Raw genomic sequence first — 72,089 nt, 5'->3', positions numbered from 1 at the left:
CACGATAAGAGTACAGTTCTGATATAGCAGATCTGACTAGTTTAAGTGTTGAATCATTGCAAGAGAACATTATGTAGTTATAATATAGACTCAGTAACCACATATTTGATTAATGAGACTTTATTCAGTAACCACATATTTTATGAATAAGACTTTATTTAGGAAAATTTGGGGTTCTTTAAAAACATAGATAAATTAGCTAGCATGTTTGGTTACAAAAATAAAATAAAAAGCTAGCATGTTATATTCTTTAAAATTATATCGATCTGTACATTTGTATATATTGATCTATAGAACTGTATATATTTTTCATCTCTCTTCAACATGTTATTTCATTATGAATATGGACTTCTGTAAAAGAAATATAATCAGTTATATAGACACTATGATACTTCATAATATATGATGTTAAAAGAAACATATGGACCCAGTTTGCTAATGTATTTTTATTAATTATTAATAAGCATACCCAACACAAACAGATATATATATATTTATCTATAATTGGTACACATTGATATATTTTCATGAAAATTAATTACTTGTTTCTTGCGCAGCTAGAGAGTTGAGAAAGACTACGAATCCTTATTTACCTCATCCATCTAGAGAACTATAATACATATATGAAACAACAAAATTCATAAAAAATATATATTATTTCCTGAACCAGGAGATAAAAAATATCTTCTTACATCCAAAAATACAGATATAAGCAGAGAATAAAATCCATGAACAATGAAACAAAATATCCAAAAAACTTTTATAATTCTCAATTTCTTTACAAGAAATTTTTTTCTAAGAAAACAATGTTTCAACATATTTTACATAGATTTTTTTCACGTTGGAATATAATTAATCAAAAACCAAAGAACAAAAAATCTCGTAAAACAAAAACAGAGAGAAAAACAACCATATAAATAAAGCATCAGTCTCCAATGGTTCCAACATGCTTCCACTTCCGAATTTCTCAATCTTAAATATCTTGTGGCACATGCTTCTCGATATAATCTCTCATGAAGCCATGCTGGTCCACTCGTAGCCAAATATGATTGGAAACAACCATCCTTTGTAAAGCTTTTTGTGATGTCTCAAGGGATCCTATTAGATTTTAGAGTTTTCATCACAAGAAGATACAGTTAAACACAGAAACTAGGAGCTAAATGTTTGCTGTTAAGGAGCTATTAAAAATAGAATAAACCCTAATCCACATTTTTTATAGATTAAAAAATATTACTTAAATATACAAAATTCATATATACGATAAATTACATACATTTAAATAGTGATCACCTGCCTTAATGACATTCCAAATATTTTTAGCTAAAATATAAATTAGACATTTGATTAGAAAATTCATTTTGAAATTTTATGTAAAACTTAGTACCAAATTTGGTAATATATTATGTAATCACCATTACCCTAGATTCTAACTCCAATATCTTAGGTAAACTTAAACTAAAAGAAAATAAAATATAATTTGCACTTTAGAATAGTTTTTTATTTTACTTATCAGACTGTGAACGTTTATTCTCAAAATGCTAACGAAATCATATATTATTTAAATAAAAATGACACATCACAAATCCATAAAATGAAAAATCACAATCATTGAGATAGTAAAATAAAACCAAACAATATTAAAAACAGCTACAAAAAAAAATTAATTGCAAAAGCACTTGAGAATAATTTTAATTTTTTGCTTATTAAAATGTGAACGTCCATTCTTGAAACCCTAATGGAACCATGTATTATTGGTAAGATTTGTACTGGTAACATGGATGATACAACTTGAGCTGACTGTGGTCAGAGCAGTAGAGGAATTACTGGGGATTTGCTGTTGTTGCTGGTGCTGGTGGTGGTGGAAGGGGTTGTGGAAGTTGGGGTTGTGGCAGTTATCCATATGCTCATATGCATCACTCATTTGGTCAGGATGGTTCATCATCTCCATAAAAGGTTGTTGCTGGATCCGATTATGAATTTGATTTAGGTTCATATTTCGAGTTTGCTCATAGAGTCCAACATGTGGAGTGGCAGGATGACGAAATTGTTGATGTTGATGATGATGTTGCTGTTGCTGAATAGAGTTAAAAAAAGTTGCGGCAGCAGCGGATGAGGAGGACGAATAAACCTCATGAATCGTAGTGGCTGGAGCAGTTGTAGCCGAAGCAACTGCCAAAGATCCAATGCCTTCAAAAGAACTAGCCATAGCCGCAGTGACAGCAGTATTAGAAGATTCACCTATCTCCATACTAGAACTCTTCAAAATCTCGATCTTGCGATTAATATCTTATTTATATTGCTCAATCACATAACCTAAGTCATTGAGATCCAAAATATTGAGATGAAACCTCTCCAGGCTTCCATCCCAACATTGGAACATGACTTCAATCATCTCTTGCTCCCTGTTATCCTTCTCCAGCCTCTTCAGATTCTCAGACAATTTGGCGATCTTCTGTCTGAGAAAGGTCTCTTGGTCCACCATTTTTTTTTGTTGGTCCATCTCCGGCAATGTCCGGAAATCCGAAACTACCCTTCGCACACCAGAAGTCGATGGCCAGACATCTGGATTGGACGTATAGGGACTGTAGATGATGGCACAGGCAGTGACACCACATAGAGTCGAGATTTCCTTCACTTTCTTCAGAATGCCTTTCTTTCTTTTTTGAAAGGTTGCTTTCCTGGATGAGTTATTTTCAATGAAAGCAAGTGTCACCTTCTTCCTCGTCATGATAGACTTTTTTAAAAAAATGTTTCTCTTTTTTTTTTGTATGTTTATTTGTTTTGTGTTAGTTGTGAACTAAAATCATGGATGAGTTGTGTTATATAGTAATGGTGGAAAGGGGGTACAAAGATTTGTCTCCTTTATTATAGATATTATTATTTTATAGATAGAGAGAAAAATAAAAAATAAAATAATAATTATAACTAATACAGTTATGAATCTATTTAATTAGTTTTTCTATCTTAGTCACTTATATAAACAAGATGACATTAGTAAAAATTGTACATTAATGTTAAAAAAAAAATATTTGTAGATATTTGAGATAATATCTAAGATTTGGTTTAGTAAATGGGTCAAAGTTTCTTTTTAATATATTTCTGGAATTAGTTTTCTTTACTGGAAACTTTGAATGTGATTTATTTTGACTTGTAAAGTGACCACAAACTAAAGCATTATAAATGTTATTCGCTTAAGTTCATAGTTAAAAATCTAATGTTTTGAATTTATATATTATATCTAGGTTAGAAACATAAAATAGCCATTTTGAAGAGTGATTTTTTTCATACCTTAAATTATAGGAGTCTAAAGATATAAAAATAGTTGATATTTTTTAAATGATAAAAATGTAGTTTAGGGAATGGAAGTTGAAAATAGCTTCAAAATTGGAAAACATGAGAGAATATTTTTTTTTCCAGCTTGTGTTGTAGTTGTCAGATTATAAGATCACACTTGGTAATAAATCTGAGTATATATTATACTTAAATTAATAACCTTTTTTTCTTACATCAAAAATTTCCAGGAATAAATAAATTAATTTCATAAATCAAAAATCAATTATTTTACCTAAAGTTTATATAATTTTGAAAAAACTAGTTATACATTTATCAAATTATTGCATAGTTAAATTATTTTTTAATTTATTATTAATAAAATAGTTTCGAAACTAAATTTTATTATATTTTAATCTTGTTAAAAATGTTTTTTTATTTTTTTATTTTTTTATTTTTTTTTTAATTTTACAAAAAATAGTAGAAACATATGACTAGATCAATATCGACAACATTTTCTCTTTTAATAATATTGAAAAATTAGTATGCAAAATATCTTTTGTGAAAGATATACTGACATATTTGGAATTATGAACATTTTATTATTTTAGGTTGATTATTCATTTGGTCAATTCATTGATAGATAGACGTATTTATGTATTGCTCATAGAAATACAATGTAACAAAATCTATTCAAATCTCTTTGTTTTAGAAAAATAGCATTTTGTTTTTACACTCAGTGAAAAATATACTGGCATATCTCTTTAAATAGCAATATATACTGGTATATCTCTTTTTGTAACAATTATATTTGAATAGATTTTGTTACATTGCATTTGTTATTAGCAATACATAAATACATGTATCTATCAATTAATTGACTAAATGAAGAAACTATCTAAAATAATCTAATGTTCATAATTTCAGATATGTCAGTATATCTTTCACTGAATTTTTTTTCTTACATGAATATAGATACATGTATTTATGTATTGCTAATAAGAAATACAATATAACAAAATCTATTCAAATATAATTGTTTTTGGAAAATATCATTTTGTGCTTACAATTTAAAATATTTCTTAAATCTTTATATATGTTCATATCGAAATAGGTCTGGTCTTGAAGTGAAGGGAATAAAATTATTACTTTGACCCTTATACTTTTAAATAACTTTGTGAACCCAATTATCTAATTAAGTCTTGGTTAAAATGGTGGTATAGTGTGTTAATTTTTGAGTTTGTGTCTGGTTATTTGCTACAAAAATATTCATGTGTTACATGTATCGATAAGAAATGCGTTTGGCTTGGCACATTCCAAATTAGAATATCTATATCCTTTTAGGATTTTCTACATATTCAATATTGAATTATATAAATGTTCCTTTTATAGTGTTCAATAAGAGTATTCAATCCCAAACAAACTACATGTATAACTTGATACACATTAAAAAAGCAAATGATAAGCTATGATTTAGAAGTTTTTGTTTTAAAATTTGATTTATTTCATTCAACGGGTTACTTATCCTATTATATCTTAGATAATATTTTAGGGATTATGATATTACTTTCGTATAGATATGTTTTTAACCCTAAATATTTATCAAGGTATTTTTTGAGAATTAAAAAAAGGAAATAAAACAGAAGTTCCCTTATACATCATAGATTTAATTTATTTATCAAGTTTATTTTTGTTCTGTTGTTGTAAGATTTTCAAACTAAACGATTAAACTTGAGACTAATTCATTATAATTTTCTAGTATCCATAGATAGATAGATCACTAATATATTTCATAAGTCACTGTTCTTGTTTAAGTAGCCAATCTATACATATGATAATTATGCACATATACAAACTGAAGATACTCTCTATATGTGTCAAAAAAACATTATCAATTTTATTGGTGATTATACATGAATATATATATCTAAAATTCTATATTGGCCATTCTCACATTCTTCATGGTTTTAGTGAGTCAATATAGATCAATGCTTTAATGCAACTCAAACACGATAAGAGTACAGTTCTGATATAGCAGATCTGACTAGTTTAAGTGTTGAATCATTGCAAGAGAACATTATGTAGTTATAATATAGACTCAGTAACCACATATTTGATTAATGAGACTTTATTCAGTAACCACATATTTTATGAATAAGACTTTATTTAGGAAAATTTGGGGTTCTTTAAAAGCATAGATAAATTAGCTAGCATGTTTGGTTACAAAAATAAAATAAAAAGCTAGCATGTTATATTCTTTAAAATTATATCGATCTGTACATTTGTGTATATTGATCTATAGAACTGTATATATTCTTCATCTCTCTTCAACATGTTATTTCATTATGAATATGGACTTCTGTAAAAGAAATATAATCATAGACACTATGATACTTCATAATATATGATGTTAAAAAAAACATATGGACCCAGTTTGCTAATGTATTTTTATTAATTATTAATAAGCATACCCAACACAAACAGATATATATATATATATATATATATATATATATTTATCTATAATTGGTACACATTGATATATTTTCATGAAAATTAATTACTTGTTTCTTGCGCAGTTAGAGAGTTGAGAAAGACTACGAATCCTTATTTTCCTCATCCATCTAGAGAACTATAATACATATATGAAACAACAAAATTCATAAAAAAATATATATTATTTCCTGAACCAGGAGATAAAAAATATCTTCTTACATCCAAAAATACAGATATAAGCAGAGAATAAAATCCATGAACAATGAAACAAAATATCCAAAAAAACTTTTATAATTCTCAATTTTTTTACAAGATATTTTTTTCTAAGAAAACAATGTTTCAACATATTTTACATATATTTTTTTCACGTTGGAATATAATTAATCAAAAACCAAAGAAAAAAAAATCTCGTAAAACAAAAACAGAGAAAAAAACAACCATATAAATAAAGCATCAGTCTCCAATGGTTCCAACATGCTTCCACTTCCGAGTTTCTCAATCTTAAATATCTTGTGGCACATGCTTTTCAATATAATCTCTCATGAAGCCATGCTGGTCCACCCGTAGCCAAATATAATTGGAAACAACCATCCCTTGTAAAGCTTTTTACGATGTCCCAAGGGATCCTATTAGATTTTAGAGTTTTCATCATAAGAAGATACAGTTAAACACATAAACTAGGAGCTAAATTTTGCTGTTAAGGAGCTATTAAAAATAGAATAAACCCTAATCCACATTGCTTATAGATTAAAAAATATATATTTTAAATATACAAAATTCATATATACGATAAATTACATACATTTAAATAGTGATCACCTGCGTTAATGACATTCCAAAAATTTTTAGCTAAAATATAAATAAGACATTTGATTAGAAATTTCATTTTAAAATTTTATGTAAAACTTAGTACCAAATCTGGTAATATATTATGATCACCATTACCCTAGATTCTAACTCCAATATCTTAGGTAAACTTAAACTAAAAGAAAATAAAATGTATTTTGTACTTTAGAATAGTTTTTTATTTTACTAATCAGACTGTGAACGTTTATTCTCAAAATGCTAACGAAATCATATATTATTTAAATAAAAATGACACATCACAAATCCATAAAATGAAAAATCATAATCATTCAGATAGTAAAATAAAATCACAACAATATTAAAAACAGCTACAAAAAAAAATTAATTGCAAAAGCACTTGAGAATAATTTTATTTTTTTGTTTATTAAAATGTGAACGTCCATTCTTGAAACCCTATTGGAACCACATATTATTGGTAGGATTTGGACTGGTAACATGGATGATACTGCTTGAGCTGACTGTGGTCAGAGCAGTAGAGGAATCACTGGGGATTTGCTGTTGTTGCTGGTGCTGGTAGTGGTGGAAGGGGTTGTGGAGGTTGGGGTTGTGGCGGTTATCCATATGCTCTTATGCATCACTCATTTGGTCAGGATGGTTCATCATCTCCATAAAAAGTTATTGCTGGATCCGACTATGAATTTGATTCAGGTTCATATTTCGAGTTTGCTCATAGAATCCAACATGTGGAGTGGCAGGATGACGAAATTGTTGATGTTGATGATGATGTTGTTGTTGCTGAATAGAGTTAAAAAAAGTTGCAGCAGCAGCGGATGAGGAGGAAGAATAAACCTCATGAATCGTAGCGGCTGGAGCGGCTGTAGCAGTTGTAGCCGAAGCAACTGCCAAAGATCCAATGCCTTCAAAAGAATGAACCATAGCCGCAGTGACAGCAGTATTAGAAGATTCACCCATCTCCATACTAGAACTCTCCAAAATCTCGATCTTGCGATTAATATCTTTTTGATATTGTCCAATCACATAACCTAAGTCATTGAGATCCAAAATATTGAGATGAAACCTCTCCAGGCTTCCATCCCAACATTGGAACATGACTTCAATCATCTCTTGCTCTCTGTTATCCTTCTCCAGCCTCCTCAGATTCTTAGACAATTTGGTGATCCTCTATCTGAGAAAGGTCTCTTGGTCCACCATTTTTTTTTTGTTGGTCCATCTCCGGCAACGTTTGGAAATCCGAAACTACCCTTCGCACACCAGAAGTGGATGGCCAGACATCTGGATTGGACGTATAAAGACTGTAGATGATGGCACAGACAGTGACACCACATAGAGTCGAGATTTCCTTCACTTTCTTCAGAATGCCTTTCTTTCTTTTTTGAAAGGTTGCTTTCCTGGACGAGTTATTTTCAATGAAAGCAAGCTTCACCTTCTTCCTCGTCATGATGGACTTTTTTAAAAAAATGTTTCTTTTTTTTTTATGTTTATTTGTTTTGTGTTAGTTGTGAACTAAAATCATGGATGAGTTGTGTTATATAGTAATGGTGGAAAGGAGGGTACAAAGATTTGTTCTCCTTTATTATAGATACTAGATGAGTACCTGCGCATGCACGGGATTTTTTCTGTTTAATGAATTTTCATTAAAAAAAAGTTAGTGTTAGACACATATTTTATTTACATCTTGATTTTTTGATATGAATGTTTATGATGTATAAGTAAATATATCAAAATATTTTTGGAAGTAACTTTTAGAATTACAACATACTTGTGAATTAGCATATTTAAAAAAAAAGGAAGATAAAAATTATTTGCGACAAATTCTTTTTCCTTATAAATTGCAGCCAATGCTTCTTGGATCCTCTTTATCTCAGAGCCTCAGGGCATGTCCGGTCTTTAATTTTTGAAGGCTAATTCGATTTACCCACATAGTAACATTTTAACTTTTTGCTTTTACCCACATGGTAAAAATAAGTGACAAGTAAATTTGCCTATTCAGATTTGGTGCTCCATTAGTGTCAAATTAATTTAGTTTTATTTTCGTCTTATATTGTTGCATCTGTTGAATAACATATGCCTCTAGTGAGAAGCTTTTGAGCGTATACATTGATACCTACGTAACAATAATATTTTATATATCTATAAGCTTCGTTTTACACCAACTCTTTGGTAAATTTCTCATTTAACTAACAATTAAGAATTCCTACAGAAAATTGCCTTGATTCCATAAAATATTGTGTCTGGCAGCTGTGAAGTTGGAGATTCCACTGCGTATGATCAATTAAGGGCGGGCGTGGTAGACATGCCTGATTTCTTTGAAACTTGAGAGAAGCATGTAGGTAGTAAATCTTTTCATTTGTGCAAATATAGAAACAAAACACAATCTGGAAATTTTCAAATTTTCCTTACTCAGAAACAACATGTAGAATACAGGAAATGTAACAACTCCTTTTACTTAGCTACAAAATGACAACTAAAATGCTAATATAACTCAGGCCTCTAACCTGAAATTTGTGCAGAGCAACATCACTCAGTTTAAATCGTAAAAGGTCTAAAGAAGTTTCTGCATTAAACAGTTGAGAAGCTCATAGACTATTGCAGAGATTCTTCAAAAAATCAAGAAAGATAGATAAATACTATTAATGTTTTGAAGTATATATTTCCTATTGCATTTTGGTTTGTCATTTCACCTCATTCCCCTTCTCAAGATAGATATTTGTGTTTAATTGTGTTTGATACAATAAGAGTTAAAAGAATAAAGATGAAGTGAGTGGGCTTACCAAAAACGATAATTCTTTGGCACTTGACAAAACCTACACTTCTCCGAATGTGGCATTGGAACAAGTAGTGTGAGCCAACAATGTCATACTCATGCCAAGATCGAGCCTAAAGGATAAGGAGCTAACTTGAGAGACGTGGTCAGTTAATCTTACCATTAAGTTAGCAGAGAAAGAAACGTATCAGTGCCATTCTTATTGCATTTTGTTTCACAAAACCCTTTCACTTCAAAGTAGCTCGTCTTATTCATAATTCTAGCATCACTGAGAGACAAATATGTGAGAGACTTTATACAACTATAAGAAGGAGTCCACGGTGAAAGCCTAACCTTATCAGTCAGTATTTAGCCAGCTAACATTCAGTTAATCCTCTAGCATAAAGTTATTCATTATCCATCTACCTCTCTAGATCATCGTCGTCCTTTTTCAGGGGATTGTAACCAGCATTCATTTATATGGGTGAGTTGATTATGACTAAAGAACAGTACAACATAAGCTTCTGCTAAATGAGAAGTGATTTAAACGAGCAAGGTACAAATGTTTCTTGAACATGAGCCAAGGAATTCAAATATTGATGCTATCAAAAAAAAGAGATTATCATAGTTGGACTTTCTGATTTTTACAAAAATAGCTTTGGAAATAGAAAAGCGAACTCCCTAATTCGTCCACGAATTGTATTTTAGCGCAAACGGAATTGCCGTTGTGAATAATGGAAATCAGTTTGTTGCAGAGAGGATAACTTAGTCACTAAATCATATCTTTGAAAGGGTGAAATATATAACTGATGAAAATTTTGACAGAGAAAATATCAAGCATTACCCATCAGACAAATGGGAAATTTAAGAAGAAAAGAAAGAGGAGGTCTGACCATATCCCGATTGTGAATGCTGGCCGTAGCCACTCCCTCGTTAATCAGAGTATCTGGTTCCACTATAATAAGTTAGTGAATAATTCTGAGATACTATTGGAAACAACAATAACAAAGCCTATAAGCCAACATCATTGATGGAAATTTGACGACTCTAAACTACGAAAATCGCTGAAAAAAAAAAGAATTTGATTCACTCCGATGATTCTAAATTTATTATTCGCTCTAGCGATTTCGCTAAAGAGAGGACAAATTGACGGCGTGATGGAAATACCTACCAGGAGATTGATTTTCTCTTCTTCTCTGCGTGTTACGTACTGGGGAAAGAGAGAAGACCTTAAGCAATTGGGAAAGTAAATAAGGAAAAAAACCCTATAAATAAAGACCTTAAGCAATTGAGAAAGTAAATAAGGAAAAAAAAAACCCTATAAATCCAGATGAGGAAGACGAACTGATATTGGTTGCGAAAGATTGGGAAGAATAAATTAAAGTAGATGTTGTCAGCAAGGGTTTTTCATCGGTTAGAGAAGAGGAGGACTGGAGGAGAAGACGAAGAGTTGCCATAATTTTATCTCAAAACGTCCCCAAAGAGAGAAGAGCAAAAAACAACAAAAACAATTTTAGATGACACATGGCACTCTCCCCCATGCTGACGTGGCAATCAGCTGGAGAGAGTTCAGCCTCTTTTATATATAAGATTATTATTTTATAGATAGGGAGAAAAATAACAAAAATAAAATAATAATTATAACTAATACAGTTATGAATCTATTTAATTATTTTTTCTATCTTAGTCACTTATATAAACAAGATGACATTAGTAAAAATTGTACACTAATGTTAAAAAAAATATTTGTATATATTTGAGATAATATCTAAGATTTGGTTTAGTAAATGGGTTAAAGTTTCTTTTTAATATATTTCTGGAATTAGTTTTCTTTACTGGAAACTTTGAATGTGATTTATTTTGACTTGTAAAGTGACCACAAACTAAAGCATTATAAATATTATTCTCTTAAGTTCATAGTTAAAAATCTAATGTTTTGAATTTATATATTATATCTAGGTTAGAAACATAAAATAGCCATTTTGAAGAGTGATTTTTTTTATAACTTAAATTATAGGAGTCTAAAGATATAAAAATAGTTGATATTTTTTAACTGATAAAAATGTAGTTTAGGGAATGAAAGTTGAAAATAGCTTCAAAATTAGAAAACATGAGAGAAACATATTACTAGATCAATATCGACAACATTTTCTCTTTTAATAATATTGAAAAATTAGTATGAAAAAAATATATTTTGTGAAAGAAATACTGACATATCTGAAATTATGAACATTTTATTATTTTAGGTTGATTATTCATTTGGTCAATTCATTGATAGATAGACGTATTTATGTATTGCTCATAGAAATACAATGTAACAAAATCTATTCAAATCTCTTTGTTTTTGAAAAATAGTATTTTGTTTTTACACTCAGTGAAAGATATACTGATATATATCTTTAAATAGCAATATATACTGGTATATCTCTTTTTGTAACAATTATATTTGAATAGATTTTGTTACATTGCATTTGTTATTAGTAATACATAAATACATGTATCTATCAATTAATTGACTAAATGGAGAAACTACCTAAAATAATATAATGTTCATAATTTCAGATATGTCAGTATATCTTTCACTGAATATTTTTTTCTTACATGAATATAGATACATGTATTTATGTATTGCTAATAAGAAATACAATGTAACAAAATCTATTCAAATATAATTGTTTTTGGAAAATATCATTTTGTTCTTACAATTTAAATTATTTCTTAAATCTTTATATATGTTCATATCGAAATAGGCCTGGTCTTGAAGTGAAGGGAATAAAATTATTACATTGACCCTTATACTTTTAAATAACTTTGTGAACCCAATTATCTAATTAAGTTCTGGTTAAAATGGTGGTATAGTGTGTTAATTTTTGAGTTTTTGTCTGGTTAATTGCTACAAAAATATTCATGTGTTACATGTATCGATAAGAAATGCGTTTGACTTGGCGCATTCCAAATTAGAATATCTATATCCTTTTAGGTTTTTCTACACATTCAATATTGAATTATATAAATGTTCCTTTTATAGTGTTTAATAAGAGTATTCAATCCCAAACAAACTACATGTATAACTTGATACACATTAAAATAAGCAAATAATAAGCTATGATTTAGAAGTTTTTGTTTTTAAATTCGATTTATTTCATTCAATGGGTTACTTATCCTATTATATCTTAGATAATATTTTAGGGATTATGATATTACTTTCGTATAGATATGTTTTTAACCCTAAAGATTTATCAAGGTATATTTTGAGACTTAAAAAAGGGAAATAAAACAGAAGTTCCCTTATACATCATATATTTAATTTATTTATCAAGTTTAATTTTTTTCTGTTGTTGTAAGATTTTCAAACTAAACAATTAAACTTGAGAATAATTCATTATAATTTTTTTATATCTATAGATAGATATATCACTAACATATTTCATAAGTCACTGTTCTTGTTTAAGTAGCCAATCTATACATATGATAATAATGGATATGCACATATACAAACTGAAGATACTCTCTATATGTGTCAAAAAAATATTATCAACTTTATTGGTGATTATACATGAATATATATATCTAAAATTCTATATTGGCCATTCTCACATTCTTCATGGTTTTAGTGAGTCAATATAGATCAATGCTATAATGCAACTCAAACACGATAAGAGTACAGTTCTGATATAGCAGGTCTGACTAGTTTAAGTGTTGAATCATTGCAAGAGAACATTATGTAGTTATAATATAGACTCAGTAACCACATATTTGATTAATGAGATTTTATTCAGTAACCACATATTTTATGAATAAGACTCTATTTAGGAAAATTTGGAGTTCTTTAAAAGCATAGATAAATTAGCTAGCATGTTTGGTTACAAAAAAAAAATAAAAAGCTAGCATGTTATATTCTTTAAAATTATATCGATCTGTATATTGATCTATAGAACTGTATATATTCTTCATCTCTCTTCAACATGTTATTTCATTATGAATATGGACTTCTGTAAAAGAAATATAATCAGTTATATAGACACTATGATACTTCATAATATATGATGTTAAAAGAAACATATGGACACAGTTTGCTAATGTATTTTTATTAATTATTAATAAGCATACCCAACACAAACAGATACATATATTTATCTATAATTTGTACACATTGATATATTTTCATGAAAATTAATTACTTGTTTCTTGCGCAGCTAGAGAGTTGAGAAAGACTATGAATTTTTATTTACCTCATCCATCTAGAGAACTATAATACATATATGAAACAACAAAATTCATAAAAAAAAAATATATATTATTTCCTGAACCAGGAGATAAAAAATATCTTCTTACATCCAAAAATGCAGATATAAGCAGAGAATAAAATCCATGAACAATGAAACAAAATATCCAAAAAACTTTTATAATTCTCAATTTTTTTACAAGAAAATTTTTTCTAAGAAAACAATGTTTCAACATATTTTACATAGATTTTTTTCACGTTGGAATATAATTAATCAAAAATCAAAGAACAAAAAATCTCGTAAAACAAAAACAGAGAAAAAAGCAACCATATAAATAAAGCATCAGTTTCCAATGGTTCCAACATGCTTCCACTTCCGAGTTTCTCAATCTTAAATATCTTGTGGCACATGTTTCTCGATATAATCTCTCATGAAGCCATGCTGGTCCACCCGTAGCCAAATATGATTGGAAACAACCATCCCTTGTAAAGTTTTTTACGATGTCCCAAAGGATCCTATTAGATTTTAGAGTTTTCATCATAAGAAGATACAGTTAAACACATAAACTAGGAGCTAAATGTTTGCTGTTAAGGAGCTATTAAAACTAGAATAAACCTTAATCTACATTTCTTATATATTAAAAAATATATATTTTAAATATACAAAATTCATATATACGATAAATTACATACATTTAAATAGTGATCACCTGCGTTAATGACATTCCAAATATTTTTAGCTAAAATATAAATTAGACATTTGATTTGAAAATTCATTTTGAAATTTTATGTAAAACTTAGTACCAAATTTGGTAATATATTATGTAATCACCATTACCCTAGATTCTAACTCCAATATCTTAGGTAAACTTAAACTAAAAGAAAATAAAATGTATTTTGCACTTTAGAATAGTTTTTTATTTTACTTATCAGACTGTGAACGTTTATTCTCAAAATGCTAACAAAATCATATATTATTTAAATAAAAATGACACATCACAAATCCATAAAATGAAAAATCATAATCATTCAGATAGTAAAATAAAACCACAACAATATTAAAAACAGCTACAAAAAAAAATTAATTGCAAAAGCACTTGAGAATAATTTTATTTTTTGCTTATTAAAATGTGAACGTCCATTCTTTAAACCCTAATGGAACCATGTATTATTGGTAGGATTTGGACTGGTAACATGGATGATACTGCTTGAGCTGACTGTGGTCAGAGCAGTAGAGGGGATTTGCTGTTGTTGCTGGTGGTGGAAGGGGTTGTGGAGGTTGGGGTAGTGGCGGTTATCCATATGCTCATATGCATCACTCATTTGGTCAGGATGGTGTATCATCTCCATAAAAGGTTGTTGCTGGATCCGACTATGAATTTGATTCAGGTTCATATTTCGAGTTTGCTCATAGAATCCAACATGTGGAGTGGCAGGATGACAAAATTGTTGATGTTGTTGTTGCTGAATAGAGTTAAAAAAAGTTGCGGCAGCAGCGGATGAGGAGGAAGAATAAACCTCATGAATCGTAGCGGCTGGAGCAGTTGTAGCCGAAGCAACTGCCAAAGATCCAATGCCTTCAAAAGAATGAGTCATAGCCGCAGTGACAGCAGTATTAGAAGATTCACCCATCTCCATACTAGAACTCTCCAAAATCTCGATCTTGCGATTAATATCTTTTTGATATTGTCCAATCACATAACCTAAGTCATTGAGATCCAAAATATTGAGATGAAACCTCTCCAGGCTTCCATCCCAACATTGGAACATGACTTCAATCATCTCTTGCTCCCTGTTATCCTTCTCCAGCCTCCTCAGATTCTCAGACAATTTGGCGATCCTCTGTCTGAGAAAGGTCACTTGGTCCACCATTTTTTTTTGTTGGTCCATCTCCGGCAACGTCTGGAAATCCGAAACTACCCTTCGCACACTAGAAGTCGATGGCCAGACATCTGGATTGGACGTATAGGGACTGTAGATGATGGCACAGGCAGTGACACCACATAGAGTCGAGATTTCCTTCACTTTCTTCAGAATGCCTTTCTTTCTTTTTTGAAAGGTTGCTTTCCTGGACGAGTTATTTTCAATGAAAGCAAGCTTCACCTTCTTCCTCGTCATGGACTTTTTAAAAAAAAATGTTTCTCTTTTTTTGTATGTTTATTTGTTTTGTGTTAGTTGTGAACTAAAATCATGGATGAGTTGTGTTATATAGTAATGGTGGAAAGGGGGGTACAAAGATTTGTTCTCCTTTATTATAGATATTATTATTTTATAGATAGGGAGAAAAATAAAAAATAAAATAATAATTATAACTAATACAGTTATGAATCTATTTAATAATTTTTTCTATCTTAGTCACTTATATAAACAAGATGACATTAGTAAAAATTGTACATTAATGTTAAAAAAAAAATATTTGTAGATATTTGAGATAATATCTAAGATTTGGTTTAGTAAATGGGTCAAGTTTCTTTTTAATATATTTAGGGAATTAGTTTTCTTTACTGGAAACTTTGACTGTGATTTATTTTGACTTGTAAAGTGACCACAAACTAAAGCATTATAAATATTATTCTCTTAAGTTCATAGTTAAAAATCTAATGTTTTGAATTTATATATTATATCTAGGTTAGAAACATAAAATAGCCATTTTGAAGAGTGATTTTTTTCATAACTTAAATTATAGGAGTCTAAAGATATAAAATAGTTGATATTTTTAAATGATAAAAATGTAGTTTAGGGAATGAAAGTTGAAAATAGCTTCAAAATTAGAAAACATGAGAGAATATTTTTTTTCCAGCTTCTGTTGTAGTTGTCAGATTATAAGATCACACTTGGTAATAAATCTGAGTATATTAAGTCAAAAATCTTGTTTTCTTAGATCAAAAATTTCCAGAAAAAAATAGAATAATTTGATTAATCAAAAATCAATTAGTTTACCAAAAGTTTATATAATTTCGAAAAACAAAAACTAGTTGTAAATTTATCAAACTATTGCATAGTTAAATTATTTTTAATTTATTATTAATAAAATAGTTTCGAAACAAAATTTTATTATATTTTAATCTTGTTAAAAATATATATATATTTTTTTAATTTTACAAAAAATAGTAGAAACATATTACTAGATCAATATCGACAACATTTTCTCTTTTAATAATATTGAAAAATTAGTATGAAAAAAATATATTTTGTGAAAGAAAGACTGACATATCTGGAATTATGCACATTTTATTATTTTAGGTTGATTATTCATTTGGTCAATTCATTGATAGATAGACGTATTTATGTATTGCTCATAGAAATACAATGTAACAAAATCTATTCAAATCTCTTTGTTTTTGAAAAATAGCATTTTGTTTTTACACTCAGTTAAAGATATACTGATATATCTCCTTATATAGCAATATATACTGGTATATCTCTTTTTGTAACAATTATATTTGAATAGATTTTGTTACATTGCATTTGTTATTAGCAATACATAAATACATGTATCTATCAATTAATTGACTAAATGGAGAAACTACCTAAAATAATATAATGTTCATAATTTCAGATATGTCAGTATATCTTTCACTGAATATTTTTTTCTTACATGAATATAGATACATGTATTTATGTATTGCTAATAAGAAATACAATGTAACAAAATCTATTCCAATATAAATGTTTTTGGAAAATATCATTTTGTTCTTACAATTTAAATTATTTCTTAAATCTTTATATATGTTCATATCGAAATAGGCCTGGTCTTGAAGTGAAGGGAATAAAATTATTACTTTGACCCTTATACTTTTAAATAACTTTGTGAACCCAATTATCTAATTAAGTTCTGGTTAAAATGGTGGTATAGTGTGTTAATTTTTGAGTTTTTGTCTGGTTATTTGCTACAAAAATATTCATATGTTACATGTATCGATAAGAAATGCGTTTGGCTTGGCGCATTCCAAATTAGAATATCTATATCCTTTTAGGTTTTTCTACACATTCAATATTGAATTATATAAATGTTCCTTTTATAGTGTTTAATAAGAGTATTCAATCCCAAACAAACTACATGTATAACTTGATACACATTAAAATAAGCAAATGATAAGCTATGATTTAGAAGTTTTTGTTTTAAAATTCGATTTATTTCATTCAATGGGTTACTTATCCTATTATATCTTAGATAATATTTTAGGGATTATGATATTACTTTTGTATAGATATGTTTTTAACCCTAAAGATTTATCAAGGTATATTTTGAGACTTAAAAAAGGGAAATAAAACAGAAGTTCCCTTATACATCATATATTTAATTTATTTATCAAGTTTAATTTTTTTCTGTTGTTGTAAGATTTTCAAACTAAACAATTAAACTTGAGAATAATTCATTATAATTTTTTTATATCTATAGATAGATATATCACTAACATATTTCATAAGTCACTGTTCTTGTTTAAGTAGCCAATCTATACATATGATAATTATGGATATGCACATATACAAACTGAAGATACTCTCTATATGTGTCAAAAAAATATTATCAACTTTATTGGTGATTATACATGAATATATATATCTAAAATTCTATATTGGCCATTCTCACATTCTTCATGGTTTTAGTGAGTCAATATAGATCAATGCTTTAATGCAACTCAAACATGATAAGAGTACAGTTCTGATATAGCAGATCTGACTAGTTTAAGTGTTGAATCATTGCAAGAGAACATTATGTAGTTATAATATAGACTCAGTAACCACATATTTGATTAATGAGATTTTATTCAGTAACCACATATTTTATGAATAAGACTTTATTTAGGAAAATTTGGAGTTCTTTAAAAGCATAGATAAATTAGCTAGCATGTTTGGTTACAAAAATAAAATAAAAAGCTAGCATGTTATATTCTTTAAAATTATATCGATCTGTATATTGATCTATAGAACTGTATATATTCTTCATCTCTCTTCAACATGTTATTTCATTATGAATATGGACTTCTGTAAAAGAAATATAATCAGTTATATAGACACTATGATACTTCATAATATATGATGTTAAAAGAAACATATGGACACAGTTTGCTAATGTATTTTTATTAATTATTAATAAACATACCCAACACAAACAGATACATATATTTATCTATAATTTGTACACATTGATATATTTTCATGAAAATTAATTACTTGTTTCTTGCGCAGCTAGAGAGTTGAGAAAGACTATGAATTTTTATTTACCTCATCCATCTAGAGAACTATAATACATATATGAAACAACAAAATTCATAAAAAAAATATATATTATTTCCTGAACAAGGAGATAAAAAATATCTTCTTACATCCAAAAATGCAGATATAAGCAGAGAATAAAATCCATGAACAATGAAACAAAATATCAAAAAAACTTTTATAATTCTCAATTTTTTTACAAGAAATTTTTTTCTAAGAAAACAATGTTTCAACATATTTTACATAGATTTTTTTCACGTTGGAATATAATTAATCAAAAACCAAAGAACAAAAAATCTCGTAAAACAAAAACAGAGAAAAAAGCAACCATATAAATAAAGCATCAGTTTCCAATGGTTCCAACATGCTTCCACTTCCGAGTTTCTCAATCTTAAATATCTTGTGGCACATGCTTCTCGATATAATCTCTCATGAAGCCATGCTGGTCCACCGTAGCCAAATATGATTGGAAACAACCATCCCTTGTAAAGTTTTTTACGATGTCCCAAAGGATCCTATTAGATTTTAGAGTTTTCATCATAAGAAGATACAGTTAAACACATAAACTAGGAGCTAAATGTTTGCTGTTAAGGAGCTATTAAAACTAGAATAAACCTTAATCTACATTTCTTATATATTAAAAATATATATTTTAAATATACAATATTCATATATACGATAAATTACATACATTTAAATAGTGATCACCTGCGTTAATGACATTCCAAATATTTTTAGCTAAAATATAAATTAGACATTTGATTTGAAAATTCATTTTGAAATTTTATGTAAAACTTAGTACCAAATTTGGTAATATATTATGTAATCACCATTACCCTAGATTCTAACTCCAATATCTTAGGTAAACTTAAACTAAAAGAAAATAAAATGTATTTTGCACTTTAGAATAGTTTTTTATTTTACTTATCAGACTGTGAACGTTTATTCTCAAAATGCTAACGAAATCATATATTATTTAAATAAAAATGACACATCACAAATCCATAAAATGAAAAATCATAATCATTCAGATAGTAAAATAAAACCACAACAATATTAAAAACAGCTACAAAAAAAAATTAATTGCAAAAGCACTTGAGAATAATTTTATTTTTTGCTTATTAAAATGTGAACGTCCATTCTTTAAACCCTAATGGAACCATGTATTATTGGTAGGATTTGGACTGGTAACATGGATGATACTGCTTGAGCTGACTGTGGTCAGAGCAGTAGAGGGGATTTGCTGTTGTTGCTGGTGGTGGAAGGGGTTGTGGAGGTTGGCGTTGTGGCGGTTATCCATATGCTCATATGCATCACTCATTTGGTCAGGACGGTGTATCATCTCCATAAAAGGTTGTTGCTGGATCCGACTATGAATTTGATTCAGGTTCATATTTCGAGTTTGCTCATAGAATCCAACATGTGGAGTGGCAGGATGACGAAATTGTTGATGTTGATGATGCTGTTGCTGTTGCTGAATAGAGTTAAAAAAAGTTGCGGCAGCAGCGGATAAGGAGGAAGAATAAACCTCATGAATCGTAGCAGCTGGAGCGGCTGGAGCAGTTGTAGCCGAAGCAACTGCCAAAGATCCAATGCCTTCAAAAGAATGAGCCATAGTCGCAGTGACAGCAGTATTAGAAGATTCACCCATCTCCATACTAGAACTCTCCAAAATCTCGATCTTGCGATTAATATCTTTTTGATATTGTCCAATCACATAACCTAAGTCATTGAGATCCAAAATATTGAGATGGAACCTCTCCAGGCTTCCATCCCAACATTGGAACATGACTTCAATCATCTCTTGCTCCCTGTTATCCTTCTCCAGCCCCCTCAGATTCTCAGACAATTTGGCGATCCTCTGTCTGAGAAAGGTCTCTTGGTCCACCATTTTTTTTTGTTGGTCCATCTCCGGCAACGTCTGGAAATCCGAAACTACCCTTCGCACACCAGAAGTCGATGGCCAGACATCTGGATTGGACGTATAGGGACTGTAGATGATGGCACAGGCAGTGACATCACATAGAGTCGAGATTTCCTTCACTTTCTTCAGAATGCCTTTCTTTCTTTTTTGATAGGTTGCTTTCCTGGACGAGTTATTTTCAATGAAAGCAAGCTTCACCTTCTTCCTCGTCATGATGGAGTTGTTGAAAAAAATGTTTCTCTTTTTTTGTATGTTTATTTGTTTTGTGTTAGTTGTGAACTAAAATCATGGATGAGTTGTGTTATATAGTAATGGTGGAAAGGGGGGTACAAAGATTTGTTCTCCTTTATTATAGATATTATTATTTTATAGATAGGGAGAAAAATAAAAAATAAAATAATAATTATAACTAATACAGTTATGAATCTATTTAATTATTTTTTCTATCTTAGTCACTTATATAAACAAGATGACATTAGTAAAAATTGTACATTAATGTTAAAAAAAAATTATTTGTAGATATTTGAGATAATATCTAAGATTTGGTTTAGTAAATGGGTCAAGTTTCTTTTTAATATATTTAGGGAATTAGTTTTCTTTACTGGAAACTTTGAATGTGATTTATTTTGACTTGTAAAGTGACCACAAACTAAAGCATTATAAATATTATTCTCTTAAGTTCATAGTTAAAAATCTAATGTTTTGAATTTATATATTATATCTAGGTTAGAAACATAAAATAGCCATTTTGAAGAGTGATTTTTTTCATAACTTAAATTATAGGAGTCTAAAGATATAAAAATAGTTGATATTTTTTAAATGATAAAAATGTAGTTTAGGGAATGAAAGTTGAAAAATAGCTTCAAAATTAGAAAACATGAGAGAATATTTTTTTTCCAGCTTGTGTTGTAGTTGTCAGATTATAAGATCACACTTGGTAATAAATCTGAGTATATTAAGTCAAAAATCTTGTTTTCTTAGATCAAAAATTTCCAGAAAAAAATAGAATAATTTGATTAATCAAAAATCAAATATTTTACCAAAAGTTTATATAATTTTGAAAAAAAAAACTAGTTGTACATTTATCAAACTATTGCATAGTTAAATTATTTTTAATTTATTATTAATAAAATAGTTTCGAAACAAAATTTTATTATATTTTAATCTTGTTAAAAATATAATTTTTTTTTAATTTTACAAAAAATAGTAGAACATATTACTAGATCAATATCGACAATATTCTCTCTTTTAATAATATTTAAAAATTAGTATGAAAAAATAATATTTTGTGAAAGAAATACTGACATATCTGGAATTATGAACATTTTATTATTTTAGGTTGATTATTCCATTTGTCAATTCATTGATAGATAGACGTATTTATGTATTGCTCATAGAAATACAATGTAACAAAATCTATTAAAATCTCTTTGTTTTTGAAAAATAGCATTTTGTTTTTACACTCAGTTAAAGATATACTGATATATCTCTTTAAATAGCAATATATACTGGTATATCTCTTTTTGTAATAATTATATTTGAATAGATTTTGTTACATTGCATTTGTTATTAGCAATACATAAATACATGTATCTATCAATTAATTGACTAAATGGAGAAACTACCTAAAATAATATAATGTTCATAATTTCAGATATGTCAGTATATCTTTCACTGAATATTTTTTTCTTACATGAATATAGATACATGTATTTATGTATTGCTAATAAGAAATACAATGTAACAAAATCTATTCAAATATAATTGTTTTTGGAAAATATCATTTTGTTCTTACAATTTAAATTATTTCTTAAGTATTTATATATGTTCATATCGAAATAGGCCTGGTCTTGAAGTGAAGGGAATAAAATTATTACTTTGACCCTTATACTTTTAAATAACTTTGTGAACCCAATTATCTAATTAAGTTCTGGTTAAAATGGTGGTATAGTGTGTTAATTTTTGAGTTTTCGTCTGGTTATTTGCTACAAAAATATTCATGTGTTACATGTATCGATAAGAAATGCATTTGGCTTGGCGCATTCCAAATTAGAATATCTATATCCTTTTAGGTTTTTCTACACATTCAATATTGAATTATATAAATGTTCCTTTTATAGTGTTCAATAAGAGTATTCAATCCCAAACAAACATGTATAACTTGATACACATTAAAACAAGCAAATGATAAGCTATGATTTAGAAGTTTTTGTTTTAAAATTCGATTTATTTCATTCAATGGGTTACTTATCCTATTATATCTTAGATAATATTTTAGCGATTATGATATTACTTTCGTATAGATATGTTTTTAACCATAAAGATTTATCAAGGTATATTTTGAGACTTAAAAAAGGGAAATAAAACAGAAGTTCCCTTATACAACATAGATTTAATTTATTTATCAAGTTTAATTTTTTTCTGTTGCTGTAAGATTTTCAAACTAAACAATTAAACTTGAGACTAATTCATTATAACTTTTTAATATCTATAGATAGATATATCACTAACATATTTCATAAGTCACTGTTCTTGTTTAAGTAGCCAATCTATACATATGATAATTATGGATATGCACATATACAAACTGAAGATACTCTCTATATGTGTCAAAAAAATATTATCAACTTTATTGGTGATTATACATGAATATATATATATATCTAAAATTCTATATTGGCCATTCTCACAATCTTCATGGTTTTAGTGAGTCAATATAGATCAATGCTTTAATGCAACTCAAACAAGATAAGAGTACAGTTCTGATATAGCAGATCTGACTATTTTGAATGTTGAATCATTGCAAGATAACATTATGTAGTTATAATATAGACTCAGTAACCACATATTTGATTAATGAGACTTTATTCAGTAACCACATATTTTATGTTTAAGGCTTTATTTAGGAAAATTTGGGGTTCTTTAAAAGCATAGATAAATTAGCTAGCATGTTTGGTTACAAAAATAAAATAAAAAGCTAGCATGTTATATTCTATAAAAGTATTCGATCTGTACATTTGTATATATTGATCTATAGAACTGTATATGTTCTCAATCTCTCTTCAACATGTTATTTCATATGAATATGGACTTCTGTAAAAGAAATATAATCAGTTATATAGACACTATGATACTTCATAATATATGATGTTAAAAGAAACATATGGACACAGTTTGCTAATGTATTTTTATTAATTATTAATAAGCATACCCAACACAAACAGATACATATATTTATCTATAATTTGTACACATTGATATATTTTCATGAAAATTAATTACTTGTTTCTTGCGCAGCTAGAGAGTTGAGAAAGACTATGAATTTTTATTTACCTCATCCATCTAGAGAACTATAATACATATATGAAACAACAAAATTCATAAAAAAAAATATATATTATTTCCTGAACCAGGAGATAAAAAATATCTTCTTACATCCAAAAATGCAGATATAAGCAGAGAATAAAATCCATGAACAATGAAACAAAATATCCAAAAAACTTTTATAATTCTCAATTTTTTTACAAGAAAATTTTTTCTAAGAAAACAATGTTTCAACATATTTTACATAGATTTTTTTCACGTTGGAATATAATTAATCAAAAATCAAAGAACAAAAAATCTCGTAAAACAAAAACAGAGAAAAAAGCAACCATATAAATAAAGCATCAGTTTCCAATGGTTCCAACATGCTTCCACTTCCGAGTTTCTCAATCTTAAATATCTTGTGGCACATGTTTCTCGATATAATCTCTCATGAAGCCATGCTGGTCCACCCGTAGCCAAATATGATTGGAAACAACCATCCCTTGTAAAGTTTTTTACGATGTCCCAAAGGATCCTATTAGATTTTAGAGTTTTCATCATAAGAAGATACAGTTAAACACATAAACTAGGAGCTAAATGTTTACTGTTAAGGAGCTATTAAAAATAGAATAAACCCTAATCCACATTTCTTTTAGATTAAAAAATATATATTTTAAATATACAAAATTCATATATACGATAAATTAGATACATTTAAATAGTGATCACCTGCGTTAATGACATTCCAAATATTTTTAGCTAAAATATAAATTAGACATTTGATTAGAAAATTCATTTTGAAATTTTATGTAAAACTTAGTACCAAAATTGGTAATATATTATGTAATCACCATTACCCTAGATTCTAACTCCAATATCTTAGGTAAACTTAAACTAAAAGAAAATAAAATGTATTTTGCACTTTAGAATAGTTTTTATTTTACTTATTAGACTGTGAACGTTTATTCTCAAAATGCTAACGAAATCATATATTATTTAAATAAAAATAACACATCACAAATCTATAAAATGGAAAATCATAATCATTCAGATAGCAAAATAAAACCACAACAATATTAAAAACAGCTACAAAAAAAAATTAATTGCAAAAGCACTTGAGAATAATTTTATTTTTTTGCTTATTAAAATGTGAACGTCCATTCTTGAAACCCTAATGGAACCATGTATTATTGGTAGGATTTGGACTGGTAACATGGATGATACTGCTTGAGCTGACTGTGGTCAGAGCAGTAGAGGAATCACTGGGGATTTGCTGTTGTTGCTGGTGCTGCTGGTGGTGGAAGGGGTTGTGGAGGTTGGGGTTGTGGCGGTTATCCATATGCTCATATGCATCACTCATTTGGTCAGGATGGTTCATCATCTCCAGAAAAGGTTGTTGCTGGATCCGACTATGAATTTGATTCAGGTTCATATTTCGAGTTTGCTCATAGAATCCAACATGTGGAGTGGCAGGATGACGAAATTGTTGATGTTGATGATGATGTTGCTGTTGCTGTATAGAGGTAAAAAAAGTTGCGGCAGCAGCGGATAAGGAGGAAGAATAAACCTCATGAATCGTAGCAGCTGGAGCGGCTGGAGCAGTTGTAGCCGAAGCAACTGCCAAAGATCCAATGCCTTCAAAAGAATGAGCCATAGTCGCAGTGACAGCAGTATTAGAAGATTCACCCATCTCCATACTAGAACTCTCCAAAATCTCGATCTTGCGATTAATATCTTTTTGATATTGTCCAATCACATAACCTAAGTCATTGAGATCCAAAATATTGAGATGGAACCTCTCCAGGCTTCCATCCCAACATTGGAACATGACTTCAATCATCTCTTGCTCCCTGTTATCCTTCTCCAGCCCCCTCAGATTCTCAGACAATTTGGCGATCCTCTGTCTGAGAAAGGTCTCTTGGTCCACCATTTTTTTTTGTTGGTCCATCTCCGGCAACGTCTGGAAATCCGAAACTACCCTTCGCACATCAGAAGTCGATGGCCAGACATCTGGATTGGACGTATAGGGACTGTAGATGATGACACAGGCAGTGACACCACATAGAGTCGAGATTTCCTTCACTTTCTTCAGAATGCCTTTCTTTCTTTTTTGAAAGGTTGCTTTCCTGGACGAGTTGTTTTCAATGAAAGCAAGCTTCACCTTCTTCCTCGTCATGATGGACTTTTTTTTAAAATGTTTCTCTTTTTTTGTATGTTTGTTAGTTGTGAACTAAAATCATGGATGAGTTGTGTTCTACAGTAATGGTGGAAAGGGGGGTACAAAGATTTGTCTTATTATAGGTATTATTATTTAATAGATAGAAAGAAAAATAAAAAATAAAATAATAATTATAAGTAATACATTTATGAATCTATTTAATTAGTTTTTCTATCTTAGTCACTTATATAAACAAGATGACATTAGTAAAAATTGTACATTAATGTTAAAAAATATTTGTAGATATTTGAGATAATATCTAAGATTTGGTTTAGTAAATGGGTCAAAGTTTCTTTTTAATATATTTCTGGAATTTGTTTTCTTTACTGGAAACTTTGAATGAGATTTATTTTGACTTGTAAAGTGACCACAAACTAAAGCATTATAAATATTATTCTCTTAAGTTCATAGTTAAAAATCTAATGTTTTGAATTTATATATTATATCTAGGTTAGAAACATAAAATAGCCATTTTGAAGAGTGATTTTTTTTCATAACTTAAATTATAGGAGTCTAAAAATATAAAAATAGTTGATATTTTTGAAATGATAAAAATGTAGTTTAGGGAATGGAAGTTGAAAATAGCTTCAAAATTGGAAAACATGAGAGAATATTTTTTTTCCAGCTTGTGTTGTAGTTGTCAGATTATAAGATCACACTTGGTAATAAATCTGAGTATATATTATACTTAAGTTAAAAATCTTGTTTTCTTAGATCAAAAATTTCCAGAAATAAATAAATTAATTTGATTAATCAAAAATCAATTAAATTACCAAAAGTCTATATAATTTTGAAAAAAAGAACTAGTTATACATTTATCAAATCTATTGCATAGTTAAATTATTTTTTTTAATTTACTATTAATAAAATATAATTTCGTTACAAAATTTTATTATATTTTATTATATTTTAATCTTATTAAAAATTTTTTTTTAATTTTACAAAAAATAGTAGAAACATATTACTAGATCAATATCAACAACATTTTCTCTTTTAATAATATTGAAAATTTAGTATGAAAAAATATATTTTGTGAAAGATATACTGACATATCTGGAATTATGAACATTTTATTATTTTAGGTTGATTATTCATTTGGTCAATTCATTGATAGATAGATGTATTTATGTATTGCTCATAGAAATAGAATGTAACAAAATCTATTCAAATCTCTTTGTTTTTGAAAAATAGCATTTTGTTTTTACACTCAGTGAAAAATATAGTGGCATATCTCTTTAAATAGCAATATATACTGGTATATCTCTTTTTGTAACAATTATATTTGAAAAGATTTTTTTACATTGCATTTGCTATTACCAATATATATATATATGTATCTATCAATTAATTGACTAAATGAAGAAACTACCTAAAATAATCTAATGTTCATAATTTCAGATATGCCAGTATATTTTTCACTGAATATTGTTTTTCCTACATGAATGATAGATACATGTATTTATGTATTGCTAATAAGAAATACAATGTAAAAAAATCTATTCAAATATAATTGTTTTTGGAAAATATCATTTTGTTCTTACAATTTAAATTATTGCTTAAATATTTATATATATTCATATCGAAATAGGCCTAGTCTTGAAGTGTAGGGAATAAAATTATTACTTTGACCCTTAGACTTTTAAATAACTTTGTGAAATCAATTATCTAATTTAAGTTCTGGTTAAAATGGTGGTATAGTGTGTTAATTTTTGAGTTTGTGTCTGGTTATTTGCTACAAAAATATTCATGTGTTACATGTATCGATAAGAAATGCGTTTCGCTTGGTGCATTCCAAATTAGAATATCTATGTCCTTTTAGGTTTTTCTACACATTCAATATCGAATTATATAAATGTTCCTTTTATAGTGTTCACTAAGAGTATTCAATCCCAAACAAACTACATGTATAACTTGATACACATTAAAATATAAGCAAATGCATAAGCTATGATTTAGAAGTTTTTGTTTTAAAATTTGATTTATTTATGGTATGAATAATATATATATATATATATATATATATTTTTTTTTTAAATGTTAAGAACTATTTAATTATCTATATGATTATACAATGGCAGGTTGGACTAATTGAAATCAGAGACGATGAGAAAGATAATAACAACAATATTGCTGTTAATGCTGATGATGATGTCGCTACTGCTGGTGATGGTGCGAATGATCCTTTAAACTCAAAAGTTTTGAAAGATGACGAAAAATTGTCCCTTGAACTTACTCTTGGTCTCAAGTACTAAGAAAACTTGGGTTTCTATCTTTTTTAAGTTTGCTTACCTTTTATGTAATGTTATTGTCCCATATAATGAGATATTATAAAAAATGAACAATATATATTAAGATGGTAGTTGTTTTTCTAAGATGTTACTTGGTGATCTACAATCTATTATTTGGGTGAAAGATAAATTTATAAATAGAAATCTATTTTCAATAAAATATATTATTTATTTTTCTTTTATAAGGTTTTTTTTATGTTTATAAGCTTTAAACTACAACTTTAGATAATGGAAGCTTTTTAGTCGAGTGGTCGACTACTGGTTAATTAATGTTTCTACATCCGGAGGTCTGAGGTTTGATTCCCAAAAGATGTGATTTATGCAGATTATTATGGAGGCAAACTTATAAGGAAATTATCAGCGTCGTCCAAGGAAAGTCGTTTGTTGTGGTCCCGGTCTGCGTGGATTCTTTTGGAATCTATAGATTGTCAGTTGTAATATTGTCATTATAATAGTGATAACATATTATGAAAAAGTCCAATATTAGCTATTCTTTTTTTTTTTTTTTTAATCCAAGAAAGCAAAAATGGTATGAATAATATATATAGGGTTTTGTATTTTTGTCATTTAGAAATGATTATATTTATGAAATATGGTATCTCTACTATTGCAATTTTTTGTTATTAGTATAAAATTAAATTGGTTTGGAAGAAAACAATGTTTCCGTCAGTATATGGGTTTTTTAGCTGTCTCTTAATATTAGCATGTTAGATCGGTGGTCCGTCTACCCTGAATGCTGTCTTTTAAGAGAATTCACTATACACTTAATGAATATAAAGAGCTAGTTGACTGGAAGTTAGATCTAAGTGTGTAGATTTTTGCATGACGGATCAACGGACTAGTTATGCTTGTATTTTGGTGAGAATTTTCTAGGCTACATCCAATAGATGCATTATGATTGATTATGGTCTAGGAGTATGGTTTCTTAGAATTTGGAATTCCCAATGATTTCTGTTAGAGGCTTTTTCTAGGCTTAGATCTTGCTTTGTTTGAGGACAAACAAAGTTTTAAGTCTAGAGGAGTTGATAACACCGTATTTTGACCACTTTTATGGCTCGATTTTAAATACTTTTCAAATGTTTTTTTATTTCTTTTAAGTATTTTAAATATATTTTTCTAGTATTTGTAGTTCCAAGACTCTTTTCAGGTAATTAAGGCAAAAGGTGTGCATTTTGGAGCAAAATATCATTTTGGATAAATTCGGAATATATATGTGCAAAAGAAAAGAAAATTTACTTTGAAAGATTGAAAGAGAGACTTGCAAGATATATCCATATTTTTGTTGTTTAATTTCAGAAATGTGGTTATCTTTTCATTACTACTGCATTGTAGCCTACAAAAAATTAAAAACAAAGTTAATCATTTTGATTCTACAGCAACCAATTAAATGAATTCATGAACTAGCATTAATTAATTATGGCATGAACCTTTGTTGGCTTTGCATAAACTTGGTTGCATCTCGAAGACGTTCAAAGATCTGAAGGTATTGTTGAGTTTGTCGCCACCTCATTTGCCGTATCATTCTCTTTTTTTTTCTGTAGAATTGCACGTGCATATATTTAATGGATACATATATATTTAGACTGTGCAATATATTTTTAGTGCAAAGATATTTATACAACAAGTTTATGCAAAGCCAACAAAGTTTATTTTTCTATACACCTATTGAAATAAACATATACATTTGATTACATATACACTAGGTAAAAATCTAAATTATCACACTATAAATCTTTGAATAGATAGTGATACATATCTGGTTAATAAAATTTATATATATATATATAAGTACCTGGAGATGGCTTTTCACATGCGATATTGTGAGTGTTTTCACACCCATTGAATTCAAAATCTTTTTAGGGGTTGCTCCTTCAATATTAAGAATAATCATAAGATAGACTTTTATACAAAGAATTTTTTTTCTTAAATGATATAAAGAATAATTCTACTATAGTTGAAATTTTTAAAGGTGAGAAAAAATAACACAACTGGTAAAAAAAATAAAAAAGAGCTTATCAATTTTGTAAAAACTGAGAAATTGCATTTGTTGTACTAAAAAACAGGAAAAAAAAAGTTTTCTTACTCTTTTCGCCACCGAGTTGTTCAACAGCATGGACAAAATAGCGATAAAGATCAGTGGTCCATCTCAGTCGCGGCACTATTGACTTACTGTAAGGTCTAACAATCTCTCTTTTCATCGTTTTTGTTATGCGATGCTTTTTTTATGATGTACCGATTATTTTTTCGGTTCTAAAATATTTATAGAATTTTTTAGAAGATATAGTTACCAAAATTAACATAAATAAAAATATTTAATTCTAGTAAATATCTTTCTTGTGACTTGTGATTTTGATGTTTTATTAAGAAAATTAAAATTACACTTTTAAATAAAAATATTATTTAACACCATTTTTTTCTAGTGGTGATAATATGTACCATAAAACTTAAAATTCAATTAATACTACCAGATTTGTTTCTAGAAAATAAAACTATATATGCTGGCAAACTATTTTATAAAAAGTCAAAATTAACCCAAAATTAATATATTTCCGAACTAGGATATGTATAACTTAATGGTTTGCACTAGTGTGATTATTGTATCATCATCCAATTTAAACATATGCATTACATGTTGTTTATTGACAACAATAACAAAGTTATACCTTAAATCCTAAAATTTTAGCTTATTATCATCATTTTGAGCCAAATTATATAAATAAATTAAATTCTATACATTATACTATTCTTTCCAAACCAATTTAATTTTATTCTAATAACAAAAAATTAAAATAGTATAAATACCATATTTCATAAATATAATCATTTCTAAATGATAAAAATACAAAATCCTAAATTTTCATATGTAATACATATATATTTTTTTTTCATACCAATTTTGCTTTCTTGGTGATTTAAAAAAAAAATAAGAATAGCTAATACTGGACTTTTTCATAATATGTTATCACTATCATAATGATAGTTTTACAACTGACAATATATTCACTCCACAAGAATCCACGCAGACCGGGATCACAACAAACGACTCTCATTGCATCACGCTGATAATTTCCTTATAAGTATACCTCCATAATAATCTGCATAAATCACATCTTTTGGGAATCAAACCTCAGACCTCCGGATGTAAAACCATTAATTAACCATTAGTCGACCACTCGACTAAAAGGCTTCCATTATCTAAAGTGGTAGTTTAAAACTTATAAACATAAAAGACATTATAAAAGAAAAATAAATAATATATTTATTGGAAATATATATATATATATATATATATTTATAAATTAATCTTCCACTCAAATAATAGATGAAAGATCACCAAGTAACATCTTATAAAAACAACCACCATCTTAATATATATTGTTCATTTTTTATATCTTATTATATGGGAAAATAGCATTACATAAAAGGTAAGCAAGCTTAAAAAGTATAGAAACCCAAGTTCTATTAAGACTTGAGACCAAGAGTAAGTTCAAGGGATAATTTTTCGTCATCCTTCAAAATTTTTGAGTTTAAAGGATCATTTGCACCATCGCCAGCAATAGCGACACTATCATCAGCATTAACAACAATAATGTTGTTATTATCTTTATCATCGTCTCTGATTTCAATCAATCCAACCTGCCATAATATAATCATATAGATAATTAAATAATTTTTAACAATCAAAATCATTCGCATGTTTCTATTGTTACATATATCCTCTTTATCCACTATTTTAAGTCAAAATATCTCACCACAATCAACAATAACCAAGAAATAAAGAAAAAATAACCATCAAAAAATAATATTGAAAATCGTTTAATATCATAATGTATCAGTAAAAACTGATAAATGTAAACATTTTGACAATATTATAGGATTTTCGCATGACGGATCAATGGACTAGTTATGCCTGTACTTTGGTGAGAATTTTCTAGACTATCCTTGATTTGAGCATAATGACTAACTCTAGTTTAGAAGCATGATCTCTGAGATTTTGTTAGTTGCTGCGATTTTCAAACCTCTTTTCCAGGTTCAGATCTTTGGTTTTGTTTGAGGATAAACAAAGGTTTAAGTCTGGGGGAGTTGATAACACCTGATTTTGACCACTTTTATGGATCACTTTTAATATCTTATGCAGATGTTTTCACTCAGGTTTAAAGTTTTTTAAGTGATTTCCATGTTTTAGAATCTCAAAAGAGTTTTCAGGTTATTTTGACAAAAGGAATGCACTTGGGAGCAAAAAGCATAACTTTGGATAAATTCAGACCATCGGAAGTTTGGTAGAAAACGGAGGTCTTCCCACCGTCTGATCATCCCCAAATTTTGACACAACATATAGGAGACCCAGATTTCTAATACAAGTGGAATCAAAGCAATCCAACGGTTAGATCTCCAGATATGGTCGATACACTGAAGGCGAATCATCATCCTGCGGCCAAAACGTCATCCGCCGGGGGTGCAAAAGTTTAGACCGCGGAGAGCTCAATTCCAAGCCTCAGAAGCCCATATTAAAGCCCAAGTCACTCCCGTCATTATTCCTGCAAGTCCTAGGCGTTCCCGAGGACTCAAGACACTATATAAACCCCTTTTAAGTCGTTTAGAAGGGTGTGCCACATTTTTTCACCAGGAACCCTAGAAGAGAAGCTCCCCAAAAGAGGAGCCACCAAGAGGGGCACCATCGGCCCTCCTTCTTCAACCTGTTCTTCATTTCTAAACTTTGTCTATTTCAATTCTCTGCAATTCTAAACACTTTTGTGATGTTGAACTCAGCTATGTCTGAGTAATTTACCAGTTGGGTTTTAAGAGATTTTTCAAAGGCAATTTCATGTCTTGATCTTATGCTTTATTCGATTTAGGGTTCAAAGTCTTCTAGGAGCCCTTCGTTCATTCTTGTTCCCTATGTTGTTTCTGTTGCTAACCGCTTAGAAATTGATCTCAGTAATTGGAGCCACGAGAGTGATGTATCGAATTACCAGACCTAGAAGTGACCGAGCGATATCGCTGTAGGAGACGAAAGCTACCTACAGAGAGTCGCGAGCGTAGATGAATTCTGTTATTAATGCATGATCTTATTTGCAGCATGAGAGCGAGAGTTAATTTCTGTGTTGAGTGATTAGATGATTAGGGTGACGAGAGTTGGCTAATCTTACATGTGTCTATTCTAGTTTGGGAGCCTCACTAGTTAACTTCCTTTCTTGATTTGTTTATCTTAGGTCTGGGCATTCGGTTCGACGGGTCGGTTCCGGGTTAGAACCGGCCGGGTTCGGTTCTTTCGGTTTTTGTAATTTGGACCCATTTGAGAACCGAATACTTTCGGTCCGGTTTCGGCTCGGTTCCTACTAATTACGGATCGGTTCGGGTGTTTAAATTTAAAACCGAAATCTGTCTAATACACCTGAATTACGGTTCGGTTCGGTTCTTTTGTTGGACCCGAAACCAAAATTAACCGAAATTAGCAAAAAAAAAACTAAAATTAGCAACAAAAAACTGAAATGTCATAAAAAACCAAATTGCAAACCACCATAACGTAAAGTGCTGAAGATTTAAACATTGTGAAAAAATTGAAATGACAAATGACAATAGTCGAAACTAGAAAACACGAAAGTCTGAACTGAAACATTAGAATTCCTAAAACACAAGTGCATGAAACATAAAATAAAACAATGAAACTGAAGACACGAAGACATGAACTTGAAGACCTGAGCTTGAACTTGAACCTTGAAGCTTTGGTACCTGGAACATGATAAAAATACAGAGATGCAAATCAGTTAAAAATTGTTCTTAAATCACGAACACACAAACTCAGAAAGTCACAAACATTAGTTCACAAAGTCACAAACATTAGTTCACAAACATTACCTTGTACTCATCAGTTCCACGTTCACAATCTCAAGTCTCAAGTCTCAACAGCTCAGCTTCTTTGCATATTGAATTCAGGGTCGTTTTCTAATAAAAAAAAAAAGAACTAAAGGTTAGAAAACAAGATAAGTAAAAAACAAATCAAAGAGATGTTAAAAAGGAATTAACTTACTTCTCATGAGTTCATCTTCAAGCTCCACATGGGCAAGCATTTGTTCACAAGTTGACACTCCTCTTTCATTGATATGAATTTCACTTTTTAACCACTGTTCAGTACACATCAACACTTCGACCATGTAGTGTGTTAAACAGCTTCTGTATGGGCTTAACACTCTTCCACTTGTGCTAAATGCGGATTCAGAAGCGACGAATGACACTTGCATTGCAAGTATATCTTTCGCAATCATTGAAAGAACCGGGAACTTGCCACTATTTCTCATCCACCAACCCAAGATATCATACTCTGTACCCTTCATCAGCTTTGGTTTATCAACAGCCTCTTTCAAATATATCTCTAACTCATTTGCTGAGTCACCAACTCCTGCTTCTTCGACAAGTTCATCATAAATGATGTCCATTCGTTTATACCCAACTCCATGACTGAGAACACTTCTTTCAAAGACGTCACTTCCGAGTTGCTCTTGCGACATAGAAAATGTTCCCTGGGACTGAGAAGATGATGGTCCATGTGACCCACTAGAACTGCTTCTGTCCACTAAGCTATTGTACTCAGCAAATAAATCCTTCAGAATTGTCTCTATGGAATCATATAAGCGTTTACCCGCAACACTATCCTTCCCATAAAGAGAATCAAAACATAGCTGAGCAAACTTCATCTTCTTCCGTTGATCAAAAACACTAGCCACTATCACAAGCCTATTCATTTCAGTCTTCTCTCTAAACGGATCCCAATACTTCTCTAATTTTCAAATCATCGCTAAGGCTCTATCCTTCAAGGTTTGCTCAGCTACTTGAGAAGTACTAATCTCCTTAATGTTTGAAGTAATAGTGAATCTCATTATACACTTTGTGTGCAGCCACAGATGTAGAAGCAGAGAGAATCAATGTAGATTTGTAGAAAATGACAAGAAATTGAACCAACCTGTCAACTGCATCCCAATCGCTTAAACTTGGTGGACCAATCCTCTTGTTCCCTTCAACTTGTTCCAGAAAATGGTCACCGTAAGGTTTGTCTTCAGCCTGCATCCTCTCAAAAGCCAACCTGAACTTTAAAGCCTGTTCCAGCATGAGACAAGTCGAATTCCATCTGGTCTTCACATCTAGAGGTAAGCTTCCTCTAGTCATCTTTCCTGTCTCTACTCTAAACTCAAAAGACTTAACTCTGTTTGTAGAAGACCTGACATAATGAATTGCATTCCTAATAGCAACAATGCTATTATCTTCTTCTGCCAATCAATCCTTGACAATAAGGTTCAAAATGTGTGTTGCACCCCTTAGATGTAGGTATGAACCGTTAAGAACCAATGCATCTTCTCCCTGTTGCATAAACGATTCCCTGAATCTCTTCATTGCCGAGCTGTTTGCTGTGGCATTGTCCACGGTGATGGTAAACACTCTCTTTATTTCCCACTCAGCCAAAACCTCCAGCAGAACCTTACAAATGGTTGATCCTTTATGATCCGAGACATTTTTGAATCCTATGATCATCTTCCTTAATCTCCAAAAAGCATCAACAAAATGTGCTGTAACCACCATGTAACTAGCACTAGTATATGGAGCAGTCCATATATCTGTGGTCAGCGACAATCTCTGCTTGTTGTCCCCAAGAATCTTCTTCATTTTTTCTTTCCGAAATACATACATATCCACAATGTCCCTTGTTGCTGTTCTTCGGGAATGAGGAGTGTACAGTTTACACTTAGATGTGAAGTGCTTCCAAGCTACACTCTCTATAAAAGCTAATGGCAACTCCCCTAAAACCAGCATCTCATGTGAAGCTTCCCTAAAAACAAGTTCAGATACTTTACCTAAACCCAACATCCCATCTTCACCTGTAGGAGATAACACAGTCTGGTTATTGTCCTTGTTCGCAGCTTTCCAAGCTCTGTATGCTTTGCAACAGAAGACGATATGCTTCTTCAGACTAGAAGTCCCTGACTTGGTTGGACAAGACATCTCGCGACCACAGTAATTACAATTACATTTATCGTAATTGTTCTTCTGCCTGGTGTAGTGTTCCCACATCTTCGACCTTGTCTTCTTTGTTGAATGGGAACCAGCATCTCGAGACTCTTTCCTCTTGCCTAAATTTCGACGACAAGGTGTTTCAGCATCATCGGCTGTGTCTTCAAGGTCATCGTCAAGTAAAGGTTCCTTCATTGGAACATCATTGTTTGGTGGGTTCTCTGAAGATGCCATCTGCGTAAGAATATAGAACATTAGGAGTTAGTACTTAGAAGTTAGAACACCAAAAGCATCTGCAAATCACTAGTCATTTGAATCTCAAAAGATTAACTACAACACTAAAAACAGAGCAAGAAGTCGTGATATAACACTATCGTCAACTACTATAAACAAGAAGCCGTGATATAACAATTGAGCAAAAAGATTAACTACTAATATAATAATTGATCAACTTCTGCTTCGAACACGAACACAAACACGAACTAATATAACAGAGTCGGACGAACACGAACTGATATAGATAACCAATACGAACATATATGACATAACAATTGATCAACTTATCAAATATTAAAGCTCCAAAATCCAACTAAAACAGATATCGGGAATTAGTTTCAGAGATAATAAGAAAGATTAATAGAATAGAAACAGATGTAGATCAAGACACTTAAAAATTAAATTCACTTACCTCAGACTTGTTTCTCGACGATTCAGATGAAGGCGACAGAAATTGCGAGATGGATGCCACGTTCTTCTTAGGGGATTCCAGTTTAGAAATTGGGGATTAGGGCTTTTAAGTATAACACGAGAATGAGAATCGATTGATTTGATTCGAATCGATAAGGGCAAGTAGGTTGCGAGATATTCGGGTAGTGGAGATTTTAGGATAATTTTTTTGGAATCGATCTTCATCGAATCGAAATCGCAACAAAACTATAAACTTTCTGCAAAACAAAATTGGAAAAAAACTGTATAACATTTGGATCTCGGGTATACCATCGGGTTTCGGATATTACCCGGATCCGAACCAGTACCCACGGGCCCAAGCTTTAGGATCCATCGAGTCATTATAGCATATCTGAAACCGATTAAAATCGGGTCTGTCGGGTCGGTTCTGGGACGGGTTTACGGGTCCGGTTATTATGCCCAGGCCTAGTTTATCTTTTGATCAGTTCATGAACCTCTGCGAAAATCCTTTAGACCCAGCGATTTGTTCCTATTGTTTTACAACCCTTTTTATTTTCGATTTGCATTTAGATTAGTGACACCAAAACCAAAAACCCCCAATTGCTTGTTCTGCTAGTCTTAAATTTTGATTGATTCGTACTGAAAGCTCAAAATCTCTGTGGTTCGACCCCTAAATACTACGACGCACATCTGTGCACTTGTAGATATTTAGGGATTTTAATTTCTTTCGTTGCGAATCTCAGCTTAATTCGGTAGAACTTTTCCTAATTTTTGTTTTTCTTTGATTTTTCAGGTACTTTTTCGATGAGGGGTCAGGAACACATCCTTGATCCTCTCGCTGAAGAGGATCCTTTTCTAGATGGTGATCCATCAGATGATGAGCTTAATGACCCAATCAATGATGGAAATGAATCGATTGGAGAACCAGAGTGTGCCAGGAAGGGAGAACAGCTGAATGGAGAATGTGATACACACAAACTGTTCGCAGATAGGCGAGCAATTCGACCACCATTACCTAAGGATGGCGACTCTGAGGCTAAGGTACAATACATTAGCTATATCAAAAAGTATAACGGTTTTTCTACTGAACACCCAATATATCATATTGAAAATTTTGAAGAGCTGTGTTCAACCATAATGAAAAATACCGATTACCATATGTGTGCCCTTTTTCCATTCTCTCTAACTGGTAGAGCTAGTAAATGGCTTAAAACTTTGCCACCTGCGTCTTTAAAGACGTGGAAAGAGTGTAGAGTGGTTTTCTTAAGTCACTTTTACACTAGAGATCGTCCCAGTCTCTTAAGGGACAAGACCCAAAAATTTCAGCAGGAGGACACAGAAGACCTCTATGACGCCTAGGAAAGATTCAGAGATTACCAAAGAGATTGCCCACACCATGGTTTCTCCGAGGAGCGCCTGATTACCATCTTCTACCATGGAGTTAATGAAGAACTGAAGTTTTCTTTTGATACCTCTAGCAATGGAGACTTTTCCACTAGAACTGTAGATGAGGCTCACGCCTATATCACTAATCTAGCTGGGAGTATCAGAAATAGGAGACTTCTAACCCAATTTAGATGTTCTAAGATCGAGGAAAAAGAACCACCTGTTAGTAAAGAATGTCTAGATCAGATTAGGGAAGACATCCGGAAGATCCTTAGTGCGATTGGTTCGATTCATAACTCTGATGATAGAAGCAAACATAACAAACCCTGCGTCGAAAACATGAACGACCTTGGGGTAGAGAGAAATTTCCAAACTCAGGAGATGATGCAAACTGCCGATGTCTATCAGATTGAAGAGGCTGAGAAAAATCAACCCCACCAGGGGTGGAAGCCTTTCAACCGCGGCAAAACCAACCTCCACCGCGGGTGGGAAGCATTTGGCCGCAGCCAAGAGGAGTTTCACCGCGGGTCAGAGCATTTTGACCGCGGCCAGCCTGATTTCCAACCCCCTTTTCAACCTTCTTTCAAGCAAACCCAATCTGATCAACCCAATTCCACACTTCCTCCTTATTATCCTTTTTCCAGGATTGAAGAACTAGAAAAAGAGGTTGAAAGAATCAAAAAGGAGATGGAGAGTCAATCAAAGAAGCATGAGGATGCTATTAACAAGCTCTCCACCCTTTTTCTTCTTCAGATTAGTGATGAATCAAAGGAGACAGATTCTTCTGTTAATGATCTTGATGAACCTTTTTCTGGAAGAATAAATGAATTGGAGACCTCTGATAACTTAAAAGCAATAACCCTCAGGAGTGGTTTGACTTACAAGGAACCAGAATATCCAAAAGATTTTGAAGAAGGAGAAAAAGGAGAAGTTTCGGCTAATAAAGAAGGAGAGGCAGCAGTTGGGAAAGAAAGATATAAGGAGAAGGAAAACGCCCCTCAAGAAATTGTTGAAGAAGAACCTATACCTCCTCCTCTTACTCGTGTCTACAAGCCCAAACCACCATAACCACGAGCTTTGAAAGGACCAAAGAAGGAGAAAGAAAGGGCTAAGCTGAAAGAGATAATCGAGCAGTTAAATATGAGATTACCTTTCATTGAAGCTTGTGCAATGATATCTGCTCTTAGGAAATACATGAAGGGCATTCTAACAAATTCTCTAGCATTAGAAGAAGGCGTTATGATGATAACTCATGAATGTAGTTCCATCTTACAAAACCATGTCCCCCAGAAGAAAGAAGATCCGGGAAATTTTGTACTCTCTTGCACAATCAGGAATATGACTTTTGAACGCTGTCTATGTGATTTGGGATCGAGTATCAACATGATGCCTCTCTCAGTCGCAAAGCGCTTAGGATATCATACTTTCCAGCCCACAAAAATCTCACTGATTCTTGTCAATCGATCAGTCAGACAACCAGAAGGAGTCTTGATTGATGTATCAGTCATGATTGGAGAAAACTGTATTCCGACTGATTTCGTAGTGCTTGAATTGGAAAGAGAACCAAAGGACCCTCTGATACTCGGTAGACCTTTCTTATCAACTGCAGGAGCAATAATCAATGTTCCGGAAGAAAGATAGACCTACATCTAGGGAGTTTTATTATGAAGTTTGATATGAACAAGAGTCTTGAAAAACCTACTTTAGATGGCGGGCTCTGTCGGGTTGATGAGCTTGATGTTATTACTGAGGAAGTTTATGAAGAAATCATTCTTGAAGACCCTCTAAAAATCATCCTCACCACCACAAATGATGATCACAACCTGCTCGAAGAAGTTTCAAAAGGGTGCGCGCAAATGCTTGATAAGGCCGAGGATTATGCGAAACTTGTGAACTATCTGGACCTGAATGAGGAAAATCACATCCCAACTTCTCCAAAAGATACCTTGGCCCGTGGAGCGAGCTCAAAGCCCCAAAAATTGAGCTAAAACCCTTTCCTGATGGGCTCAAGTATGCATTTCTTGGACCAAACTCAACTTACCCTGTCATCATAAATTCTGGCTTAAGTAGAGCTGAAACTACTAAGCTGTTAAACGAGTTAAGGAAGTACAGGAAAGCTATAGGCTATTCTCTTGATGACATAAAAGGAATCTCCCCAGACCTCTGTGTGCATAAGATAAATCTTGAGGACAATGCCAAGAATTCGATTGAATGCCAAAGGAGGTTGAATCCAAACCTGATGGAAGTGGAAAAGAAAGAGATCATGAAACTTTTGGAAGCAGGAATCATATTCCCTATCTTGGACAGCACTTGGGTTAGTCCTGTGCATGTTGTCCCAAAGAATGGAGGAGTGACTGTTATCAAAAATGACAAGGATGAAATGATTGCTACAAGAACAGTGAAGGGACATCGAATGTGCATTGATTACCGAAAACTGAATGCAGCAACTTTAACAAATCATTTTCCTTTACCCTTCATTGACCAAATGCTAGAAAGATTGGCAAATTACGAATATTACTGCTTTCTAGATGGTTATTCCAGATTTTTCCAAATTCCAATTAGACCGGAAGATCAAGAAAATATGACATTCACCTGTCCTTACGGAACTTTTGCCTATCGGCGAATGCCTTTCGGATTGTGTAATGCACCTGCAACCTTTCAGCGATGCATGATGTCTATCTTCACTGATTTCATCGAAGATTTCATGGAAGTCTTCATGGATGATTTTTCAGTCTATGGATCCTCTTTCGCCAGATGCTTAGCAAACTTAGGAAAGTTCTGCAGCGCTGTGAAGAAAAGCATCTTGCTCTTAACTGGGAAAAATGTCACTTCATGGTCTGCGAGGGAAGTGTGCTTGGACATAAAATATCTGGAAAATGTATTGAAGTTGACAAAGCAAAGATTGAAGTCATGACTAGCCTACAACCTCCAACTAATATGAAGGGAATCCGAAGTTTGCTGGGGCATGCCAGATTCTCTAGGCGATAAATAAAAGGCTTCTCAGAAATTGCTAGACCTCTCACACGTCTGCTCTGTAAGGAAACGAACTTTGAATTCGATGATGAGTGCTTGGCAGCATTTCATAAGATCAAAAACGCCATTGTTTCCGCTCCAGTTGTGCAACCACCTGATTGGGAACAACCATTTGAGATCATGTGTGATGCGAGTGATTTTGTTGTTGGAGCTGTGCTTGGTAAGCGGAAAGAAAAGAAACTACACGCAATCTACTATGCGAGTAGAACTCTGGATGAAGCACAATGTAATTACACGACTACGGAGAAAGAGCTTTTAGCCGTCGTTTTTTCATTTGAGAAGTTTCGATCCTATCTCGTAGGATCTAAGGTTATCGTCCATACTGACCATGCTTCAATCAAGTATCTCATGTATAAGAAAGATGCCAAACCGAGGCTGATCAGATGGATACTTCTGCTGCAAGAATTTGATATTGAAATTCGAGATCGGAAAGGAGCAGATAATGGAGTAGCAGATCATCTTTCTAGGATTCGAGTGGAAGAGAAACTCCCTTTGAATGATAGTTTGCCAGAAGAAAATGTTTACGCTATGGAAACTATACCTATTACCATGTAAGAAAAGCCATCCCAACCTCCTATACGGCGGTCAGATGCTTTTGACACCCCATGGTTTAAGCATATAGCAAACTACTTAGCTGCAGACATCGAACCTCCACAATTCTTTGGCTATAAAAAGAAGAAATTCTGAAAGGAAATTCGGCATTATTTCTGGGATGAACCTTTTCTCTATAGGAGATGTGTAGATGGTTTATTCAGAAGGTGTATCGCCGAAGAAGAAATGGAAGGAATATTGTTTAGATGCCACAGTTCAGCGTATGCAGGACATTTTGCAACCTACAAAACGGTTTCAAAGGTTCTTCAAGCAGGATTTTGGTGGCCTACTATGTTCAAAGACACTCATACCTACATCTCACGCTGTGATTCATGCCAACGAATGGGCAACATCAGCAAGAGGAATGAGATGCCTCAAAACTTCATTCTTGAAGTCGAAATCTTTGATGTATGGGGAATTGATTTCATGGGACCTTTCCCAACTTCTTTCGGAAACCAATACATCTTAGTGGCGGTAGACTATGTCTCTAAATGGGTAGAAGCAATCGCCAGCCCCACTAATGATGCAAAAGTGGTTACAAAGTTGTTTAAATCAATCAATTTCCCTCGCTTTGGAATTCCCCGAATTGTGATAAGCGATGGAGGATCCCATTTCATCAACGGAGTCTTCGAAAATCTGCTCAAAAAGAATGGAGTCACGCATAAAGTTGCATCTCCATATCACCCTCAGACAAGTGGACAAGTGGAAATCTCTAACAGAGAGATCAAATCGATTTTACAAAAGACAACTGGCATAAACCGCAAGGATTGGTCTGAAAAACTAGACAATGCACTCTAGGCCTATCGGACAGTATACAAAACTTCTTTAGGGACCACGTCGTTCAATCTTGTTCATGGAAAAGCATGTCACCTCCCTATAGAGCTAGAGTATAAAGCACAATGGGCTATTAATAGAGACGAACATGGACTTTAAGGCAGCTGGAGAAAAGAGAATGCTTCAAATGCATGAATTAGAAGAAATCCGCCATAATGCCTACGAAAACTCCAAGATATACAAGGAGAAGACGAAGGCATATCACGATAGAAGGATCATACATTGGTCCTTTGCTCCAAATGACAGAGTTCTTCTTTTCAATTCTCGCCTTAAGCTATTTCCAGGAAAGCTACGATCTAGATGGTTTGGACCTTTCACAATAAAGGAAGTCAAACCGTATGGAGCACTCATTCTTTGGGGTAAGAAAGGAGACACATTTGTCGTTAACAGACAGCGTGTAAAACCATACCTCACAGAAGAAGAAGGAAGAGAAACAATGCTCTTGGCAGACCCACCAGGCTAGAGCATCATCAAAGTCAAGATAATGACTTTAAGCAAGCGCTTAGTGGGAGGCAACCCACTTGGTATTTTACTTATTCCCTTTGATTTGCCTTCTTCTATTTTTGCTGCTTTGTTTTTGTTTTCTATAATTTCAGGTTTTTAAGCGAAGAACGAATAAGAGGTGAACAGAAATCACGAACCAGAAAAGCACATCACCAGGTAAGTACACCCCAAACATTCTAAATTTCAGTCCATCATTATCCCATCCTCTCAAAAATTTCTCACACTGGGGGCAGTGTGATTTAAGTCTGGGGAGGATGTTCATCTGTTACTAATGAAATTTAATTTGTCTTGAGTTTGTGTTTCATAAAAAGTTTTCAAAATAGTTTTCAAAACTGGAACGCCGGAACAAAATCATATGCTTCTAGACTTTCCATGTTAGTTCTTTGTGGTTAGTACTAGACTAGGCGGTAGCTAGAGTACTCGCACTACGAACTCCCACCAGAGGATTTCTATTTACAGAGATTTTTTCTGCCAGGATACACTAGCTCATTTCACTTGAACATAATCTTGACATCTAATTTTCTCATTGGTTTTAGCTGGCATCATGATACACATCTAGGATATCTTTACATCATTTTTACCACTCTTTGTTGTCTTAGATGGCCAATTCATCTTTAGCTGGTACCACACCCTTAACCCAAACCTTTATGTTTAAACCTCATGCATTCTCTCTTTAGTTTATATCGACAGATATGTGCAAAAACACCGGAGAGGGAGGAACAACATAGTTTTCAGTCACTCAAGAGAAAGACTGAAAGAGATCAGAAGGGAGTGTGCCAGAAATCGTAGGATTCCTTAGAAAAGCTCATTCTTAAAGGTAAGTTTCGTGCTCCCTAAGACTCCAAGTCAAAAGGCATTTTCCCCTTTCAAAAAAAAACGAAGAAAGAGAAAAAGAAAGAAAGGAAAGGAAACTAAGAGCCTAAAAGAGTCTTAGAAGCCGAAATCACTTGAGCCAAGGCAATAGGTATTCACTTAAGGAGTTATGGATTCACAACCTGGACAAAAATCTAAGTCTGGGGAAACTATAAGGAGAACCTGAAGAAAGGAGATCAGAAATCTTGAAGCAAGGAGAATGTGACTGAAACTGTGGGGGCATTTGCAGTTCCATCCTCTCTTGCTGTTTTGCATAATGTCTTGTCTCTCCAGAAAAAGGTAACCCTAAACACTGAGAACCTCACCCTGAAAGAGCCATTTTGAATACCTAGCCTTGATTTCTTTACTAAAGTCCTTTGATGAGAACCATTTGAACTTTTGAATGAATGTTAACAGCTAGTTGAGTGGAAGATAAGTTTAAGTGTCTGGATTTTCGCATAACGGATCAACGGATTAGTTATGCCTGTACTTTGGTGAGAATTTTCTAGATTATCCTTAATTTGAGCATAATGACTAACTCTGCTTTAGAAGCATGATCTCTGAGATTTTGTTAGCTCCTGCGATTTTTAAACCTCTCTTCCAGGTTCAGATCTTTGGTTTTGTTTGAGGATAAACAAAGGTTTAAGTTTCGGGGAGTTGATAACACCTGATCTTGACCACTTTTATGGATCACTTTTAATATCTTATGCAGGTGTTTTCACTCAGATTTATTTTTTTTTAAATTTATTTCCATGTTTTAGAATCTCAAAAGAGTTTTTAGATTATTTTGACAAAAGGAATACATTTGGAAGCAAAAAGCATAACTTTGGATAAATTATGACCGTCGGAAGTTTGGTATCAAAAGGAGGTCTTCCCACCATGTGATTATCCCCTAATTTGGAGACGAGATAGAGGAGACAACCAGATTTCCAATACAAGTGGAATCAAAGCAATCCAACGGTTAGATCTCCAGAAATGGTCGATACACTGAAGGCGAATCATCACAGTCAGAAGCTTACCCGCAGGCAAAACGTCATCTGCCGGGGGTGCGAAATTTTAGACCGCGGAAAGCTCAATCCCGAGCATCAGAAGCCCATATTAAAGCCCAAGTCACTCCCGTCATTATTCTTGCAAGTCCTAGGCGTTTCCGAGGACTCAAAACACTATATAAACCCCTTTTAAGTCGTTTAGAAGGGTGTGCCACATTGTTCACCAGGAACCCTAGAAGAGAAGCTCGCCCAGAAGAGGAGCCACCGAGAGGGGCACCATCGGCCCTCATTCTTCAACCTGTTCTTCGTTTCTAAACTTTGTCTATTTCAAGTCTCTGCAATTCTAAACACTTTTGTGATGTTGAACTCAGCTATGTCTGAGTAATTTTCCAGTTGGGTTTTAAGGGATTTTTTAAAAGGAATTTCATGTCTTGATCTTATGCTTTATTCGATTTAGCGTTCAAAGTCTTCTAGGAGCCTTTTGTTCATTCTTGTTCCCTATGCTGTTTCTGTTGCTAACCGCTTGAAAATTGATCTCAGTAATTGGAGCCACGAGAGTGCTGTATCGAATTACCAGACCTAGAAATGACCGAGCGAAATCGCTGTAGGAGACGAAAGCTACCTACAGAGAGTCGCGAGCGTAGATGAATTCTGTTATTAATGCATGATCTTATTTGCAGCATGAGAGTGAGAGTTAATTGCTGTGTTGAGTGATTAGATGATTAGGGCGACGAGAGTTGGCTAATCTTACATGTGTCTATTCTAGTTCGGGAGCCTCACTAGTTGATTTTCTTTATCGATTTGTTTGTCTTTTGATCAGTTCATGAACCCCTGCGAAAACCCTTTAGACCCAGCGATTTGTTCTTATTGTTTTACAACCCTTTTTATTTCGATTTGCATTTAGATTAGTGACACCAAAACCAAAAACCCTCATTTGCTTGTTCTGCTAGTCTTAAGTCTTGATTGATTCATACTGAAAGCTCAAAATCTCTGTGGGTTGACCCCTAAGTACTACAACGCACATCTGTGCACTTGCAGATATTTAGGATTACAAATTTAAAACGTGAAGCTAGAAGTAACCCTTGATTCTCTTAGCATCAAGCTCTCACCCGCAGCCAAGCTCCTCCCCACCGCGGCTCAGCCCCCCTCACCCGCGGTGGACCTCTTTCCGAACCTCAGAAACCCAACTAAGGCCTAAGTCATTCTCTGCACTCATTTTACAAGCCCTAGACGTCCAGAAGAGAGGAAACACTATAAATACTCATTTTTAGGTCTTTTGTACCTAAGCCTCTTTGATCTCTTTGAGAGAGAACTTCATTTTAGTTTTAGTTTTTAATTTTATGCAATTGTAGAAGCTTTTCATCGCCAATACTGTCTTTAATCAGAGAAGATTTTCTTTATTCTTTATCTCTTTACTTTATTGCTTTTTCATTCTTAAACCAATGATGATGTCAAGCTCAGCCATGTCTGAGTAGTCACCTTGTTGGGTGAAGGGACCATCAAAGGGGATCCCATGTTCGAATGACATCTAGGTTTGTAGGTTAAAAGATTTCAGTTTTTAAATGATTCTCCCATTCATCCCAATCTTAAAGCAGTTATCTGAATTGATCACCAAGAGTCCTATCCAAAGTTGAATCCGAGCCACAAGAGTGTTATATCTGGGTTACTTGAACTGGATCTTATGGATGTCTCCGTCGTAGGAGATGAAAGCTACCGACGGAGGTTATGTAAGTCGAGATAGATTCTGATCTGAAATGCATGATCTTATTCTGGCATGAGAGCGAGAGTTAATTGCTGAGATTAAGTGATTAGATGATTAGGGTGACGAGAGTTGGCTAATCTTATAAGTGTCTGTCCTAGTTTTAAAATCATAGAAAATCCTTACCTAGATTCTCTGTATCATAGATCATGAACCCTAGAGATGAACCCTAAACCCAGCGCCATTTTTATATAGTTTTTAATCGATTTTATTGCAAGCTTTTTTAATCTCTGCTTAGTTATTTAGATTCAGTGACCACCAAAAATCTGATTATGTCTACAATAGATTTTAGCATCAGTTAGGAGTCCTCAACACACAACTCATTGTTGATTCGATCCCTAACTACTACTGCGTTTTCTGTGCACTTGCAGCTTTGTTTAGGGTAAAACTTGTAGTTTTCCATTGCACCCACATCATTCAGTCGAGTCGGATCATGGGTTATCCACCCAATCCACAATCCATGGGCCAACCCGGTATTCTATAACCCGGGTTAGGTAATTCCCTATAAATACATTACCCTTTTCTAGGGGAGAGGATTCACATACTTTTTCCGCTCTCCGAACAGCTATATTTTGGTCTTTGTTGAGCCGTTTTCTTACTTGAGTGTTGGATTTCATTCGGATAACATACCACCATCGTGTTTTCCGGGCCCTGATGTCTTTTCTGTTTTGCAGGAGAATTACACCCAGTGAAGGACTGGAAATCCCCTAAACAATTTGGTGCTTGAATGAGGGGGGGGGCAACACTCTCTAAGCAAAATAAATCTTTTTTCCCAAGTCAGAAAACCGCTGAACATTCAAGCTCGGGGTCAGCAACCCAGGAATCAAAAGGAAGAAGCAGAAACAAGAAATGACGTTAAAACAATCGACACGAGGGGCGCGCCAACACGTCTGAAAGGAAAACATAAAAGACGACCATGGAGTGCGGTCTTAAGCACAAAACCATCAGTCCAAACCCACAGTGGGTGAACTACAAAAGGGCCAGGAGGAGAATGAGGAGATCCAGGCCCGCCTTCGGAAAATACTTGAGGTAACGATGGAAGCTAGAGCAAAGCTGAACAGGGAATACAAACGGCAGCTGGGGATGCGCGCGACCGCACAGTCTCGAGAGATGATGTTTTGTAGCGGATACAAGCAAAGTAGTTATGCTACGATAACAATCCAAGATCGGACCACTGTGGAAGCAGAAAGGGGAGTCCTATCTTTGAGAGGGTCGAGCATGATGTTCGAGCCCATGAGCCCCATTGTAATCGAGGAACTCCAGTACCCAATCCCCGCCGAATAAGAAAAGGTGGAGCCCTATGACCCATACTTTCTCTCCTACAGAGATTGGGGATGTGTTGCGGAGGCCCAAAGCGGCCCAACCCTGGGGCATCCTGTAGAAGAAGCAGGCAAAGCCCTCATTGAATTCCACTTGAGGGGCGTTGAAGGCGGACTCTCGGAAGAAGGACCAGGGGAGGAAGGTCAACCTCTGGCGGGACAGAGAGTCGACCCCGAACCCAGGCCCGTGCACACCCGACTCAGCACAAGACAGGAAAGAAACAAAAAAAGTCAAGCTGAGTTATCCGCGGGAAAGAGGAAGGCAGAATCAGCCACACAGGCACATTCTCATACCGGTTACACAAGAAAGCGAAACGAAATGGGCGTACTGCACTATAATCGGAGGAAGTACAGAAAAGAGTCACAAACTAACAATTACCCAAACAGAGGGGTACAGCAAAAATAAAAATAAAAATAAAAAACAAGAGAAAAGAGGGAAGGCGGGTCTGCTAGGAAGCCAGTCCGGGTCCACGAAGCTCACCTTGAATGAAAATCTTCAACCAGAGTGACGATCAAGGAAGCTAGACGCAGCAGAGAGACTGAAGTGGGGCAACAAAGAAGGATAATACGATAATGCGGATCCGCTTCTCGCCAAAAGAGACGTTAACGGGTACATGGCTCAATGGTGCCCTCGTAGAGTAGAGGGAGTGAAGGACATGGTCGGGAGAAGGTCGGACTCTGAAGTAGAGCCGTCGAAGAGAGAAGAATCATCCGGGATGGAGACTCGGGTAAAATACCCAAGAGACTAGGACCAGTAAGTCCAGACGCCCATGTCGTTTCCTGAAAGACAAGGGTGGAAAATTTTGAAGATTAATCTGGACTCCTTAGGATTTACTCTGAATTATAAAGAAAAAGATTTGGTGGGTTAATATTTTTTATGCCGAGAAGAAGAATAGAAAGATTTGATTCGAAAAAAAAAGAAGAATAGAAATTTTTTGATAAGATAGTACATTATTACAACCCTTGTCTGATATGATCTAGTAAAGGTATCTATACGGATCCGAAACTAAATTTTATAACTCAGTGTTAAAAACGACCTGTTATTGAATGATACAAACATGTAGTAATGCGAATATAAATAATATATTACAGACCCTAAAAAAAATGTAGGGATGAGAATAGAATTTAACTTTTGATATTCTGAAACAGGACCCCAAAAAATTAAGGTTTTACTTAGAAAACTATTTATATTTAGAAAATTTTTATGATTATTTCCCAATATGTATATAAATATGAATTGCAAAGTCGACGTCATAATACTGCATCAATATCATACAAGTTACGCAAAAAAAAAAGAATGTAACTACAGTATATAAGAATACAATAACACAGGTCAGACATGTAACATGAAACTATTTTACCGTTTTAACATCTTCTTCTGTAACCGGAATCCAAATCGCCACAAAGACCGGTCGACAGTTTCTGTTTTGTTATTTCCCGTTCTCTTTTATGATTTTCATATCCAAAACGCTCCCAACAAATCTCTGATATGTACACATTAAACCAGAGAAAACATCAGCGTCCCGATGTTTTCACGGGGAGAAAAAAAGCCAGGACCGTCGAGATTACTCCCTCTGCGTCAAATGCCTTTTTTACATGGCCTCGTACAAAACCCGGTGTTCTAGAAGATCAGACAAAACGTTTCTCATGTTGTCTAGAGACACGGGTTTGAGCAAAACGCCGTCTAGACCAAAGCTCATGCACTTCTCCTTTGTGGATTTGTCTGTGTTACCGGTCAGTGCCACGAGCAGTGGCCGTTGGTGGCGTTTCGTGAACTTCTCATGTATACGGAGAGCGGTTTGGTAGTTTTCGACACCGGGCATGCATACATCCATGAACACCACTTTGTGCTCATGACACACAACTCGGAGACATTCCTCGCTTGAACTCACTGTGGTCACTTCGCATCCAAGGTGTACAAGAAGTCCCTTCGTCACCATTCTACTAACCCTGCAACCAGAACATAATCAGTGGTTTCTCATAAGATTATGTCTGCGACTTTTCTAGACGCCAATTACGGTGTTTTAAGGGCAAGACGCTAATACTTACCCGTTCTCATCCATGACAAGAACCTTAAGTCCAGAGAAATTCGCATGTCGAGGATTGGCTGGAATTTTCGGTATGCACGACTGTTTAGATTCGTTTGAAATCCCAAGTTTAACATCGAAGATAGCAGTGCATCCTTTACCAAGACCATCGCTCTCGATCCAAATGTTACCCTCCATCAGATTCACAAACCTTTTGTCATATCAAATGCCTTTTGTATCAATACCAGAAGAGAAGAAAGACCAGAACGAGAAAGAAAACGTTTCTAAAAAAGGCTCAACCTCTTGGAGATGGCGAGTCCAAGCCCACTACCTCCTGAGCTTCTCGTTGCTAAAGATTGTGTTTGAGCAAATTTAGTGAAAAGCTTGGGAATGTCTTGAGGGTTTATCCCTGCTCCCAAGTCTTTTACCTATAGTTGAATAAATCGTTCAAAATTAAGACCTATACCAAATACGTTAAGCTATGGTTTAAGTGGCAAAGATACTAACCTTTACCCTCAAGTAGAAATGACTCCCAGTTGGCACGACAAAGAAGTCGGGAGCTCGAGTGTCTGACTTGGTGACAAGAGCAGTAACGGAGATACTACCCTGTTTGGAAAATTTCACGGCGTTACCAACGATGTTTAATATTATCTGCATTAGCCGTTTCTCATCACCGACGACAAATTCCGGCAAATCCGGTGCAAGATTTAGTGTGATGGGTAGTTTCTTTACAACGGCGATAGGCTTTATCAGATTGAGGACCTGCAACATGATTCAGATACATTAATCACATACACAAATACTACAACTTCTGAAACATGAAGCTGTTCAAAAGTTGACATATTAGTATCCAAACAATGACCCGCAAGAGGAATAATATGTCGTTACCTCTCTAAATAAATTATGAAGATTGAATGTCCCGAGTTCAAGTTGAAGACTTCCATCTTCTAGCCTTGAAAGATCTAAGACATCATTCATCAAAGTTGCCAAAAGGTTACTACTTTTAAGTATTGTTTCCACCATCAATCTTTGTTCAGGTGTTAACTCCGTTTCTTGGAGTAACGAAGAGAGTGCAATAATCGCATGCATTGGTGTTCGCATCTCATGGTTCATAACTGCCAGAAAATCGTTTCGTGCACGGATCGCTGTTTCTGCTTCTCGTCTCGCTAGATCAAGAGCAACATTCTGCTCCATGAGAAGGTCCCTAGCTCGCATCGACTCTTCTAGGATCGCAGCATGTGAGAGAGCCACGGCCACCTAGAATCAAAGAAGAGATAAGTTAAAACAAGATCCAATGGCTACATGGCAAAACAAAGGAACAGGAACATAGCAAAAAAGTGTTAAACCTGATCAGCAACGACTTCAACGAGTTCCAACTCATGGACATGCCATTGCCTCGCACTATCTGAAGGAAGCATCAAAACCATAAGAGCGTATCGCTTCGTCGAAAGCTCTGGCCAATCATTAATCTGAAAATTAGAAAGGTGTAGAAGCGGAACCCTCACAGCGACCACCTCCCCAAGCATATACTTCCCAGAAACAGGTCTCAATCTAGCCACAGGGGAATTAGGAGATATTTTCACAGCTCTACTAGTACCAAACACTTGGTTGATCACCGGTAACTGAATCGGAACCGTATACTCAACTGGATGTTGCTGACGAAGCGTATAAGAGAGCTGTAGCTCTAAACCAGTCCTAGTAGGCATCCACAATGCACACTCTTCCAAAGCTAATGTCCTACCAAGCTCAACAAGCGTAGTCTTTAGAATCGTGTGTCTATCTAAAGTGCTTCTTATCTCATGTGTCAGCATTCTCACATGCCTTCCCGTTTCTTCCTGAGTTCGGATCAACCCCATTTCTCTATCGAGCTCTGCGGCTTTGTTCTTCAAGAAAAGCTCCCGGGTCTTGACACTCAGCAGATCGGGAATGATGTGAACAAGCATCAACGCGGTGGCGCAGGAGACGACGGCGGTTAGAACTTTTGCGGTGGTCATCACGAGCGCCACGGTTCTTGAATGTGTAGTGAAAGTCCATAGGTTGATAAGATGTGTTGCTCCGCAGAGAACGATGAAGGCACCGAACTGAACAAGGACCCATCTATAAGGGAATACCGCAGATTTCTTGACGAAGTATATAAGCTCGAGAGGGATTGAGAAGTAAGCAATGGCGATGAAGAAATCTGAGATGTATTGGTATTTCATTAACAATTCATCAGCTGGCCATTGTGGCTCGATGCAATTGCAGACTTCCATTTATATGATTTGATGAGTTTATCTTCGGTTCCTCTCTCACAAACCTGTGAATCACAGATTAACACACACAAAGAACATGAATTTTTTTCTCTTCATCTCAGAAGCACTAATCAATACATGCACCTCAAAACATGAATCGAGCTGGATTTGAAGGTGTGTAATCTGTGCGCCGAATCTAGAAATTAGGGTTTATACAAAAATGGTCAAACTCGATCACAACGATTTACAGCTAAAACTAGGTTCTATTTCCTAAACACGAGTCTGTAGAAGAGAAAATTTCGAATCCAAATCCAGAACTTATAAAATTATATCACGGATGATTCCTAATAGCCGTGCATTACAGTAGAACAGAAGTAATTAGGTTAATCAATCTCTTTACTCTGAGATCGACAAAAACAAAAAAATTCAAAAGTATAATAAGTTACGAAACAAGAGGACGAAGGCAAAATCACGATTGGTGTAAGTAATAAGACGAATCGAAGAAGCTTACTTGTTCGGAAGAATTAATTGAGAGATTTGGAGGATTTTCAGATAGAGAGGACGCGGAGAGCGACGAAGAAGAAGAAGAAGAAGAAGGCGTTGAAGCTTTTTATCAAGTCAAAAAAAAAATGGTTGGGTTTAACACTTCTCTCTTAACTTTTTGTTTTTTGTTTTTTCCTTTTTGCATTCATTTCGCTAACATTTTTTACCGGTTGTTTATTGTTTTTAAAATCAGTGTTTGTCCCAAAAAAAACAATAATAATAATATAGCTGCTGCGTACATGAATTTGTTTGTCTTAGAAAATTGTTGGATAAAGTAATAGATTAAAAATGGTAAGAATATATATGCAATCTAAATGCATAAAAAAAAATGATGCATGATAATAACAAAAAAAAAACCATGATATTAAAATCTCCATTATCATTGTATAAGTTTCAAATTTAATTTATCATCTATAAAACAATATATGCTACTTATACAAGTTTAAATTACTTAATTTTAAAGCTTTTCATATAGAATTTTAAATAACTAATAATTATGATTTATATTTATCTATTTTTTCACATATGCAAAACATATCTTCACATACTCTCAATTAATATATTATGCAATAATTATTGAAAAAATTTATATTTTGTATATCAATTTGAAATTGTAAATGATTACTGTAGAAGTTCTTAGTTTTGAATTGTTCAATTTGTTATTTCATTTTTAAAAATTTGTATGTATTAAATTGTACCGGTTTTGTCTACTTAATTATAATTATAAGAACTGAGAAATAATATGATAAAACTGAATAGAATCCTACCAAAATCATTAAAATAAATATATATGATATATTCATTTAAAAACAGATCTAACAAAAATAAAAATGAACATGATGAAAAAACTATCATTCTTAACTAAATAAATGACGTATAATCATTGAAAAATTATTTAAAACTTTACACAACCAATTGATAAAAATATATTTATTTCATAAATTTTCTGTGATTTTATTCATTTCATATTCAACTGTTGTTTTGGTTTCAAATTTAAAGTTGTGATTAATCTTAAAAAAAATTGTTTATTAGTTTGTATTTAAATTAATATATCAAAATAAAAATTTGTATTGTTTAAACAAGAAGATAAAAATATTAAATTTTATTACTTTTTTGTTTTTAACACATATATAATTGGCATAAAAGTGAAAATGATGAAAAAAAATTATTTTCTTGATTTAAAGAAGTACATGTATAATATTTTATCATCATGTTAATACTATGTTTAAAAAATAGCATTTGATTAATTTGTAAAATTTTTAGTTAGTTTGGATATATTAACTTATAAGTGTTTCACCAAATAATACGTTTTTGAAATATGACATATTGTATATAGATTCAAAATAAAGCTGTTAAAACCTCACAATTTATATAAAAATTATTAGATTAGTACCATAATATTTTTAATATATTATTAAAACATTAATATATTAAATTTTTATCTTAATAAATATAATTGATTGCGTATAATTTTTATCAACAAAATATCTACGCGTAGCGTTGACATAAAATCTAGTGTAGATTTTAAATTCACTACTACCAACTCCATAGCGTGGCTATGGAGTTGTAAGGAAAAGGTGGAGATTACAATGCCATTAACTGAGACTTTCCTTTTGATGCCACAATATTCAAAGTTTTTGAAGGATGCTATAGTTGAGAAAACAAAGGAACTTCAGGGCATGGTGGTGCTTAGTCATGAATGCAGTGCCACTATTCAAAAGAAGACTATACCAAGGAAGTTATCTGATTTAGGAAGCTTCACTTTGCCAAGAACTTTGGGACCTTTGAAGTTTGCTAGTTGTCTTTGTGATCTAGCTTCTGTGAGCTTGATGTCATTTTCTGTTGCCAAGAAGTTGGGGTTCACCATCTATAAACCCTTTAAGATATCTTTGGTACTTGCTGATAGATCTGTAAGGCTTCCTATAGGACTTCTTGAAGATTTTCCAGTGAAGATAGGTGATGTTGAGGTTCCTACAGACTTTATTGTGCTGGAAATGGATGAGAAGCCAAAGGATAACTTATCTTAGGAACACCTTTTCTAGCAACAGCAGAGGCAATCATTGATAAGAGAAATCGCAAGATAGATCTCTATCTTGGGTCTGAGGTGCTTAAGTTTGACATCAATGAAGTGATGAAGAAGCCCACAATAGAAGGTCAGGTCTTTTATATAGATACAATGGAGGAGCTTGCAGAGGAACTTCTTGAGGAGTTAAACCTTGAAGACCATCTTCAAATTGCTTTAACTAAATAACATGGGGAGTATGGCTATCTTGAAGAGAAATTCTTAGGTTCATGAAGCTGCTAGATTCTCACAAGCCATTGGAAAGCAATGATTCATTCATGGATTTGAGTTACAAAGGCTTAGAAGATGATCTTGGACGTTCAAAAACGCCTAAGTGTCAAGAATATGTTCACTCCGAGGTGCATTCAGCCGATGTGCAATTCGGAAAGATCGAAAATCAAAGACAAGAGGCTATTCCAAGATGTATATCGACCAAAAACAGCTTGAAGTGCAAGGTTTCAAAAAGAGGGGGAAGTGATGGGATTTACTCAGGGATGTACACCGGCAAGAAGGACCTGGTGGGCTTGCGGGCCTAGGTTATTTTTTAACAAGCCCGTTGGTCCTCCAAAAGTTTTAAATTTTTAAAAATCTAGTGTCTGCAAGTGCACAGATGTACGTTGTAGGACTTAGGGTGTCGATCCACAGGGAGGATGTCTAATCTGCAAGAAACAAAAAACTGGGAAGTAAGTAAAGTCATAAACCAATAAAAGTTTTGGGGTTTTTGGTTAAGATCCTAAACTAAACCTAATCTAATATTCACAAGAAATAAAAATGCAATGCAGGATGAATTTTTAAAAGAACATTTGAAGCATATAGACTCAAACTAAAGACTCTTAAACTCATAGGTGGCGATTTCGACTTCTCCGGATTATTCTAATCGATGTATGATGGCATTTCCAATTAGCTTCCGGGCGATTTATCTTCATCTGTTTCTGGGAATCTGCATGGAACTAGAATAGACATATGTATGATTAACCAACTCTCGTCACCTTAATCAACTAATCTCTTAGATCTAGCAATTAACTCTCGCTCTCATGCTAAACTTAAGATCATGCATTAGACATTGAATTTGTCTGCTCACATCTTCTCTATAAGTAGATTTCAACTCCTATAGCGACTATGTTCTTCTGAAGCTAGGTAGGGATGATCTGATACATCACTCTCGTGGCTCTGATCGATCCTAGGCTCAGAGAATAGGTCATGAATTTACTCTCATGCTTTATGAAAAACTTAGAAGAGATGAGATCCAGAATATGGCCTAGAACAATAGAAATCCTAATCGATATATATGCTTGTCGATATCTTCAAACAACTTGACTCTCTAGGACTAATCTACATGATGCAATGAATGATGAAAGACATAGAAGAGTGCAAAAGAACAAAACAGAATAGTTAATAAGATAAAAAGGAGAAAGAACAATGGATCTGGGGAAGAATCCCCATCTCCATCGCCTAACCCTAGAAAAACAGAGTTTGGTGGCTCAAAATCTCATTACAGGAGCACACACCCGTTTAAGGCTGCTAAACAATGTATTTATAGATCATAAGGTCTTCCAGGTCTCATTTAGGGCTTCTCTGAAGAGGAATAGCGAAGTGAGCTTTGATTTTAGGCCTTGTGGCTCGTCCTAAGGTCCACCGGGGGTGAGAGTCTTCCAAGGCTGGTAAAACATGTGTTTACCGCGGGTGAGAGTCTTCCGGGACTAGTGAACTGGGTCAACTTGTTCTCCATGTATCTTCTGATTGCACCGTTGGATATTTGTGGTGTAAAGTGCTATGGAAATCTGGTTGTCTCCTCTTGATTGTCTCCAAATTTGAGCTGGATCAGACGGTGGGAAGGCCTCCATTTGTTACCAAACTTCCGATGGTCTGACTCTGAGCTAAAAAACTGGATTTCTTCCATTTTGCCATCATATTCCCTAAGTTTCCTGAAAAGAGCCTTGAAACTACAAATACATGAAAATCATAATAAAAGTTCCTAAAACTAAGTAAAACCTTTGAAAAAGCATTTGAAATCACTGGTGAAAATAGGTCAAAATCGGGTGTTATCAACTTACCCAGACTTAAGACTTTGTTTGTCCTCAAACAAAACAAGATCAAATCTGGAAAAAATATCATTCAACAGAAATGAGAGGAAACTCAAAAATATCAGCAACCATACTTCTAGACCTTTATTATGGACAATGCATCAATCAGATCAAGTTTAGAAAATTCTAACCAAAATACAAACATAACTAGTCCGTTAATCCGTCATGCGAAAATCCACACACTTAGAACTAATTTCTAGTAAACTATCTCTTAACATTCATTTAAGGTTTCAGTGGTTCTCATCAAAAGGATATTAAACAAGGCATTCAAGGTTAGGTATCAAAAAGGCTTTTTAATGGTAAAGCTTGATGTGTTTAGGGTTACTTTTTTCTGGAGAGATATGACATTATGCAAAACAGCAAAACAGGATGGAATTGTAAATGCCCCCACAGTTTCAGTCACATTTTTCTTGCTTTAAGATTTCTGATCTCCTTTCTTCAGGTATCCTTATAATTCCCCCAGACTTAGATTTTTGTCCAAGTTGTGAATCCATAACTCCTTAGGTGAATACCTATTGCTTTGGCTCAAGTGATTTCGGCTTCTAAGACTCTTTAGGCTTTTGGTTTCTTTTCTTTTCTTTCTTTTTCTCTTTTTTGTTTTTTTTTTAGAAAGGAGAAACTGCCTTTTGACTTGGAGTCTTAGGGAGCACGAAATTTACCTTTAAGAATGAGCTTTTCTAAGGCATCATAAGATTTCTGGCACACTCCCTTCTGGTCTTTTTCAGTATTTCTCTTGAGTAACTGAAAACTATGTTGTTCCTCCCTCTCTGGCATTTTTGTACATATCTGTCAAGTTAGACTTAAAAGAATGCAGGAGGTTAGAACATCAAGGTTTGGGTTAAGGGTGTGATACCAGCTAAAGATGAACTGACCATCTAGGACAACGAAGAGTGATAACAATAAGGTAAAGATGTCCTAGATGTATATCATGATGCCTTTTTAAAACCATTGATGAAAAAATTAGATGTCAAGATTAACTCCAAGAAAAATGAGCTAGTATATTTTGTCATAAAAGATATTCATGAATAGAAGTCTTCTGGTGGAATTTCGTAGTGTAAGTACTCTAGCTATCGCCTAGTCTAGTACTAAACCTTGAAAGAGCTTTCATGAGTGATTGGTGTAGAAGCCAACAGGTTGGTTATCATCATCGATTTTGTCATTATTCCCTCAAAATGTATTTGACCTTTGAAAACACTTTTTGAAACTCAAAAGACTTTTGAAAAGTTTTAAGAAAAATCAAAAAAATTGAAAAATTTTAAAGAAAATGCAGAATGCAATGGCTCATGCAAGCAAAGGTGGTTAAAAAGGGATGAAATCCTTCCCCAGACTTAAATCACACTGTCCCCAGTGTGAAATAAAGCAGGCAAAGATGAGAAATAGAGTATGTGAAAAATTTTAAAAAGACTAAGGAAAAGAAAACTTACCTGGTGTTGGTGATGGATTGTGAGGTGGTTGTGGTGGTGATGCTTGGATGCTAGGGATCCAAAAAAGATTTGATCAGGATGGTGGTGGAAGTGGCCAAGGGTGGCCGGCTGATGCTGGCCGCGGATGAAGACATCTTGGCTGCGGTAGGACGCGCGCTGTCCGCGGTTGAAAGCGTTGCGGGCGCGGTGGAAAGCTGCTGGCCGCCGCTGAACCTCCTTTGGCCGCGGTCAGCTCATTTTCTTCTCTTTTTTTGTGGCATACTAAGGCCTATCTAGAATAAAAGAAATATACCTTTAATAGAAAAAGAAAGCTAAACAAAAGCAAATAAGTACCTAAAATGGGTTGCCTCCCATCAAGCGCTTTGGTTTATAGTCCTTAGCGAAACTTTGCAAAGAATAAGACTTAGTTCAAATAGGAAATTGTCCTAAGACAAGTCCTTTTCGAAATCCTCTTGTTCTGTCTTGAAGGTTCTTCATCACTCCAGAGTTCTTCTGGTTCAAATGCCTAGGCTTTATGCTCTCCTCTTTTGCTCTTAAGTGGTGTAGCTTCATAGAAGATGTCCTTGTCGATATTGGCAAAAGAAACTCTTCTGTTGGGCCAATCCATGATGGCTTCAGCAGTTGCTAAGAAAGGCCATCCAAGAATAACTGGATAAGAGTCATCTTTGGTGTTCACTATGTATAGATCGACAGGTGCAATGCAATCTCCAATCCTTAGAGGAATGTCTCGGGCTATCCCTCTTGGTGTTGCACTTGAATCATCTGCTAAGCTAATCTTTGTTCTGGTACTTGAAATGTGCTTAATGCCTAGTCTCAAAGCAGTTGCTTTGGACATCATGTTAATGCAAGCTCCAGAATCACAAAGAATATTGAGGAATCTTTCACCTCTAATGTCACAAGAGATAAGAAATTGACATTTGTCTTGAACTTTGTCCAGAGTTCGAACTGGTCTACCCTCTTGGCATGTGTGAACAAGTCTTTCATCTCTTGGATTGATTCTTTGCTGTCACAAAAGAAGTGGCCTATCATGTGGTCTCTACATGCTTTGGCAAATGAAATTCCTTCTGGCAGGCTCTGAACTACTTGATTGAACACTTCAAGTGCTTTTTTGTTGATCTTGTTTGTGTAGTCACTGGCTTCTTGGGGATCTTTGAGATGGATCCTGTAAACAGCTGCATCAGGTGATGATCTAGGAAAAGATAGATACATGTCTCTTCTGAAATATGTAGAGATGTTCTCCTTAGTCTCCTTGCTGTATCTGAAGAAAACTTGAAGGCAGCCTTGCTTCCAGATGTCATTGAAACCATGGTATATGGAAGGGACTTCACAAACTTGTTGAATTCGATTAGTCTCTCTCTACATATGCTCTTAGTTATTGGTTCTGAGTTGTCATCAGATGAATCGTCCCAGGGTTTGGATCTTTAACAAAAAAACCATACTCTTCATCTTCTGAGAATTGCTCTTGAAGGTCATTGTCACAAGTGTAAACCATGTTGCAAGATGCATAAGTGTTGGATTCCTCCTTTTCCTTTGATGCTTGTGCAGCATAGGTCTGGTCACATGAGGTTGGTTTTCTGATGAACAGGCTTCAGAAAGAGGTTGAAAACTCTCCCAATCTGAGAAGTCGTGCTCCACCGCGGGTGAGAAACTCGGAGCCGCGGTGGAAGTGACTCTGGCCGCGGGTGAAGTGCTCGCAGACGCGGTCAGCTCCCTCCGGCTCTCCATGATTGCTTCTTCAATCTCTTCTTCCCCATTGTTGTTCTCTTGCTTCCAGTGGTTTTCAGGCATGTCTTGGGTATCCAAATCATTGATTCCAGAGTTCATATCATACTCCTTATGATCTTTAGAAAGTTTTTCAACTTTCTCTTCTACTTCATCTAAAGCATAGATAACTTTGTCTAAAGTAGCATCAAGCTCTTCTGTCTTATTTTCAACCTTAGCTACGCCTTGCCACAGCTCCAATGTGTAGTCGTAGGTCTGGTTCATGCTCTCATTCAGCTCCTTATCCAAGTCATCGATCTTGCAGGTTAGGGTTTGCAGCTCCCTTTTATTTTGCCGAATGTTGAACTTGTTTTTGTCTTGTTTTTCCCTCACAGACTCTATTCTCTGATCCAACACGTCATTAGCTTTGGTTCTCTGATCCTCCAGTGTCTTCACATGCTCAGACAGGTCATCAAACCTTTTGTTAAGGCCGATGGTCATGTCATCTATCCTTGTTCGCAGGGCAGCATCGATGAGGGCTTGGGAGGCAAGGAACTGATTCAGCTTGGCTTCCAATCGATTAATCAGGATGTTAAGTCGATTGTTCTCATAGTTCTGGTTCAGAATCTAATGAGGAAGAGGATGAGATGGTCGACGATTCACCAGGTGTGGCGAATAGGGCTCATCTCGACGGTGTGGAGGTCGCGAGTCTCCATGGTGGTGGTTCGGATTAGGGTTCCGAAGATGATGATCAAAATCACGCCTGGAGGGTGATTCACATTCGCAGGGAGCTTCACACAGGTCGCTAGACCTTCGTTCGAGATTAGGATTTCTTCTTGGATGATCCATGCTTCAAAGGTTTCTGAAACTAGGGCAAACAAAAGAGAGAATAAGCAGAAAAAGAAAATCCTCCCAGGTTTACTTCATATGTTGTTTTGGCAGAAACTCGACATATATATAGTCTTTTGCGGCTTCAACCTCCCAGGTTTTAGACCTCCAGAGACTAAAATCCTCCCCGGCAACGGCACCAAAAACTTGATGGGCTTGCGGGCCTAGGTTTGTTTTTAACAAGCCCGTTGGTCCTTCAAAAGTTTTAAATTTATAAAACCTAGTGTCTGCCAGTGCACAGATGTACGTTGTAAGACTTAGGGTGTCGATCCACAGGGAGGATGTCTAATCTGCGAGAAACAACAAACTGGGAAGTAAGTAAAGTCATAAACCAATCAAAGTTTTAGGGAATTTTGGTTAAGATCCTAAACTAAACCTAATCTAATATTCACAAGAAATAAAAATGCAATGCAGGATGAATTTTTAAAAGAACATCAAAAGCATATCGACTCAAACTAAAGACTTTTAAACTCATAGGTGGCGATTTAGACTTCTCCGCTTTACTCTAATCGATGTATGATGGCATTTCCGATTAGCTTCCGGGCGATTTATCTTCATATGTTTCTGGGAATCTGCATGGAACTAGAATAGACATATGTATGATTAACCAACTCTCGTCACCTTAATCAACTAATCTCTTAGATCTAGCAATTAACTCTCGCTCTCATGCTAAACTTAAGATCAAGCATTAAACATTGAATTCGTCTGCTCACATCTTCTCTATAGGTAGCTTTCGACTCCTATAGCGACTATGTTCTTCTAAAGCTAGGTACGGATGATCTGATACATCACTCTCGTGGCTCTGATCGATCCTAAGCTCAGAGAATAGGTCATGAATCTACTCTCATGCTTTAAGAACAAATTAGAAGAGATGAGATCCAGAATATAGTCTAGAACAATAGAAATCCTAATCGATATATATGCTTGTCGATATCTTCAAACAACTTGACTCTCTAGGACTAATCTACATGATGCAATGAATGATGAAAGACATAGAAGAATGCAAAAGAATGAAACAGAAAAGTTAATAAGATAAAAAGGAGAAAGAACAATGGATCTGGGGAAGAATCCCCATCTCTATCGCCTAACCCTAGAAATACAGATTTTGGTGGCTTAAAATCTCATTAAAGGAGCACACACCCGTTTAAGGCTGCTAAACAATGTATTTATAAGTCCTAAGGTCTTCCAGGTCTCATTTAGGGCTTCTCTGAAGAGGAATGGCGAAGTGGGCTTTGATGTTGGGCCTTGTGGCTCGTCCTAAGGTCCACCGGGGGTAAGAGTCTTCTAGGACTGGTAAAACATGTGTTTACCGCGGGTGAGAGTCTTCCGGGACTGGTGAACTGGGTCAACTTGTTCTCCATGTATCTTTTGATTGCACCGTTGGATCTTTGTGATGTAAAGTGATATAGAAAGCTGGTTGTCTCCTCTTGATTGTCTCCATATTTGAGCTGGATCGGACGGTGGGAAGGCCTCCATTTGTTACCAAACTTCTGACGGTCTGACTCTAAGCTAAAAAAATGGATTTCTTCTATTTTGCCATCATATTCCCTAAGTTTCCTTAAAAAAGCCTTGAAACTACAAATACATGAAAATCATAATAAAAGTTACTAAAACTAAGTAAAAACTTTGAAAAAGCATTTGAAATCAATGGTGAAAATAGGTCAAAATTGGGTGTTATCAGGACCTTAGTGCAAGAGCTTGTGAGAAAGCATCGGACTGCACCTCAGTTAAATCAAGCCCGGTGTATATGCTTGACGTTCAAAGGAGTTTAGATAGTTTTGGCTCCGGGCTGCTTCTTCTAGAGCCACATCTCGGTGCAAAAACAGAAGAAGAAACACCAGCAACAACACCAGCCACAACATCGGCCATTTCATGCCCGGAGTGTGGTATCTTTTGTGAGACAAGGGAAGAAAGAGTTTACACCGAAGTGCATCATGTCGATGTGGAACTCGGTGTAAACTCAGCTGTCAAGGAAAAGTGGGGTTTCAAGGGAAAATGGACAAGGATCAAGGAACAAGAAGCAATACCAATGGAGCAAGATAACATCAATGAGAATTGGAGTGAACTCAAGGCTCCTAAGGTGGAACTCAAACCATTCTCTAGTGGTCTCAGGTCTGCATTTATTGGTCCTAATGCATCTTACCTAGTCATCATAAATGATAGTTTATTAGAACATGAAGAGCATGCATTGTTGAATGATCTAAGAAGGTTTAGGAAAGCTATAGGCTGTTTATTAGATGACATCAAAGAGATTTCACCTATTCTATGCACACATAGGATAAATTGGAGGAAGAATCTATGACTTCTATTAAACATAAGAGAAGGTTAAACCCTAATCTAAAGGATGTTATAAAGAAAGAGATCCTCAAACTCTTAGAAGCAGGAATTATCTATCCAATTTCCTTTTAATCCTTTTTGCCTGTTCTCGAGGCTTAGTTGAATATAAGAATTGTAAATAAACCAAATTTCCACCTTTTCAAAGTAAAACTCTTCTGCATATTCATCAACTGTGCGTGCACCTTGTCGTAAGTTCTGCATCCGAGTAAACATTTTGCGGTTGTGGTTTAGCGGAATAAAATGTTCTCGTAGATGCTTCTTAAGCTTTTCCCATGTTTCAATCCTTGTTTTCCCTGTGCGAGCTCTATTTGTTTTGAGCTGTAACCACCATGAAGCTGCTCTGCCTCGAAACCTTGTGGCGACAAGCGATACGCGACGTTCTGGTGGAACCTGTTTAAATTCAAATACCTCTTCTACGGCGATGATCCAATCTAACAGATCGTCTTCACGTACGCTTCCTTGAATTCGGGAATATCCACTTTCAGCCCTGTTTCCCAGCGATGATCATTACCATGTTGATTGTGTCGCACCTCGTGTTGTTGTTGGTGTTGCTGTATCTGTTGGTGTTGAGGTCGTTCGTGAGGGTTATTATTGACAGTGACGGCTTCGTTGTTGACGTCTGCATCACCAACACGATTATTTGCAGTGACGGCTGCAATAAACGTGTGCTGGTTTTGAGCCAGTGTCTCTCCCAGACCGTGAATCGACTGTTGAAGTGTTTGCTGCAGAGATTCCTGCATCGCGATCAAAGATCGTTGTAAGTCAGCCATCAAAATTTCTTCGTGATCTTTCTTAGGCGGTATGGTGATTTGATGATTCAAGCTAGATCCAGAAAAGTTCTTGTAATCTGATACCAACTGGTGGAGTAGCAGAAGCTAAGTAACTTAGGAAAGAAGAGAACTCGAGGAGAACTCTTAAGATTAGTCTGTGTTTGTTCTATTCGAATGAGAGATCGAACAAAATAAGAGTTGAGAGTGCTCCTCTCAGCGCTAAGCAAGGCAAAGCTCTTTGGATAATTTTGATTTCCTCTTTTTGGTTTTTTATTAGGTTTTCTTAAAAGCAATCGTGAATCAAAAACAAAACCTAGACTCCTTTATATAGCTGCTAAGAGCATCTCCATCCCTCATTCTTATAAGAGGTTGTTAAACATTGTTTAATATTAAATTTGACATCTTAAAAAAATATTAAACATTGCTTATTTCTCTCTGTTTCTCTTTCTTCCAATTACATGGTGCCATGTGTTATATACTCACTAAAATAAGGTTCTTCCACAAGAGTTTATGAACCTAAGATATAAGTTTTTTTCCCTTTTTTATTTTTTTTTAAATACTTAAAAACCCTTACAATCCCAATATATCTTTGCAATGGAGATGGTCTAACAAAGCCCCAAGGATTTCTTAAATAAAAGGAAAAGAGCTTAAACCGTCAAACAAAATAAAAAGGAAAAACATAACTTGAAGGACACGTGAACACCAAAGCCAAAGACGTGAACCTTCTAAAACAGATAAGGATGCTCTGCATCAGTATACAAGTTCATTTTGAAGCTGAGAAAAGTGAAATTTTCAAATTAAAGAGGTAGAAAACAGTTCTGAAACCCTACACCCTTAAATCCTAAATTTTGTTGTTGAGATTACAAACCCCATTTGATGTTTATGGATCAAGCTACTTATTACGAGTCTTGTTGATCCCTTTGTAGCACTTGTGTGATTTGATTACCAATTTAGATATTTTCCAAAAAAAAAATTTTGAACCACAAGCTAATTTTCCAATTCAACGATACACAAATAGAGTTTTGACACCACGGTTTATGGTCTGGTTCAAACCGAGATATATGTTTTTGATCACAGAGTGATATGGATCTAAAATAAAGGATAAAAAATAGTTTTTTTTGTGGTTTAAAAAAAAGTTTGTTGTTTTCTTAACATTTAGACTAAAAAAAAAAATAGTTTGTTTTTGGCCATGAAATGTTCTAGATCAAAACTGAAATAGAAACTCTGATATATATCACTGATGCGATCCCAATCAAAACGTAAGATAGGACACTAATGACAGCTTATTGCTTCTTTTGCTTATGATTTAATCTAGGAAACATCAAACAAAGGATGCAAAGAAAGTTGGTATCGTAATTTCAAACAAGTTACAAGCAAGGGAAAGTCGGAAAGTGGAGAGATGGGTCCCTAAACATAAGGAAAACCACCTTCTCTCATTATTGTGGAGAGTGGAGAGATGGAGAGATGAGCACCAACAGATGAACAAGTGCTTCAGCTGCATCATCTTCACCACTTCACAGCTTTGAGATCGCAAAAGAAGGCAAGTTCTTCCTTTGTAGAAGCTTTAGATCCTCCCATCCTTCCTCTTCCTCCACTTTCTTGAAGTACTGCTCTACCATGCTATCCTTCATCTCCTCCAGTCTCCATGGCTTCCACTGTAGTTTCATTAGACGTTTTTATACCAACAATATGACATATCACAAATAATAAATGAAGATATTTTGTTTAAACCTTTGGGCTCCTATCCTTGTCTATCAATATGGCTCTGGCTCCCTGCATAAAGTAAAGACACACGATATTGTTATTATGTCTAAAACAAGGACAGTCTCTGGAGGAAGAGATCCACAATCGTGAAAGGTGACAAAAAACCTCCAAAAAGTCTTTGCTTATATCTCCCTTCATCACATGACACACCATTCTATACTCACGAATAAGACACTGCCCCACACTTTGGAACCGTCCTTCTCTTATCTGAAGTTTATACACACAGTCAATATCTCTTTCCCATCATTATTGCATGCTTTGTGATGCATCTGCAAAACTAACCGATCTAAGAGCGATTTTAAGGCTTGCTGGTGAAGCCTTCTTCAATGCTCCAATGGTAGTTGAGATCCAATCATTTGGTTCCTGAGTGGCCTCTCTCTCCTAACCAACACATATATATGATGGTAGATTGGTAGAGTGCACTGTCAATGGTAACTCAGGATTGCAAATTACAGCCCAAGCAGAGCATGCTTGCGGCCAATTTTCTTATACAAAAATACGGTTCTTAGATTTCAAAAAATATCTTTAGTCTAGTGACTAGTGATAAAATTATTAGGAAAAAAAAATATATATTTTTCAAGCAATCTTCAAACTTAATGCGGTAAAATAGCTCAATTTGTTTCCTAGTTTGTGGCCTTGCTCAGGGCTGGCTCTGCATGTTAACATGTACTAATGAGAAACTTACAAGTGCTGATACAATTTCTTCGACCGTTCTCTTCGAGAAGCACCTATCAATAACATCTAACCTACATAAAGAAACAAACGAAATGATGAGAAACAACTGACACAAATTTACTACTGAGAGATGGATCATGTAGAGAGTGATTGAAAGTTGTAACCAATACAACGTTGAAATTGATAATACATGTGATGTAATCATGATCAATAAGAGAGAAAAAAATTTAAGCACATGACTTGGAATGCTTGAGAATTGCGATGTTGGCATGAAAAGGTATTCGCAAACTCTGGAATAAGTAGAAAAGAGTAAAAGAGATAACTTCAATATACACTTGCCTGTGGTAAGCACTATGCTGTTTCAGGTGCGGTTTCTGAGTGTATGCATCAATAATTGTTGAGGCAAAGATTGGATTACTTGATCTAACTTCGCAAAGATCTGCTTCTAATGCAGTCAACCTCTGCGACAAGTAATAATCTTACTAAGTAAAAATTCTTGGCCAAAGCAAATGGTGCTGTAAAAAATAGATCTTAAGTGTAAAAATAATTCAGCATGTGGTAGGAGATGAAGATACTACAAATCCAAACTTGGACCGCAAGTTTTGGTTATTGACATATCTTTTATATACTAAAGCACAAGTCACTTGACCAATAAAAATGTAATATGTGGCAAGTTCTCAAAATTAAAAAAAAAATTAACAAAAAATAAAATAAAACGTGGTAAAAAAGAAGAGCACAAATCCCTTTATGCAAAAAAGTCCTGATTTTTCTCACCCAAAACTCCTAAATTTTCTCTTCCAAACCCACTACTTTCACTAACCACAACTTCCTCTATCCTAATTCCAATCATATCACGATTTGCTTATGTAACTGTCATTTTAGCTATTTCTATCTTCTTCTCCATGATCCATCCTCTATTAATTTTCTATTTTGACATGTTTTCATGGATGAACCGAGTTAAGTTTCAATTTGTTGGAATCTATCATATATTGTTTTCATGATAATTCTACAGAAAAAGAATAAATGGGTGATTCTTGGAGCACTAACACAAGTTTTCATGAATGTGAAGGAGTAGATGGAAAACAAAAAGCAGCTAAGGCTAAAACGAGAAGGTGAATAGCTTTCCAAAGAGCACGAGCACAAGATATTAGAAAATGGTTGATGTTCCCATTCTCTTTAAGGAACTACAGAACAAAAGAAAAACCATCCACATATTAAAGGTATTTGATTCTACAAACTTTTAAGAATTCCATCATTTCTTCTTTAAAATTTTCTAAAGTTACAAAAATTAGTATTACAAACTAGCTTTAAGTAGCATTCGCTACAAACATTTTCATTGTATCTTCTGTTTTTTGTTCCTTTTTCACAGGTTGTTCAATGTCATTTATCATTATATATTCACAATATGCTATAGTTTGAGAATGCATAAATGTAGATTAAAACAAAACAAAAAATATTGGTACATTTTTTAACAAAAAAAATTGTAATTTGACTACATGATAAACCAAATATGTTAACTTTTTAACTAATTAAAATAAAATAAAATAAGGTATACTTTACCCGTACGTAGTACGGGCCTTAATACTAGTAAGTTATAACTGTCAATGCAAGAGATCAAGCCGGAGAAAATAAGCACGCTGAACAAGCATGTTCTAAAGACGTACGACTATGGTGCAATGCAATGCAAGTAGCGACGGACCCACAACTGTTTATTTATATATGGATCATTTATATTATTATTATTTTTTTGGTCACTCGATTACGATTAGTATATTTTTTTTTTAAGTTTCTATTTAAAGAAATGGACGAGTCTCGAAATTATGTAGTGGGGTCGCCATAATTGAGCAACTATACTATGTACTATTTATTCAATTCCATGCAATTAAAAATAGTTATATATTTAGCGGTGTTTATTTCTTATCAACTACATTACTAGACGTTCATACCAAAAGCAAAGTAACGTTCATACCGTTGAAGGCACAAAATGAGTTGCAAGACCACAAGCAAGCATTTCAGCACCATCTAACCTAGCTCCTGTGAGGCCAACATACTCTCCTGAAAAAGAAGACATGAAGAATGAGAGAAGCTTAAACTTTTTTTTTTTTGAAAGAGTCTCAAACAATTCTCTGAACATGCAAAACCAAATGACTGTTCGTTACCCAAAAATCCAGGGAGCCTTGACAAGAAGTAAGAGGCGCCTACATCTGGAAAGAGCCCCAGTTCTGTCTCAGGCATGGCAAAAACCTTTAAAAGAAAATTTAAAAAAATATGAGCATATTTAAGAGCGCATGTTCTAATATATTTCATCCATGGACATGTTTAAGAAAAGAATACCGTTTTCTCAGTTGCCACACGAAATCGACCATGGATGGACACACCAGCTCCCCCTCCCATGACAATACCATTCAAAATCGAAACCTATGATTTAAAACAGTATTAAAGTATTACTCTGTTTATTATATATAATATCTAAATTTTATACGTCTATTTTTTTAACTTTAAATAAAAAACGGAGTTGACCGACCAGTTCCACATATCCAAATCGTATTAATCAAAATACTTGTATCCTATATTCTTTGGACAGGTCGGATCCCGATACTTTTCGCAGCCATAACATACCTGAGCTTTGGTATTCGTGGCCATAACATAGTTAAGCGTGTATTCATCCGTAAAGAAATCGGCACCGAGCCTCCATTTGCCTAGTCCACGAAAGTAGAGAAAGAGTGTGTAGAAGCTGAAAGTAAGCAAAAGAACGAGAATTAAGATGGAAAGGTGATAGTGATATACCTTGTTTGATGTCACGAACAACAGATAGAACATCTCCACCAGCACAAAAAGCTCTTCCCTGACCCTGTGGACAAAGTTATTCACTGTTGTGCAAATTAACTGAAGAAATTATAAGGATAGTGATTACCTTTAGGATGACAAGTTTCACACTAGGGTCCTCCTCATATGCAAGGAACAGTTGCAGCAAACGAGAGATCTATAGAGAAGTTTGGTTCAGCAATTTTAACCAAAAAAAAAAAAAAGTTTGGTTCAGCAAATTAATATGTAACGAGTGCAAGAAAGGGAGACGAAACAACAAGGAAAAGATTAATTACCATGTCGAAGGACAGAGCATTCAGCTGCTTTGGCCTGTTTAGTGTCAAGATTCTAACACTCGATTTCTCTTCCACCAAAACCTGTGATTATATTGATTCAGAGAGAGAAGGATTGTTCGTCGTCGATTTGCATGCTACTAATTAAAGAAGGGAGAAGTGACCTGAGTTTGAGAGGACATTGTCGTTTTCTTCTTCTTCTCCTCCTCTTCTCTTCTTTCTTACCGGTCAGCCTTTAAAGATTATGAGACTGAATGTTTCTTATTAGAGACTTTAAGCGTATATATATAGTGTTTTTTTAAAAAGAAATTATGTGATTTTTTACTATATAAACCAAATTCAAATATCAATTAACCCTTCCGAAAGGGTTTTTATTCGTATTTCAGAGTTTATTCATAAATGTCAGTCATTTTTTTTGCAAAGTAATTCGTCTCGTGCGAGCTTTTATATTTAGTCACGTTTATTGATGATAATTTATTTAAAAAAAAATAACAAAACTATAAAATTTATTGAGTGGAAGCACTTGTGCAGGTTCTTTATTTCGTTGGGTGTGAACAAGTGCTGAGTCTTTCTTTTTTCTTTTTTTTTTTCTCCTAAATAAAGTGTTATTCTTTTTCTATTATTGTGGTTGTAGATGCTGACCAGATCGAGTTTTTTTATACCAACTACATATTGACATAGATTTCTTTTTTCTTTTTGAATCGTATAGTGACATATATTTAATAATATACATATATTTTCATATGATTTTGTTTTTCTGGTTTTTATTGATAGTGGGGTTAAGATTCACTTTTAGACTAAAAGTATGATAGACGATTATTAAATATATTTATAGTGACTAAATCACACGGTCCACACCTAATCATCGTATACTAGATTTTGCGTCCATGTGTAAGTATTTTATTGATAAAAATTATATACAATCAATTATATTTATTAAGATATATAATTTTTATATTTGTATTTTAATAATATATTAAAAATATTATGCTTTTAACGGTTTTGTTTTGAATCTTTATACAGTATGTCATATTTCAAAAACGTATTATTTAGTCAAACATTTATAAGTTAATATATCCAAACCAACTAAAAATTTTACAAATTAATTAAATGGTACTTTTTAAACATAGTATTGACATCATATAAAATATTATACATTCACTTCTTTAAATCATGAAGATAATTTTTTCATCATTTTTATTTTTATGAAGATAAAAATATTATAGTATTGTGAAGATAAAAATAAAGATAATTTTTATGAAGATAAAGATAAAAATAATATACTACTTTTTATGAAGATAATTTTTCATAAAATATTATAGTATTGACATAAAATATATGTGTTCTTTAAAAATAATAAAATTTAAAATTTATTTGAAGAAAGATTAAAGTAATAGATTAAAGATGGTAAGATAATATATGCAATTAGGGGAAAGATTATCCATAATTGTGCTGTAAGACTGTAAACTTGTACGGAAAATGTTTTTTTTTTAATCTTTGATCTATTAGATATTTGACCAATCAGATTTTGTAGATAATATCCAAAATAGTAAAAATACTATGCAGTAGACTGAAAAGAATTTTCTCAATACTGGTTTCTATTTTTTTTTTTTTGTTGAAATGTAAAATTTATTAATCAACAAATAAAAAAAATATTGGTTTCTATTACAAACTAGTGAACCCAAAAACAAATATATTAACCCTTAATTTTATTCAAATTGTGGGGCTCGTGATTTTAAAGTTTTAGTTTGTTTATTGATACATTTTTTTAAGTTTATTTCCTTGATTCTAAGCTGTATTTTATAACTTGAAAATAAATATCGTTAATCATTTTTTAAATTTATATTCAATTATTTTTTAAATATCGTTAATACATTTTTTAAGTTTATTTTTTCAATTATATTCAATCCTTATAAAAATGTTTTGAAATTTTTCTTTCTCTTTCGCTTTCTATTAATCACAGGCTATTTTAGCTTCAGTTTTATGACCATAAAAGCTAACATGTTAAA

The 72,089-nt window shown here is 33.6% G+C and overlaps 6 protein-coding genes and 3 pseudogenes across 6 annotated transcripts; 1 reads left to right on the top strand and 8 right to left on the bottom strand.

Annotated features, from left to right (window-relative positions):
- Positions 1-1,732: 1,732 nt before the first annotated feature.
- LOC18008323 lies at positions 1,733-2,728 on the bottom strand (annotated as a pseudogene).
- A 4,298-nt stretch (positions 2,729-7,026) lies between these two features.
- LOC18008707 lies at positions 7,027-8,032 on the bottom strand (annotated as a pseudogene).
- Positions 8,033-14,714: 6,682 nt separating this feature from the next.
- LOC18008523 (agamous-like MADS-box protein AGL80) lies at positions 14,715-15,680 on the bottom strand. The gene has a single exon (XM_006391318.1). The coding sequence runs from the start codon at positions 15,678-15,680 to the stop codon at positions 14,715-14,717; it is 966 nt and encodes a 321-aa protein (XP_006391380.1).
- A 4,252-nt stretch (positions 15,681-19,932) lies between these two features.
- Positions 19,933-20,919, bottom strand: LOC18008289 (agamous-like MADS-box protein AGL80). Its single transcript, XM_006391317.1, has one exon. The coding sequence runs from the start codon at positions 20,917-20,919 to the stop codon at positions 19,933-19,935; it is 987 nt and encodes a 328-aa protein (XP_006391379.1).
- A 4,264-nt stretch (positions 20,920-25,183) lies between these two features.
- Positions 25,184-26,188, bottom strand: LOC18008673 (agamous-like MADS-box protein AGL80). Its single transcript, XM_006391316.1, has one exon. It carries the CDS (start codon positions 26,186-26,188, stop codon positions 25,184-25,186), a length of 1,005 nt encoding a protein of 334 aa, XP_006391378.1.
- A 12,330-nt stretch (positions 26,189-38,518) lies between these two features.
- LOC112087160 lies at positions 38,519-38,612 on the bottom strand (annotated as a pseudogene).
- A 4,529-nt stretch (positions 38,613-43,141) lies between these two features.
- LOC112085209 lies at positions 43,142-43,516 on the top strand. The gene has a single exon (XM_024154337.1). It carries the CDS (start codon positions 43,142-43,144, stop codon positions 43,514-43,516), a length of 375 nt encoding a protein of 124 aa, XP_024010105.1.
- Positions 43,517-49,683: 6,167 nt separating this feature from the next.
- On the bottom strand, positions 49,684-53,346 carry LOC18008524 (ethylene receptor 1). The gene is made up of 7 exons (XM_006391315.2): positions 53,246-53,346; positions 51,850-52,799; positions 51,392-51,760; positions 51,011-51,265; positions 50,804-50,931; positions 50,526-50,714; positions 49,684-50,426 (listed from the first exon to the last, which is right to left on the bottom strand). The coding sequence occupies exons 2-7, from the start codon at positions 52,753-52,755 to the stop codon at positions 50,069-50,071; spliced, it is 2,205 nt and encodes a 734-aa protein (XP_006391377.1). The 5' UTR covers positions 52,756-52,799; positions 53,246-53,346; the 3' UTR covers positions 49,684-50,068.
- A 12,604-nt stretch (positions 53,347-65,950) lies between these two features.
- On the bottom strand, positions 65,951-70,299 carry LOC18007912 (3-hydroxyisobutyryl-CoA hydrolase 1). The gene is made up of 14 exons (XM_006391314.2): positions 70,245-70,299; positions 70,084-70,164; positions 69,897-69,965; positions 69,770-69,833; positions 69,602-69,681; positions 69,317-69,400; positions 69,142-69,226; positions 68,952-69,037; positions 67,322-67,443; positions 66,993-67,053; positions 66,590-66,688; positions 66,413-66,514; positions 66,275-66,316; positions 65,951-66,198 (listed from the first exon to the last, which is right to left on the bottom strand). Exons 1-14 carry the CDS (start codon positions 70,260-70,262, stop codon positions 66,058-66,060), a joined length of 1,134 nt encoding a protein of 377 aa, XP_006391376.1. The 5' UTR covers positions 70,263-70,299; the 3' UTR covers positions 65,951-66,057.
- Positions 70,300-72,089: the final 1,790 nt, after the last annotated feature.

Source organism: Eutrema salsugineum, unplaced genomic scaffold (genome assembly GCF_000478725.1).
Source record: "Eutrema salsugineum unplaced genomic scaffold, Eutsalg1_0 scaffold_9, whole genome shotgun sequence".
In the NCBI taxonomy this organism is placed as follows: domain Eukaryota; kingdom Viridiplantae; phylum Streptophyta; class Magnoliopsida; order Brassicales; family Brassicaceae; genus Eutrema; species Eutrema salsugineum.
Note: the sequence above shows the minus strand (reverse complement) of the source record. Positions and strands in the feature narration are given on the sequence as shown.

Coding starts and splice junctions, on each gene's coding strand:
- LOC18008523 (XM_006391318.1), bottom strand. CDS start 15,680: ATGACGAGGAAGAAGGTGAAGCTTGCTTTCATTGAAAATAACTCGTCC.
- LOC18008289 (XM_006391317.1), bottom strand. CDS start 20,919: ATGACGAGGAAGAAGGTGAAGCTTGCTTTCATTGAAAATAACTCGTCC.
- LOC18008673 (XM_006391316.1), bottom strand. CDS start 26,188: ATGACGAGGAAGAAGGTGAAGCTTGCTTTCATTGAAAACAACTCGTCC.
- LOC112085209 (XM_024154337.1), top strand. CDS start 43,142: ATGGACTTTAAGGCAGCTGGAGAAAAGAGAATGCTTCAAATGCATGAA.
- LOC18008524 (XM_006391315.2), bottom strand. CDS start 52,755: ATGGAAGTCTGCAATTGCATCGAGCCACAATGGCCAGCTGATGAATTG. Junction 51,266..51,391: donor TTCATAATTTATTTAGAGAG/GTAACGACATAT, acceptor ATCATGTTGCAG/GTCCTCAATCTGATAAAGCC. Junction 50,427..50,525: donor CTTGTCATGGATGAGAACGG/GTAAGTATTAGC, acceptor TTCTGGTTGCAG/GGTTAGTAGAATGGTGACGA.
- LOC18007912 (XM_006391314.2), bottom strand. Junction 69,966..70,083: donor ATGCTCTGTCCTTCGACATG/GTAATTAATCTT, acceptor ACTTCTCTATAG/ATCTCTCGTTTGCTGCAACT. Junction 69,227..69,316: donor GTGTGGCAACTGAGAAAACG/GTATTCTTTTCT, acceptor TTTCTTTTAAAG/GTTTTTGCCATGCCTGAGAC.